The sequence below is a fragment of the Diabrotica undecimpunctata genome, chromosome 7, assembly GCF_040954645.1.
Source record: "Diabrotica undecimpunctata isolate CICGRU chromosome 7, icDiaUnde3, whole genome shotgun sequence".
Lineage (NCBI taxonomy): Eukaryota > Metazoa > Arthropoda > Insecta > Coleoptera > Chrysomelidae > Diabrotica > Diabrotica undecimpunctata.
The window spans coordinates 156,324,871-156,396,959 of record NC_092809.1 but is presented as its reverse complement, the minus strand read 5'-3'; the positions used below and the strand labels follow the sequence as shown (position 1 = coordinate 156,396,959).

Below are 72,089 nucleotides of genomic sequence, written 5' to 3'. Positions count from 1 at the left end.
CCCGTGAGCCGCATGCGGCCCTCGGAGCGATTTTTCGCGGCCCTCAGACTGCTAGGCAGTAAAACAAAATTTGCGAGTTTTATATAAAATCCATGGGCAATAACAATAGCAAATGTAGCTCATCTTTCTATTTTTGGATACGAAGCTAGGGATTTGAAAAATGAGTTAATTGATCTTCAGAATTGAGCTCACTATAAGTTTTGGGAAGCAGTTGAAAATGACAAATTTCCTAACTTAATTGACCGTGCTCAGAAAATTTTGTCTATTTTTGCATCTACATGTCTGTGAATCTACATTCAGTAAGCTGAAGTTCATAAAAAAAGTACAGATCTAGGCTAACTAGTGAGAACATTGAAAACATTTTGAGAATTTTAGTTTGCTATTCTAGGGAGCTGTGAAAGATTTCGCCCGTCGACTTCAAAGAATTAACAAATTCAGGACTTAACATTCCTGGAGTCAAGTAAAAGACATTTTCCTAACTTATGTTAGTCATATAGTTTTAAAGTAATTTCATACCACCACTTGTACTTACGGCCCTGAGGAAAATTTCATTCAAACTATTAGGCTCTCAAAGAAATCCTAGTGAGGATTAATGCGCTAGAGGCATTCCAGTGCTCGAACACCCGCCGTACTCACCTGATTTAGCACCCTGTGATTTTTTTCGGTTTCCGAAGATCAAGTCTGCCTTAAAAGGAATCCGGTTCGAGTCGATGGAAGAAGTGAAGCGAAAAACAGCGGAGCTCCTAAAAAATCTAACAAAAGAAGACTTCCAGCATTGCTTTGACCAATGGAAAAAACGAATGGAACAGTGTGTGGCGGGGGAAAGGGAATATATTGAAGAAGAGCATTTTATTGTAGAATAATTTTTAAAATAAAACTCTTTTTCATAAGCGTTATTTAATAGCCAGACCACGCACTACATCCTTTTAAAAATCTCGCTGGAATGTGGCTAGAACAAAACACAAACTAAACTATTCACAACGAAGTGAGTGCGTCTGCCTGCCAAACTATTGAGCAGATTCATATGATATTACTTTTATAATATGTAATAAACTGTTTAAAATATTCGTAATACAATCAAAATAATCATACTAATATTTTTGAATATTTACCCGATGAATGTGGATTCTACATTTTACAATTAAGTACTTACCGAAATTATATTGAGTTACGAAATTAGTACAACTGCTACTTATATTGAAGGTAAAAACAAAAATATTTACCGTATAAATTTTTAATTTAAACACACATCTTTCAATCAATTTTTAACAAGTGTTTGCACCCTCACTTGTGTAAAAATTCATCGCTGGGACCGGATTTTATTGATTTTTCAGATTATCGTATGTAGTCAAAATAGCCTTCAAGCTGTAATTTATGAATACTTTCTATATCACGTATTCCGATGGATTTTCCTGATAATCTGACAAAAGAAAAAACCCAAAAATATTGTTCATTGGCTGAAATGTTTGTATGCGTTTACTGGAATCGATGGAAAGGAAAATGTTTTTTTTTTGATGTGTTGGATATCACGTTAACAATAAACATTTTTAGGTTAAAGCCTAATTTTTTATGCTTTTTAAGTGAATTTTTAACGGATTTTTGACTATAACTTTGTGCCGAATTTGAAAATAAACCATCCGTTTTTAAAATGTCTTTTTTTGTATTTTTTAAAAACATGTACTTGTTTTTATATTGGATAGGAATAAAAAAGAGCAATCTTTTAGTTTAGTGCAGTCCGTACATATTGTAAACAAAACCGAAACAGAAAAATTGAAAGGAAAAATTATTTCAACATATCTATCAAAGAGAAAGTAATAGATGGAAGATTTTAATTCCGCTTACAAAACTAAAGAGAGTAAAGAGAAAACTAGAAAATTTATTTGTTTGTAAATTATTACACAGAGTGATTTTTTGGAAGTTTTTAAAGAAACTTTAATAGAAAATATAATATATGGGATTTTTGGATTTGGCCCAATTATTTTAAATATTTAAAACCTCTTACCACTTCCAGTTATATCAGCAGTTGACTGAAGCTTCAATATTTTAAATTTAAGAAAAATTCTCTCAAAATAAGATTATGCTCTAATATATCAAGTGTTTTAAAATATATTATAACGTTATAAACGTCACATGTTTGTTGTTATTTTTAATAATTATTTTATTACAATTTATTTTGATTTTATTCATTTATTAACTGTATCTTTTATTTTACTATTTTTATTCTAAAAATAGTTGGCGTCTAATTCTTATCTCAATTCTTCAATCAACTAAATAAGCTATTGATTCTTTATTTTTTATTTTCATTCTTTATTTATTTTAGTTCTAATCCATGTATTTGACTCCAGTCTTTTCTATGTTATGGACATGGAACACATAAATTTCTATGCCTCACTTCAGCCGACAAACATTATTTTGTTAGTTGGCAACTCTGCTCTGTCATGTCACTTCTCTGTCATTGCCACAATTCTGTAGAGGTGAATTATTAGTTTTTGTATTGTCTTTTGCAACTATAAAAATGTATTAAACTTTTTAAAAAATACAAAGCTATAGAGATGAGGGAAATATAAACCTGATTCAAAATAAAAAGTGGGAAAAATATTACGAAACGCTATTAACAGAAAGTAGGCACGAATTTATGGAAAGACCTGACCATATCTCAATGACAGAAAACTCAGAGGTGCATAAGATAAACAAAGAAGAACTGAAAAAAGAATTGAAACAAATGAAAATGGAAAAACACCCGGGACTGGAGACATTCCCATCGAGTTGGTGAAACATGGACCGGATGCTCTTTTGGAAAGCTTAGTGAATATTTTTAATAAATGCTTAATTGAAGGCCAAACGGTTCCAGACGATTGGAATTTGGCCCACATTAGACCCATTTATAAAAAGGTAGACAGAAAAGAATGCGGAAATTATAGGGGCATAAGCGTAACTAGCTCGCTGGGAAGATTATATTGTCGTATATTGAAAAGAAGAATAGAAGAGGAGTATAAAGAAATTGAAGAACAAAGCGGCTTCAGAGCAGGAAGATCGTGCGTGGACAACACATTTACCCTTCAACAAGTAATTAAAAAACGAACAGCTCGAAACCTCCCTACGCATCTGGTATTTATAGATCTGGAGAAGGCTTATGATACAGTTCCTTTAAAACTCTTATTTAGTGTCTTGACGAAAACGGACCTTAGTAAAACATATCTTAAAGCAATACTGAACATCTATAAATGTCCTCAAAGCACTGTAAAAACAGGAAATACTTTCTCAAGGGTATTTACAGTAACGAAAGACTTGAAACAAGGATGTTGTCTTTCCCCACCCTATTCAAAATATATATCCAAGAAGCACTGCACCAGTGGAGACAAAAATGTGCGGGAATGGGGTTGAAGCTTAACAACCATTATCTGACAACGCTGTTCTTTGCAGATGATCAAGTACTAATTGCAAGCTGTGAAGAAGATGCAGATTATATGCTTAGAAAGCTCAAAGATGAATACAAAAAATGGGGGATGAGTATGAATATGTCTAAAACAGAATATATGCGAATAGGCAGTGACGACGAAGACCCGGATTTGGAAATTAGACAAATGAAAAGGTGCTACGAATACAAATATTTGGGAAGTATTATCTGCAGTAAAGGAACAACGGAACGAGATATAGACTATAGAAGTGCGACAAGGCAGGAAGAGTGTTCAAATTCTGAATTCGATACTTTGGTCCAACAAAGCTACTATGAGAACTTAAATGACTATCTACAAAGTAATTGTAGAGCCCATTCTTACATATGAAGCAGAATGTTGGCAAATGAAAGTAAAAGGAAAGAAAAAAGTTGACACGTTTGAAATGGACTACCTGAGAAGAGCTTGCCGTATATCAAGGGTAGAACGTATACCTAATTCTGAAATTAGAAGAAAAAAAGATAGAGTACATACAACTTCTGAAAGAATAGAAACTAGACAGTTAATATGGTATGTACAGGGACACGTACAGAGGATGGACGACAACAGATGGCCAAAAAGAGCTATGGAATACAATCCAAGTAATAGAAGGAAACGAGGAAGACCAGCCAAGTCTTGGATACAAGGTGTTATGGAAACCATGAAAGACAGAGCCATTGATGAAGACACCTGGAGAGATAGAAAAAAATGGCGATCGAAATGCGGGAAGCGGCAGAAGCTGTAGGATCCCCGCTTATATATATATATATATATATATATATATATATATATATATATATATATATATATATATATAAAACTATAGAATTTAATTAAAAAAAATGTATTCCAAAAAGTTTATTGTAGCTAATATCCTCTCCAATGTAACAGTGTTCAAAATGAAAATATAAATGAAAATTGTACTTATGTCAATAACCAATAGCAGTCAAGACACATATTTCGAAATAAAAAAAAACCAATTCTAAATCAAATAACTCAAAGATCAGTAATTTTAAAACTCCGGCTGTGAAATTATCCTAAATTTTATAAATAGGTATTCAACAATTTTAGAATTGGTGTTGATTTTTGTTTAAATTACCTATCTATAAACTTTATAAATCTAATCTTAACTACTCGTGTCATCGAAAGTAGTCACTTATTTATTTTATACAAAAACTTTAAAAAACAAAGAATTATTGGGTTAAAATGACGAATCCATAGAGAAGAGTAAAGTTGAAGAATTAGAAAGCTTCTTTGTTTGAAACCTGATATCGATTGTTGTTCCATTAAAAGTGTAATTATTCTTCCAACTGATATTCAAAATGTTACGTATTATGTGACGGAGAAATACCCCAGTTCTGCTGTGTAATGAGATTTTGCAAAGTTCCCTGGTTATAAACGAAGGACGTAAAAAGGATCAAATATTCTCTTTGGTATTATTCAAAACAGGCCTGAAAATACCATCCATTTAAATATTCGTGAGCTATTTAAAAACGTAATCGCAGTCTTTCTTTCTAAAAATACAAAATATTTTTCTCGGTTGCAATTTCATTCCTTTGTACAATCAACGTCGTAATTCCGCAGTTTATTTTTTGTTGGTAACTGGCTTTGATGTTACAACTTTCATTACGGCAGATGAAAAGAACCGATAGTTTTCAAAAATAACTTTACCGAGAGTAACCGGACACTTTTGAAAAGCTTTCATCAACCACGGGTTGGTTGGTTTATTTTATCAGAAATATAACCAACAGGATGCGCCAGAATGGTCAACGTGTATCTGAGATAAAAGTTGATGGAAACCCGTCATATAAGATAAAACATATTACAACGGTTTGTCTCTATGTTGTGAATTATAGAGAATAATAGTTTATAGATTAAAGTTTTACTTATAGGAGAGTGTGGTCATCATGTACAGGGTGATTGATTAGTGTGATAAAGCTCAGCAGATCTGCTATAATAATAGATAGCTATACAAGTTAATGACAAATATTGTAGGCAACTTTAACGTTCATATTACAAAATTCGATAGAATGTTACAGGGTGTTCGATAACATAGCGGTACTATTGTTTTTTACTTACAAACTTAACGATTGTTTTTTAATTAGAACACTGTGTATTTTATTCTTTTTTTATGTTTAACAAGTTCAGCTCTTTGTATAATTAAAAATGATCTCTTCCTGCTACATTTTTAAATTAATATTGTCAAAATTTTCAAAAATGATTGATATTGCTGATTTTCTTTGTATGAAATACAGGGTGAATCAAGATGGAAAACCATTATTTTCTCAGTAATTTTAAATAGAATACCCTGTAGTTTATGTCACTATCGAAAAGTACCACTTCTTCTTCTTCTTCTTTAGGTACCGTCTCCTCTAAGGAGGTTGGTAATCATCACAGCTATTTTCACTGTTGAGATTGCAGCTCTGAACAAGTCGACGGAACTGCAATTCTACCACTTTCTCAGATTGTTGAGCCAGAAGATGCGTCTTCTTCCAATACTTCGGTTTCCCTGTATTTTTCCCTGCATTATGGTTTGTAGCAAATGGTAGAGATGTAATATCCTTCATAAAAATAGGTAGGCTTAGATGGGCTGGACATGTGTCAAGAGCAAATAAAAATTACCCACCCAGACGAACTCTATTATCGGTCCCAGTGCGAAATAGGAGTAGAGGCAGACCACGACTGAGATGGAGGGACGGTGTGGACGAGGACGCAAGGAAAATCGGCGCGGCAAATTGGCAACGGTTGGCGATGAACAGAAACGACTGGCGAAATAGACTGGGGAAGGTCAAGGCTCAACTAGAGCTGTAGCACCACTGATGATGATGATGATAGTTTGTAGCAACACATATTTATCCTCTCTCATAACCTGACCGGTATACTGTAACTTTCTTATCTTAATCATATTTATGATTTCCATTTCCTTTTTCATATTTCTGGGGACCTCAACATTTGTTATTCGGTTTACCCAACTTATTTTTAATATTCTTCGGTAGGTCCACATCTAGAATGCTTCAAGTCGATCGCTCACCTCTTTAAGGTCCACGCCTCCATCCCATACAGCAGCACCGAAAACACATATGAACGTAATATTCTTATTTTGAGTTGCAAACTAAGGTCTCCACTGCATAATATTTTTCTCATCTTATTAAATGTTGCTCTAGCTTGTCCAATTCTCATTTTATTTCTTCTGTATACTCGTTATTTTTATTATTAATTGTACTAAGATATCTGTATTTTTTTACTTTTTCTATTGGAACCCCACTTATGTTTAAAATGTCTTGGTGTTGTATTTCGGAAATTGTCATAAATTTTGTTTTAATAGCATTAAGCGTTAGTCCTCTTTCCTCACTAGCATTTACTACATTATCTAAAAGTGTCTGTAGATCTTGTATATTCTCTGCAATTAGTATAGTATCATCGGCATATCTGATATTGTTGATGGGTCTGCCGTTAACTTTTATTCCAATTGCTACATTTTCTAGTGATATTTTAATTATTTCTTCCGAATATAGATTGCACAATAAGGGGGAGAGTATGCAACCTTGCCTTACGCCTCTTTTTATCTCTACTTCCTCCGAAAGTTCTTTGCCCACTACTCTGACTTTTGCTGTTTGGTTAAAGTAGAGATGAGTTATTATTTTTAAGTCTTTTTTGTCAATGCGTTTATCTTTAAGTAACTGTATAAGACGGTTGTGGCGGACCTTATCAAACGCCTTGTTGTAATCAATAAAACAAACATAGAGTGGTTGGTTTACATCCATACATCTTTGCATGAGGACGTTAAATCCAAATAATGCCTCTCGTGTACCCATGGCATTCCTAAATCCAAATTGGGTTTCAATGATGTCTTCTTCCACTTTTCTGAAAATTACCACTACCATATTTCAATTTTATTTTTAAATTAGTAATAATATTAATATTTAATGTTTTATTTATTATTTAATATTTATATTAATATATTTTTTAAATATTTCTAAATGTATTAGTTCTTAAGATTTTCATTTTGTAAAGCAAATTAATAATTAGGTGTCTAAAGATTTACGAATTTTAAGAAAGTCATGACTAAATTTTGTCGAATGAAAATTCAGATAAAAAGGTATTAATTATTACGATACAACCCTGTATTTAGACCTCTTCTGTAAATTTTGTACCATCAATCATTTTCAAATGTACTATAAAAGTATATATTATGTTGCTAATAACCTCAAAGGACGATGCAACTATGTAAAATTAAAGTGTGTTAATAGTTATTTAACCAACAAGTGTATTAATAAGGGCGATTACCAATTGAGATATTTTAACGCGTGAGCGAAGCGAGCGCGCTAATGTTCGAGATTGTTAATCGCCATTTTAATTCACGAGTTCGTTACAAAACTTTTCCGTCGACCGTACTTTTTAGAAATAAAGATATCTAAAGGAGCGTTTTCACGGGTCGATTTGGGTTGAACGATTTGGATCGTTCGACCATAATGCGATCTGTGCCGAAAGCAAAAAGGTTTACACGACAGTCGATGAATGTTGAATTATTTGTAGTACAAAATGGCTACACGTGAAATTCTTAATGTAGGTGTGGAATTAATTTGTTATGCAATTCGAGAAGAAATCGCCAAATCAAACAAAAAGAAAAATAAACGAAGGTGGTGGACACGACCGTGGATTTTAAGACGAAATACTCATGGTGCATCACAAAGCCTGCTCCAAGAAATGGTTGTGGGAGATCCAGAGGCTTATAGAAATCATTTAAGAATGGATAATGCACATTTTAAAGAACTTTTAGAAAAAACTGCTGGGAAAATTAAAAAAAAAACGATACAAATATGCGTTAAGCATTACCGGCAACATTTTTTTTATAAATTAATAATATAATTACTTCAATCCATCTATTTAACCCGTTTGATAAATTTAATAATGTTTAAATTATAAGAATAACTCTAAAATTAATAGTAAATAATAGCAAATCAAAATTAAAGGTCTTTTAAAATACTTTTAAAAATTATTTAAAAAAATATTTTTCAGCATTTTTTCCAATAAAAATTTGGTATTTTATATACAGGAGGTTGACTGATGTTATATATTAATTAGGCATGAATGAATCAAGTATTTTTGTGTATTATTATTGTGTATGATGTATTATTAAAAAAAAACTGAAAAGTTATTATTATAAAGAGGGATCTGTATAGCTGTAGCTATGCTTGACTTAAATAAAACAAAATTAGATAGAGAAAAAAATAACAAATTTTATTAAAATTATCTATATTTTTAAATGTTATTATAATTTCGTACATTGATTTGTATATGTAATATTTTCTAAGTAAGGTTTTACATAAATAGTCTATTTATAAATGCACCATTAAGATGGTATTTTCTTAGATAAAACTTTGAAAACAATTAGAACCAAATTACAAAATGATAGATTAACAACTAGAACCAAATTAAATGTATCAGCTATAATGGAACTGTTGACACGATCTACTGACAACACTTATTTTTATCTAAAAAACATATATTATCTATTTTTATCTAAACAATGATTTCTATAAACAAAATTTTTGGGCTGTGCTTTAAATCCATTATTAGCTAATATATTGATGGAAGACTTCAAAACAAACATTCCTAATCAAAATTTAAAGCCCACAATATGTTGGAAATATGTAGATGTTGTGTTGGATACATTTCTGATTAATATAAATAAAAGGTAAAAGGAGGAGTCAATAAAATTTACAATGGAAAAGAAATAAAATAACTCGTTACCTTTTCTGGATGTTTTAATCTCAAAGGAAAATAGTGGATATGGGACTAATGTATACAAAAAACCAAACCAAAAACCAAAACAAAAAAAATGAAAATTGCCTGTTCTAATGACAATTCGTTTTTGGAAGAAAAATAATTATTATCTAACATCTATTTTAGTAAAAAATGATTATTCCAGTCGTTCGACATCGATTCGGCGGCAATCGCCTATCAAAAGTAGACAATCTTTCTACTTCCGTCGAATCGCCTCACTCCGCCGAACGGCCAAGTCGATTTACGGTTTACATATTCAATTTGCTTTCAATTTAATAATCGATCTAAATCGTACAATTCAGATCGACCCGTGAAAACGCGCCTTTAGTTTAAATATTTATCTACTTAACGATAAACAACAATTTTTTCAGCTTTCATTGACTTTATTCAAAGTTTCCTTAGTGGTAGTTTTATTATAGTAAACATTAATATTCGAAATGGTACAATTACTGAAATTAAAGAAAGATATTGATAAATGATTATCTGCTGTATAGCATTTTGACAAATGTATATTTAAGTCTTCTTGGACCTCTGTAAATTCTGTGATAGAAGAAGTTAAATTCTGGTGGAGTTAAATTAAACTCTTCGTCAATATCCATCCTTTGATTTTTCAAATACACAGAATTTTAAACAATAAAGTAAATAATGACATACAATGACAAATAGTACTAACAGCGGCTACTTCATTTTAAATTAATTTTTTAGTGGGAATATAAATAGGTGTATGTTTGGTTGCCTACACCACAGGTCACTGCCAATCACAGAGCGTTTAATTAATTTATGCAAGCAATGTATGTTGTGTAGCCTATAATAAAATCGTTCATTAATAGAAAATCATTTATTAATAGGGGTCACTAATCAATGATTTTGAGGGTGTTAAAATTGATCATAAATGGACGGTCGACGGAAATTTTTTTTTTAAATTATGGTGTCAATTCGTTTATTTTATATAATGTACTAAATCCTTTACTTATTTGTATAAGGCAATTTATTAGTAAAGCCTCAGTCAAGCTAAACTCAATTTGTGCTTCAATTTACATCAGCGCAAAAATGAACCATCCTGACGTCGAATTCAAAATCAACTTAACGTGTCTTCCGCAAAATCTGATTTAGGTACATGCGACCAGAATATTGCAGCTTATCGTTGAATTATTTTATTAGATTTATCTTTATAAAACTATATTTTTTACAGAATAGAAGTACTTTTTGTAAAAAAATAAATTCATTGTAGTTGCCTGGAAAGTTCACTTTAATTTTATATTCTTTATTTTTTTTATGTGATGGATTCGACAGTTACTTGATGGTCATTTTATCAAGTAATAAAACACTGAAAGCTTTTCTTTTTAACACTTCCACAAGTTTTATTATAATTTGTTATCACTACAGCTATTTCAACAGAATGCCTTTCTCAAGTGAGCTATTTTTGTTATGCGTTTAACACTTTATAGTCTTTAACTAAATAAGTTGAAAAGGGGAGAACCATTTGGCTCAAGTTGGTCATTTAGAATTAAATCTGTATTTTTTAATTTGTTAATTTCCATAAATTCTAATGATGATAGCTTAAAGCCTCTATTTTAAATGTAAAGTATTTGAAATTGGTTATTAAAATAATAATTATGACCTATAAGGTGAAGTTCGTAAGTAGAATCTGTTTTTCTATAATTTAAAGCCCTTTTGTGTTCTCTTATTCGTTTGTGAAAGGTTCTACCCGTTTGACCCATGTAAGTTTTTAGGTAGTCTCCACATATAAGTTTGTATACACCACTGTGTAATTGCTTTTTATTTTGGCTCTTGTTTTCTTAATATATTTGCTAAAGTAGTTGTTTTATCTGAAAGCTGGCGTTATTTCTTTCGTTTTTATGTGTTTGGCTATTTCTGATGATATCTTGTCTGTATATGTAATTAAGCAAAAAGTACTGGATTTTTTCTCTGTTGCTGGAAAGACTAATTTCAGGACTTTCTTACGCAGTTTTTGGTTTAAAATAAACAAATTGTCTGTTTATTATAGCTATTGTCTACTGCTATTTTTCTAATGATATTCAATTCAATTCTACCTCAAATTTATTTTTTGACATTGGAATTTCTATTAATCTATGTAACATGATATGATAGGCTGCCAATTTATAATATACAAGATGGGATGATGAATTGTGTATAGTCGTGTCAATATAGATAGGTCTATGGAATATGGAAAACTCATGTTTGTTTTCAAGTCTGATAATGTTTAAATATAATTTGATTCTATTCTGTTTCTATTGTAAATTCAATATGACTATGAAGTGAATTAATATAAGATAAAAATTGGTCCAGTTGTCTCTTAGTTTGTGTATAGCATACCAGCCCACGTATCTCCACCAATATAAAAACTGTTTGAATACGGGTTGTTTTGAAATCTTTGTTTCTAGATGATCAATAAAACTACGCGGCACCAGTCTGGAGCGAGGCGGTAGAGATAACGGCCTATAAGAGTCTCATGACACGAGTAGACAGAACAAGTCTGTTGCGAGTGGCATGCGCCTACAAGACTGTGTCTGCGGCAGCCTTATGGACCATCACTGGATGTGTTCCGTTGCATGTTTTGGCGGTGGAAAGAAAAGAGCTTTATGAGAGAAGAGGTCCAAACCTTACTGTGGCCGAGAGAAGACAGGAAAGGGAAAAGTCAGTTGAAAGATGGCAAGAAAAATGGAACAACACGGAAGATGTGGCACAGTGGACGAAAATGCTGATCCCGAATATAAGAGATTGGGTGGACTGTGGCCACAGGCGACTGGATTATATCCTGACGCAGGTGCTCACAGGACACGGGTGTTTTAGGGCCTTCCTCTATAGGATCGGAAAGGCTGATACAGATAAATGCCTATACTGTGGATACTCGGACACTATGACACATACGATGATAGATTGCAGCAGATGGATAGTGGAAAGGAACAGAATGGAGAGAGAGACAGGTGTGAATTTTGTTACAGTGGGAGAAATGATTGAGAGAATGATTGAAAATAAATTATACCGCTAACACTATATCCGTGCAGTGATCAAGAAAAAGGAAGAGGAAGAAATACTGCTGGACCAACGCTAAAGGTAAGAGCTGAATGTGTAAGATGTAAATGAATGAATAAAGGTAGTGATTCGGAAGTGTTGCCGGCCTTACAGCGGCCATTTCGCTTCCGGATCGCTGGATGACAGAGGAGGGTTTGGTTTAGCAAGTAGGCGTTCGGCGTAGACTCGGCGACGAGAGGGCATTTTAAAGTACCTCGGGAACTATCGCCGGGAATACGAAGAATGAATCCTGCACTAAAGTTAGTCAGGCGGCGTCCTGGGCTATGTCTTTTAAAGATTCCAGACCCCCCCTCTATAAAGACGAAAAACAAAGAAAAAAAAAAGATGATAAATAAAATAAAACCAATAAAAATATCTGATAGTAATGCGCTTAGAGGATTGCCCATGGTAAGTCCTGCACTGTTATTTGTATAAATTTGATTATTAAACTTAAAGTAGTATTGATTTATGGAAAATTTCAAGATCTAAAATTTCAGATGTAATGATTAGATTTGTTATATTATGGTCTAAAAGATTTTTTACTAGAACAAAACTTTCTTTAGGAGGAATACTAGGAAAATGATTTTTTACGTCAAATTAAATTAATATAGAATTGTAGGGTAATTAAACATGTTTTATTTTATTACGGTATAATAAAATATTTTTTATTGCGTCTTTTACGGTAAATTTAGGTGACAATTTATTGTGTTTTAAAATAATCTCTAAAAGTTTTTTTGAAAATTTATATGACGTAGCTGTATAAAAAGAAACTACAGATCTTATTGGGTAATTAATGGGTGTTTAATATTTATTTTGAATTTTCTAGCGCTAATATTTTAATTTTTTTTAAATTCTTTTGTTTTCTGATTATATTTTATTTTATCTATAAGGGCGTATCTAAAATTTTTGTTATTTTCTGTATTTTTCATTTTAGTGTTGCTATATACAAACCGGAACAAAGTACTAAGCGAAAAAGCCATATCTCAACTTAAAACAGGCTAAAAACGCTAAGGAAAAAAGGCACATCTCAATAAAATGTTCAGATCGTAAGTCAAAAAGTCACATGTCAAGTTACTTAGCAAAAAAGGCCTTTCTATGAGTTAAGGCGCTTTGTTTTAGAAACAAATAACCTGAAATGACAACTTTTTTTAGCGAATGGGACCTATTTCTGAGATATGCCTAATTCGCTTAGGATTGTAACCTGCTACGTATTATGAAGAATATAAATTTAAAAGTTTTACACTTGCATATTTTTAACTAAACAGAAAAGTGATAATAAAGTTAAGTTAGGCTTAGGCCTACCTAATCATATCGTTTTGGTAGCAAAGCTTGTTAAGGCAAAGCCTTAACAAGCTATTTATATATTAAGAAGCTATTATTAACAACTTATAACCCAAATTAGGTTCAATCCAGTTAAGAATTAGGATTATTGTGGCTACATATCAGAAGCATTAAATTTAAAGCATTATTATTTATATCAAATTGCTTTCGATTATTATTATGCATTAAGTGTTTCAATGCAATTTGTTTTTTTCAGATCAACAATGAGTGAATATCGTACTAAAAAGATGGTCATGTTGGCAATAAATAAAAAGACTAAGAAGAGCTTTACTTCGCAGAGTTCCAGAAGCTTGGTAAGGTACCATAACGACCCAGATTATATACCTCCAGGGTGTTTCTGATGTTCTTTTAATTCTAGATTTTTATGGCTTGGGCAACCTTCTTAACGGTATGTGGTCTTTCCATTAGGTTCAATATATTTCAATCCTTTCGATCCGCTAGGGTGTTATCTGTCTCTTCGATTATGATGGCCATTCAATTTTGCATATAAAAATTCAACTTAATGGTTCAAGAGTGAGATTGTATAATTTTGGATATTTCCCCCTTCGTCCTTACGGGTCCTTTTCTTGGCTTACACTTTTTTTTTCTTTTTCTCACTTTTTTCAGAGTTTTGAAAATCTTTTGAGTTTCGTTTTGATTCCCTTTGCGTTTGATAGCCCTTCTATGCTTTCTAACTGCTTTGCTTCAACTTGCTCCTTTTTTCTTCTATGTAATCATTTTTCTTCTGTTCTTAAGTAACGATATTCCTCCTTTACCCTTTTTATTCATCTAGAAATTTTTTTAATTTTCCCCATTTTTTATTAAACATTTTAAAACTTTTGTTTGGGTAAATCCTTTTGTCCCTAGTCAATACGGTTTTGTACATGAATCAATTTTTTATTACATTTTGTATAATTTTGTGTCTGTTATTATTTAACTTTTTTAATTTTTTATGCAATTTATTTTTTCTTATATTTTAGATTTTAAAAATTTTCACATTTTCACAAACATTTCATTCTGTTTTTATCCACATATTTAATAAGTAACTTATTCAGAAAGTTATAATCAAAAATACTAAATTAAAGAATAAATTTTACCCATTTTAACAAGAGACTATTTATGCATAAATAGCCATTTTTCATTTGGGATTTAAACAGGATCGCCATATATTCAAACCACGTAAAATTCTCATTACTCAATCCCTGTCACTTTAATGCATTTAGAAACACTTTCACTAAAATATATATTCTAAGGTATTGAGCTCCCTCGATATTGCTGGTGCGGTAAATCCCTGGACGCTGTGTGTTCAAGAGAATTTAGGAGAAGAGAAAATATAAATAGACCATTGGAGTGAAATCAATGTTTGGGATATTAACTGTTTATATTCAATTTATATTTCGTATTATGAAAATATAAATTTGTTAATAATAATAAATTACACATTTTTAATATATCACAGTCATACCGTGAGAAATTATTATAAACTGATAAGATCGAATATCGACCCAAGAACAAATACATTTTTTTTGTATTTAAACTTGAGCTTTTCTTGCTTTATTCACATACCACACAGGTATTTAGCCGTGTTGACATAGGAAACTGCATAATCATTTATGCTCAATCTTTTTGTTCGTAAAATCTTTATGTGCTAATTTTAGCTTATTTAATTTAATAAGCCATTTATTTGTCTACTTTTCCTCTTCGGCAATTGGATTCTGTACCTTATCTGTAGATTTAATTACGTTGTCACCAACAGCCATACTAATGACCGTATCATTAGCAAACGTAGCTACAACATTTTGCTCTAAAACTGGTAGGTCTTAAGTGTACAGAAGATATAGGGGTAGTCCCAGTATAATACCTTGTGGTACCATTGTACTAATTTTCCTTATATTAGAGTAAAAATCTTCCTTCTTAACTCTGAACTATCTCTGTGACAAATATAAAACTAAGATCTTCGAGTATTGGACAAGAAGTGATCCGGTGGACTTAATCAATTAGGAGTTCTGATTTCGGAATCCAAATTAGTTATCAGGGATGAGTCATCTTCCTTCGATAATAGGTTTCCGCCTTTTGAGCAAAAGTTTTTTGAACAGATAGGACATAATCGGTAGCAAGGATATTGGCCAATTACGACATCATTTTAAGGGGCGGTTTGCTTAGTTTTGGGATCATGATGACCTCTGCTACCTTTCATAGTTATGGAACATAATTTAAACAAAACGATGCGTTAATTACATTGTTAGTTTAACCAGGGCCTTTCTAGATAGCTCCTTAACGACCTGTCCAGTAATCAGATCGTAGCCGAGGGCCATCTTGGGATTAACGATAACGTCGATTTTATTTCTAACCTTTTATGGTGTGATTAAACGAATAACTACATCATCTTGTTAAGAGACATTCATCTATGTCCAATGTATATGGTTGGAAAACACTTTCGATATAGTTTGCAAATACTAATGCTTTTTGTTCGTTGTTTTTCGCCCAACCTCCTTGTTTATTTCTTATAGAAGGTGTTTTTATAATTGGTCTTTTGAAATTCTTAGTTTTTTATAAGAAATCTTCAGTACTAGAATCATTTGTCAAATTTATTAAGAATTCGGTAATGATTCATTCATGAATTGTATATTCTCTCTCTTTAGTTTTAAGTGAAGTTGGTTTACTTTTGTTATGTCTTTTGGTGCTCTGATTAGTTGCCTTTTTTGTTCTTTTTTTATAGAATAATTCCAAGATTTCCTTAGGGTAGTTTATTCCTTTCGATCTTTTTAGTAGTTCAGGCGTATTTTCCCAGGCCACTTGTTAAATATAGGTATAGAATTTTTCAATCTCAGCCTCCAAGTCTTCTTGAGTTTTCAATCACACTGTCAAATGAATTATTTTTTCTGGTGTAATTTTAAAGCTGTCCCAGTCCGTTTTATTTTTGACTAATACAGAGTTGTAAGGCTTCTAAATAATATTTTCACTAATAGTTAATATAACGATAGTATAATCTAAGTTGACTTCTAAGTTCTCTTCTATTTCTATAAAGTTGCTCGATACGCTCTTAATAACGTAAAAGTATATTAGGTCAGGAATTTTCATAGGGTCTGTCTGCCAATATGTAGGCTTTTCAGTTAAGATTGCTTTACACTTATTATCATTTATCGTTTTGAGCAATTCTTTGTCCTTGGTTGTTATGAATCTTGAACTTCATTGTATTTGTTTTGCGTTAAAACCTCTTCCCATGATAAACCGATACACATGAATTCAAAAAGTGTGTTCTTTCGCGAATTCCTTCAGCTTTGATATTTTGTTTTGGAGGACGATATAGCCCAATAACTGCCAAGTCGTAGTTTTTGGTCCTTATTAGAGCACTAGTTGTTACAGTGAGATTGACTCCTGATAGCTGATGGGTCCTTAATACGACAACGAGAATGAATTTATAAAGAACATCAGACGAAGAAGTACAGATGTAACAGGAAATAGTTTTTCCATCGACAGCAAGTATATATTTAAACACAAACAGATTATTACCTAATTTAATTTCTGACTTCTTCTTCTTCTTAACATGCCATACACCAAAGTGCGTAGGCGACTATCTCATTACTAGAATTCTGTTCTTGGCGGCGTGACACAGCTCGCCTGTATTGTGTATTCCTGTCCATTCTTTAATATTCCTTAACCAGGATAATTGTTTGCGGCCGGCTCCTCTCCTACCTTCGATCTTCCCTTGTAGGATTAACTGTGGTATTTCATATTTTGCTCCTCTCAATATGTGCCCAAGGTAACCAATCTTGCGTTTTTTAATTAATTCAAAGAGTTCTCTTTTCACGCCGGCTCTCTTAAGAACGTCATCGTTTCGAACTCTATCCACCCAAGGTATGCGCATCATTCTTCTCAATGACCACATTTCAAATGCTTCAAGTTTGTTGATAGATGTTTTTTTCAAAGTCCACGTTTCCATGCCATAAAGCAAGATGGACCATATGTAGCACTTGACCATTCTGTAGCGTATTTCGAAATTTAGGTTTTGATTACATAGGAGCGGTCTGAATTTCACAAAAGCTTGTCTTGCCATTTGTATTCGGGTTTTTATCTCTTGTTGTGGATCCGATTGGTCATTGATTGTGGTGCCAAGGTATTTAAAAGTTTTCACGCGTTTTATGCGATCGTCACCTATGCAAATTATCGGGTTTTCTGGAGGGTTTCTGCTAATGACCATATATTTCGTTTTCAAAATGTTGATTTTGAGGCCATATTTTTTACCTATGCTATTCACCCTATCAAGTAATAACTGCTGATCTTCCAAATTATCAGTTATAATCACTGTGTCGTCCGCATAGCGTAGGCTGCTAATTGGTATGCCGTTCACCTTAATGCCTAATTCCGTGTCTTCTAATGCTTCCGCAAATATATTTTCAACATATAAATTAAAAAGCATCGGAGAGAGTATGCAGCCTTGGCGGACACCTTTCCGGATTTCAAATTCATCCGTATATTGGTCTTGCTCAATCCTCACCTTTGCCATTTGGTTCCAGTATAGATTCTGAATAATTCTGATCTCCTTCTGGTCAATGTTGGCCCTATGTAGTAGTTCCATCATGATATCATGTTTAACATTGTCAAATGCCTTCTCGTAGTCGATGAAGGTGAGGTAGACATCTTTTCGTTGATCTAAACAGTTTTGTATTAAGGTGTTCAAACATAAAACATAAATATAAAAAACATAATTTCTGACTAGATACAGGTTATTCAGGTTATATACATTTAAATTATAAAAGGCAGTTAATGTCTTTTGTACCAATTGAGGTATAACGAACGATGCACAATATTGTGCATGTACTTTGGCAATATTTGCGTACACGAAAGTAGGAAGCATGGATCTTGCTAAGTGATACAAACCCAGAGAGAGAATTTTAATAAAATTTCTACAAGGAAAATTCTAGTACAAGGTAGCCTAAATTTTCAGTCAAAATAACGGTGATGCAAATAAATTATTTCGGGTGCTAGAGAAACCTCTTGTTTATAGCCGTAAGGATTTACATCGTAAGAAAATTTAAAAAATGTAACAATTTTTAAAGTTTTTCTTAAACTTTTATTTTAACTTAAAGTTTATCTTTCCATTTCTCAATTTTCATAAAGAAGGTAACTATAGTCATAAAGGCTTATTGGCTTGCTCCTACAAAGGTTTTTATTACACTTTAAAAGATCTTTTTCAAGCTTTTTAGTCCTGCAGGTAATTTTATATTTAAGAAACATCAAACATGACGTCGCTTTGTAGTAGGGTTTGCTCAAGGAGAGAGGATCTGTCGAAAAACCTGAAAAGTTTTTCTTGCGTATTTTCGGGCGTCAAAGGTCTGTCACTTTCCCCAAGAGGCAGATATTCTTTGAAGTGTCCCAGTAGGATACAATTTTATCTTAAGGACACCTATAGAAAAGTTGTTTTTTATAAGCAAATATTTTAAATTGTCTTTAATATTTCTTTTATTGCATTATACTGTTTAATAGTTTTGTGATATTTTATTTCAATTTAAAATATTGTGAAAAAGAAACATTCATTTTTACTAGTTATATTTAAACGTTTTTATTAGTTGTTTTTTAAACTTATTATTACTTGAAAGCTTTTGCAAATAGTCCGTAATAGAAAATTTCTATATATACTAGTACTTCTTAGCCCATTTTTTAATTATATGCTAAGTTTACATTTTAAAAAAGTTCAGAATTTTTTAACATTTAATATAAACAAATAAAATACGTCTAAGGAATAGCAAAATTATTGTCCTGTCTCAACAAAAATTTCCTTCTATCACCGTTTCAAGCCTTGATTGAACTTACAAGCCAAATACTGCGGCGTCAATAAAATATTGGCTCTAACGTGGCGATGTATTTAAGATCGTATTACATAAAACTGGGACTAATTAGCCCAAAACTAAATTTACAGTTTAATTTTAAATACACTAAAAAAGTTAAGGAAACTTAATTAAGGATTATCCGGACTTTCCGGATATTTTATTACGCAAAGTAGTTCTCGTAACTTTAAATTGATGACTGGCTATGGCCACAGGCATTCCTTCGGATATGGCACTTAATGCTAAATTTAATTTTGAAGGTGAGTACTGAAATTTTGGTATTCTTACCTTTTCTACTCTGCTTTAATTATTCTTATTTTGCATTTTCACTAAAAGAAATAAAATAGCTATATTTATGTGAACATGCTACATTAGTAGAAAAGTAACCCGGCCAAAAGTGGATTTCGTTTACCTACTTGTGGCCAGCAGATTGGCCATAAGTAGGTAAATAGTGATTTTCGGTTTCCACTTATGGCCACCTTCATTTTTTCAAATATCATACTATTAATTATAATGAAACATACGAAATATAAAATAAAAAGTGTCTATTTACCTTATCACTCACTTCTAGCGAAGAAAATATATCATATAGTATTATGTGTATAATTATTTTTAAGATTTTAAATAGTATTAAGTAACTCTAACTTACATCTCCGACTCAAAATCCTTAATTGTTATGTGTTTTCTGTTTTTATGTATGGAGCAGAGGCATGGACACTCACTGATTCGTCTTGCAGACGGTTGCAGTCTTTCGAGATGTGGTGCTATCGTCGCATGCTCAGAATATCATATGTACATCATATAACTAACGACGCAGTAATGCAACATTTACTTCGGACATATAGTGAGAAATGAAAATAAATACAGAATCCTACTATTGATATTAGAAGGGAAAATGGAAGGAAATAGAGGACCAGGACGCCGCCGAATATCCTGGCTTAAGAAAGACCAAATGCTTGCTTACTGGTTAGTTGTCTTTTAAACAGTGTGCGTCTATTATTGTATGTTGTAAGATATTTCGGTTGAGCAGTATTAGAAAAACTTGACAATCAACAATTATTATGGTGCATTTTAAACATTCTGTAGGTGGGTTTGTATGTGCATGAACACTTTCCAATATGACTGAACACAATGAGTGTTTTATTTGTGAAAAACCTATTTCGGATGATGCTGTAATGGTTGGTCTAGAAGCCATACAAACTTTAAGCAATTGCAGCACAAAACGAGGAGATGGCAAACACCAGTTACTCAGCGAAAGTGATTTGATAGTTGTCCACAGAATTTGTAGGAACGATTATACAAGACCAAGCAACGTGAAAGCGGCGAAGAAGATATTTTTTGATGATGAAGCATCTACGTCAAAATGGTCACCAACAAAAAAAAATTAAAATCTGAATCACCATTTGATTTGAAAAGCACATGCGAAAAAAATAGATGAAGCTATTAAAGAAAAACAGAAAAAATTACCGGTAGGCAGAAGAATGTCAATCACTACTGTCGACAATGTAAGTACCCAAAATAGTATTATAAAACACGCTAATGAGACAAATGACAAATGGAGAAGAGATGTCAAGGGGCGTATAAGTAATGCAATAGATTTGGTCGCAGAAAAAGCTGTATACCACGATAAATGCTACCGAGAATTCTTTTGAGTAAAACCAGAGAAAAGTATCAAGTCTGGCGCCTCATGTCAGAAGACGTAACATCAGCTATGGAAACGATTTATAATTATTTAGAAAATAGCGACAATTGTCAATTCTCATTACACGAGTTAATAAATCAAATCGAAGGTTATGTACTGCATGAAACAACTATAAAATATAAATTGAAAGAAAAATATGGATATGACATAATTATACCAATGAATCGTAAACAAACTCTAAGTATCTACTTCCGAAATATTGGACATGCTATTTTAAGTGACCATTGGTATGATTCACGAAAAGTCGATGAAGTTGAAGAAAAACTCAGAATTGTTAAAAAAGCAGCTAAAATCATAAAATCTGGCATCGTTGATTGTATTTATGAGAACAAATCTTATCCTCAGAGCACCGAATTTTTGAGTAACATTGAAGAAAACGTTGCTGATTCCCTAATGTTTTTATTTTGGAAAAAGTCATCATCGATAAACGAAAAATGTTTTACGATAGGACATTTTATAATATTTGCAGTTAAGCCTCGTTCTTTTAATTCTCCTTTACAACTAAGTACTGGCTCCACCAGAAGTAATTGAGCCTAGAGCATTCTGCCAATTTGTTTTTGATATCTGCGATTTCAACATTAATTCAATTGATGGTTACAATACGTTCCATAACATGGCTGGTATTCAATAAATAGCCCCGGCTACCTCGATAGCATACTCTTCAGATGTAATTGAGCGACGCAAACAGTTAAAGAAGTCTGCAATTGTCGATAAAAAAGGTATTGTTGAACTTCGTGTGTTTGAAAAAAAGGCAAAATCAACAGGAAAATATTTTCATTGTCAGAAATCCAAAAATCGTACCAGCATATAAAAGATACAATCTTACTGGCCCATGCCTTCAGTGGTTGTGATACAACGTCTAGTATATTTCAGAAGGGAAAATTACAAATTTTCAAACTCCTGCAAAATGAATTTGGATTGGCTAATATCGTGAAAACTTTCAATAACGAAAATTCAGCCCAATCAGAAGTAAGAGATGCTGGCGAAACTATTTTTTTGAGGGTATAAGGTGCAAGGAAATTTCGAAATTATTCACTTGATTCATACAGATTTGACCAATTTAAAAATCCGCTGCAAAAACAAAATCAAGGCTTGAATTATTATCACCAACATCAAAGGCAGATGCACAACATTCATCACGAGTTTTCTACTAAATTCAGTTATGGCTTGGCAATAACAAAAATCAGGAACAGTGGGGATGGAAGAAAATCAACGGTTCGTTGCAACCTATTACAACACTACTTCAACTAGCACAGCACTACAACTTATTTCCTGCAACTGTACATCTGATTGTTCTTCAAGATGTGGGTGCAGAAAAGCAGAGTTAAAATGCTCGGAAATTTGTAGACACTGTCAAGAAATTCAGTGCCTCAATGCATACATGGAGCCAATTTGCGAAAATCTTGACGACTCAGATACAGATTCAATACACGAGCATGCGAGCAAAGAATTAGAAGATATCTTTTACGAGGCAGATGCTACCGACTCCGATTTTTTTAGGTATAAAAGATATGCATGCAATATAATATTTTAATCTATTTAAAAATCGTCACTTATGCAATTAATGTGTATTTTTTTACATAATATTCACACCTAGTGAAGCAGTTCTATTAATGTACAATTGGATGAAAATATTTATCACAATCGAATAAAGTATCAAAAGTAATCGAAACAGACCTCGAAAACCTCATAGTATAAAATTTCAATTTATAACTTTTTATATTTTTTGAAAAATTAAATTCATTTAAATATTTTTCAATTTTGTTTGTTTATTTCAACAATATTATTAACAGAAACAAAATTATGGTACTGTATCTTTACTTATTATTTTAGATCTTAGGATGCTAAATTTACCAAACCTGCCGATATTCATAGTGATTTTCATGAAAAAAAAAATAAAAAAAATTATACTATTTACTTGTGGGTCTCTGAGAGACCCGTTGTACTGCAAATGGTCAAGCGTAGCCACTCCAGCATACCCTTTATGGCTAGGGACTCCTTGGTTTCTTGAAATATATACATTTTCAAAGGTCTATACCAAGTTACAACCACTTCGCAATTTTTTTGTTTATTTTGGACAATTTTATTCGACTAATAATAATGGTAGGCTGGAAGGGAGAAAGACTTGTCACCTGCACAATTTGTCGAGTGTATGTGCGCCGCATAAATTCAAAAATAACGTAGTTTGCACTATATATGGTACTTAAATTTATAAGAAGTCTCACCTAAGTGGCCATTTTTGTGTAACGAAGAAAAAGATTTAATGAAAATCAAAAAGTATTAAAACACGTTCCACACTTTCAGAAAAACATGTTAAACTTAGCTACAATAAATTCTACGTCTTCATATATCTTCTGTTAAACCACACAATTGATTTAAACACAGATTTGAACATTGCATAAATTCTATTTTAATTATACGATAAGTCATTTTGTTTTATTTCCAGAATTCGTTCTATTACTAATGCTTTTCAAATTAAAACTTTCAAATTCTACATTTTCGGTTAGCTGAGCGAATAATTTCTGAGCTTTTCAACTACTTGACGAGATTCAAAGCAAAATTATACTTTTAAAACCATTTAAATTAAGTGGTTTTATTTTAACGCGTAATATTCTTTTATATAATAGCACAAAAATAATAATCATCTTATATTTCGGATTTGACGAAATAATGAAAAGAATAAAGATAGCAACATAGTCAGAAATCATATTGATTACGTCTAAATAAAAAATAAATACCGAAAAGCAATACAAGCTATAACAGCAACCGATGGTGTGCTGACGTATTTTCTAACTGGCAAGATTCTAAAAATTATTCTATTTAGGTAGCTATTTGTATAAATTATAATTAATAATATCGGTTACTGTAATTTTAAGCGCCACCTAGGAACGCCACCTGAACTACCAACTGACATTTCAAACTATGAATCAATTATATTTTGTTTTTGTAACGATACGTTAAATTAATAATACTAGTAATATTAATACATATTAATTAGGTACATTATATTGCAAAATAAATCTTACCTTAAAATTATAGCAACCAAGATTTTTGGCAATTTTGCGAAAAAAATTATCGTATTATTAATTATACGATAATTTTTTCGCAAAATTGCCAAAAATCTTGGTTGCTATAATTTTAAGGTAAGATTTATTTTGCAAAATAATTTAAAGCTTTATGTTAGTTTATATTTATTCGGTTTACATGCAATAAGGGTTCATATACAAAGTAAAAAAGTAGAAACAGTAGCCAAATCATTTTTTAAGGAAACATGAACATTACTGCAAATAGAGCAGGTAGACTCCCCAGGCAGCGAGACACTATCACTACGAGACAATTGCAGCTTTAGAAAATACTCATACGCATTTAAATGTCTTAGGATACAACTGTGAAAACTCCCAACAAGTTGGAGAACGTTGATACAATATTATTATTTTTCATATAATATTTTGGTACACTCAGCAACAAGTTACACACCATTCTAATTGGTATTCGGAAAAATCTGTAGATTGCTTGTTCTAGACGTAATTGTAAAAAATTAAAAAATTGTAAAATTTGCACCAATTCATCGATTTAATTTAGATGCATCACTTTGCTTTCACAATAAAAATTCGTACAGAAAAATGATTTTCGCACCGATAAAGATTTTTATCCTTTTCCTAATAAGGGGGCTAATTTTAATTTATTGGTTTATTGGCCACTATTCTTTAAATATTCGAAGAAATAATGATGGATTGATAACTGTGATAACGTATGGGCCTAAAGTTTTGGGAAAAATTTCACCTGGTCTGATTGAGAAGCAAAATGCATTTAACAAAGAAGGCCATGATATTGAAATGTCATCAGTTATTGACATTTAATAAACAAAGCAGAATATTTTGGTTTGTGCTCTGCAAAATGTCTTATAAAATTGATATTCGTCGAGGTGTTTATAATATGGTTGGGCGAATGTCGAAACGAGATATTGTTAATATTTATCGAGATCAAAACATAAGCAAATCGACAATTTATCGTACAATCAGAGAATGTGAAGAAGGGATACCATGTGTTAACTTGCGTAAAAGTGGCCGACCGCGGATTTTGAACCATATAAGAGGGGCAAGACTGATTGAAGCAGTTAAGAACAAAATTGGGGTCTCACAGCGAAACCTGACCAGAAGATTTCATGTTGGAAAGACTACAGTATACAGGACCCTATCGAGTAACAATAATGTCTACCGGAAAAAAAGAAAAGCTCCAAAATACACAGAAGATCAATTAGAGAGAATTCCGAGATGTTGCCGCGCGTTAAGGCGAGTGCATTTCGTCAACAAGTTGATCGTGATGGACGATGAAAAATATTTTACTTTGTCCAACTCTGAGATAAAGGGTAACGATGGGTTTTACACGAACGATTACGAAAATGTACCTGATGAAATAAAATTCAAATGTAAGAAAAAATTTGAGGACAAAATTTTGGTATGGTGAATCCATACCACCAGTGGTGGTCACCAGTTTGTGAACACACATCATGCAAATGATCAAATAGCCTTTTGGCCAGATCTTGCTTCGTGTCATTACGCGAGGATCACAAGGGACTGGTACGAAACTAACAACATTACCTTTGTACCGAAAGCAGACAATCCCCCCAACCTACCTCAGGGTCATCCAATTGAAGAGTTCTGGGCAATATTAAGTCGGAAAGTCTATAATATCGGATGGGAAGCACAAAATCAGGATCAGTTAAGACGCCGCATATATACAAAAATTAGAGAAATTGACGACTCCAAATCGAAAATAATGGTCCCTTGTCTGTAATTCGAATTTTGATTTATAATAAGGATAGTTAAGTTAAATTGTTGAATAATGTAATAAAAATATAAGATTATTGTGGTCAGAGTTATATGCTTTTCAAATTTTTCCCAAAACTTTAGGACCATACGTTAATAAGCTCATTGCTATGATTCGGATTTATTTTTTGTGCTTATTAGCATGTTGTCCTATGACATCTTTTATAAAGGGTGTGTTTACTTATTATAATTAAATTATGAAGGATCTTTGTTTTTAAATCTAAGCTGATGGTTTTATCTCAACTTGATCAACATAGATTGCTGCATTGGCAATGTCAAAAATCGTTTTTCAAAATAAAATTATCTGTAGAAATTTCGTGTTTACTTTGCTGTTAAAGCAAAAATAAATTACGTTATATGATCTAAACGCATAATGGAATTGCATCCTAGGTTTGGGCATAAACAGTTAGGGGTCGACCTACGGCACGTTGGACAGATAATAAATAGGACAGAGGGGTACAATAAATTTGATTCACACGGTTCAAAAGCAGGAGAACAGAAGGCAACTTAGGTAGGCCTGTCTTTAGAAGTGGACGCTACAGGTTGTGCGATGATACCATGAGTACTAGTACAGTTTTTTTATCACAACCAATTTTGTTATAAACCTTATAGTTGATGCAGCAACAAAATATTTTTGTTATATTTATTATCTAATAAATAAGTACGTAAGAGAAGTCCTTGTATTTTCGGAACGTCATCAGGCCACAAAGAAGTATGAATACAACTACGGCGAGAATCCCGGCCGCGACTAGATCGATCGCACTTAAGGGCGCGGATGAAGGAACAGCTAGGGGTGGATTGGCTCTATAAGAGATATTCGAAATCGTTTCAGGGTTAAAGAAAACAGAACCTAAAATAATATAGAATATTTTTGTTAATCGCCGTTTTGTTATTATAAGACTTAGCTTTATATAAAAGTTATTTTTAATACATATAACACTAAACAAATATTTAAACCCTAGGATTAGTTATTATACGCGATATACTAACAAAAATTAATTTAACGAACTTAGAGATAAAGTTTCAGGTTATTATAATGTTAATATTTGTAAAATTTTACAAGAAATATGACTTCTTTAGGAAATTAGGAAATTGCTTGATATATGCCATCAATTTTTTACCGAGTAATTTGCGCAGGTCTGCCTCAAAATTATTATAGTCCAGTTGGGCTAGACGAAAAAAAGGCCGAACCTTGCATGGCGAGCTACCTTAAATTTTATTATTCTAACCTTTAGTACTGTACTCAACATTTTCAAGGTAGCAGCAATTGAGTGTTCTGAAGCATCAGTTTCAACAACAAATGGCATATTTTCGTTGATAGCGTGAACAGATGACTTTGCAACTATAGATTTCAGATTTTCAAAACTGGATAAAGCATCTTCATTCAATGGAAAATTGTTGACATGAGCTAATGTGTGGACCCTTTCGGAAAATTTGGGAATCCATTTTTGATAATGGGCAAACATACCTAATACCCTTCTGAGAGATGCAGTGTCATTCGGTGGAGACATTTTTAATAAGGGTTGTAGTCTGCTAGCATCGGGTTTTATGACATGGTTTGGTCCTATAGTATAACCAAGTAAGTTTATTACTGTTTGATTGAATTTGCTCTTGGTTTTGTTTAGTGTCAAGCCATATTTGTCTGTGGCCTTCAGAAAGTTCTCAAGATTTTTGTCATATTCTACTTTCGTCTTACCACAAACAGTTATATCATCAAGATCGGCATATGTCCCTTCAAGGTTTTCTGTGCGTATGAGCCAGTCGATTGTTCTTTGGAAACTGGCTACACCATTGGTAACACCAAACGGAATGCGACAAAATTGGTACAGTTTCCCAGCAGCTTTAAAAGCTGTGTACATCTTTTCATGTGGAAGTATTGGAACCTGATGGTATGCACTTTGGAAATCTATTGCACTAAAGACAGTGAATTGTGATACATTGGAAACCATTTCCTCGATATTTGGCAGTGGATAGGCATCAAGTTGAGTGAATCGATTAATTGTTTGAGAATAATCAATGACAAGCCGCTTCTTGTGAGTTTCGTTTTTGGTAATAAGCACTTGCGCTCTCCAAGGGGACTGACTTTCTTCAATAATGCCATCATTTAAAAGCTTCTTTCCTCCTTTTTGATAAAAATCTGATCTTCAGCACTATGCCTGCGCGATTTTACTGCGATAGGTTTACAATTTGAAGTCGGGTTATAAAATAAAGGAACTGCAGGTACTGAGGCTTCAACTACACTACATACCTTGAATACTTCTTTAGGTCCTCCAAATTCAAACTCTAGACTTGAGTGGTTAGATAGAACATCATGACCAATTATAATATCAGCAGAGAGATTTTTAACTATAAGTAAATTAATGTTGTCGTAGGAGTGGTCACCAATTTTAATCTTTTGAGTAGTCACACCTTTAACTTCAGAGGTGTGTGATAATGAGGCCATAGAAACAGTCTGAATGCAAGGCTTCCTAGGGAGTTTGCACAGGTAAGCAAAGTTTTCATCAATAAAACTGACAGAGCTACCAGTATCTATAAGGGCATCAGCACGAAGACCTTTTATAGATGCAGGCACTATAGCTTTTTACAATGAAACAGGATTAGCAGCAATAATGCAGGCTGTGAAGTTTTCATAGCCTTCAAATACGTTGGCAGATGCACTAGTGCTCTTGGAGCGGCAAACCTTTGCAAAGTGTCCCTTTTTATTACAGGATTTGCAAATGGATTCTCGAGCGGGACAGTTCTTCCTTGAATGTATTGGCCCACCACAGAAAAAACATTTGTGTCCTGACCTAGAAGAGTTAGTAGAGTTGATAGCAGCTGTCACAGTGACACATTCAGAATTTGTTGGAGAGCTCTGTGACTCAAATTTATAGTTACCAGGTAGCGCACTAAGTGTCGAATGTTGATTTGAATAAACCTGAGAGTTGAGTTCTGCCATTTCCATTGAAATAGCTATATTGTAAGTTTCTTCTAAAGTTAGTGTTAAACTCTCTAACAGTCTCGATCGTATCTTTGTGGATGTCATTCCAGCGATAAAAGCTCCACGGATTGTATCATTTTTATTAGTATCAGCATCTACAGCAGTAAAATTGCAGTCTTTTGCTAACTGTTTTAAAGATTGCATGTAAGAATCGATAGACTCATCTGCCTGTTGTCGTCTAGTGGTTAGTATGTGACGAGCATGAATAGTATGGTTTGGTTTGATGTATATTTTGTCAAGGGTTTGAATGGATTCGTTGTAAGTGTTACAATCCCTTATATAGGTATATACTCGTGGCGAAATATGATTTATTAACAGTTGTAGCTTAGTGTCATTAATATCTAGGGGTGGTACAGCAGCACTATCAGCAGCAACAGCGGAAGTGACAATATGGGCAGCTAAAAAGTTCATAAAAGTTCTTTTCCAATGGTCCCATTCCTTTGCTGTTGATTTCACAGATGGATCCCCGTCGAACCTCTCGGGTCTTAGATACTTCTCCATTTATGTTGATTAAATTGAAATGATTAAATTGAATGTTTGTATTTTGAGAACGATTTCCGAAGTGGAAATTGAAACGTCAATAAATGTATTTTAACCTTTAATTGTACTCAATAGTAGTATAAATTAAAAATGGCAACTTAGCCGCCATCTTAAATTTAAAGAAAACCCATTTCTGCTCAATATCTCCGTTATTTTCAAGTTTTTGAAGGAAGACACAAGAGGCGCCAGACAATCTTTCACAAGATCGGCTGGTAGAAAGAAATCACAATTGTCAAAGTTATTAAAGATGATTCTGCAAACAAATATACCAATTGACAAAAGATCTCGGACCTAGTGTTTGACCCAAGAATTTTCCAACTTAATATAGAAGTTAACAAAATGCTAAATTATGCACAAATTATTGCTGATCGCAATACAAGAAACACAACATACAAGGGAAAAAATCCCATGCTATGATCTTCTTGGTGCTACTTACGACAGAGCCTACGGTGTAGTACGCAAAGACATAGAAAATGCAGCCTTAATTTCCACTTTCATTAAAAATAATATCCACGAGGCAACTGTGAAAATCAGCGAAATAACAATAGCTAATATTTATAAGCCTCCTGCTCTGATCTGGCCTACACATGTTCTTAATCCCTACAAACATCCAGACAGATACGTAGGAGATTTTACGTCACCATGATATGTGGAAGTCCTCCGACAATGAAAAAAATTGTTCGTCTCTTTTGGATTGGACATAAAAACATGGTATCCATCTCCTTTATGACGTCAAAAATAGAGGAATTTTTAGATCTGCTGCTTGGAAGAGGTAGTATAAGCCTGATCTTTGTTTTCTTACCACTGACGATAAAGGCCAACTTCTATTAGCATTAAAAAAGGTCATATCCGATTTTTCCCATGGCCAACATCGGCCCATTCTCATCAAAATAGGTATTAGCATTCATTTAAGATCGTTTCCGCGTTCCATTTAGAATTTCAGAAAAGCTAACCGGTATGCTTTCTCTAGTTATCTCTCTAGTACTATTTTAGCCAGGAAAGACCCGCTGATGACATCAAGCGCATTCAGCAAAACTGGATTCAGGGTACTCAAAATAGAATGCATTGGAATTATTTACGGTAGGCCTATGTCCAGCAGTGGAATCAAAACGGCTGATGATGATGATAATGACCACCTTGAAACAAACCATTTGCTCGTCGACCACGACCATCTGTTCCTTTGGAATATTTTAAAACTTGTCTACCAAATGTTCTACTTGAGGTCTAATCTTGACAGTTTATATAAGTTTGATGGATTTATTTTGGTATTAACGCAGAAATGTATGTTTTATATAGTTTTTCATCTATCTCGACTCATTATTTCATGAACAGAAGTAAAATTAAATTAAGAATTCCAATATTAACCTGTCTTTAGCAGTTTAATCAGAGACATATAAAATAGTGAATCCATAACAGCTCTTTTATTGTCAAAACCAGAACCTTATTGGGATTTGTTTGAATAGCATTTAAATTTAAAATCAAGTTATCGTCGAAGAAATTTCTAAAATAATCTATGGGGTCTTTTATAGAAGTAGCTTTTGGTAAGATGTAGTTCCACATTGGAATTACACTCGCAGTATTATTTTTTTTTGTTATATCATTATATTTATTTTTATTTAGAGTATATTGTTCATTTATCATTTCTTCACCACCATCACTAAGGTCTTCGTCAATTTCAGAAGCAGAGTCCTCTTCTGTTACCTATTCATTGCTTTCATTTTAAGAATCAGAAACACTTATATCACTATCAATTACATCATGCTGTTTTCGTCCTTAAAAAAACAACTGGATTCATTTTGAAGTATTTTAGTTACCTACCTCTAACCGCCGAACGTAACGAAATCGTAACGCTTACAAAACGTGTTCAATCTTTAAATTACGACTGTTTATAGTGATAAGCATGAACTATTCATATACTACGCAGTACTTTTCTAATAATATCCATTTTACAGAATCCTTCCTGGAAAACATACACTGGTTTTGTCGACATCAAAATTATAGTTTTCGGTTACCATCAGCTAACTTGTATCCTAATATGATTCGAGAACCATGCGGTTGAGAAACTGACCGAAGAGTGTCGCAATGACTGATTCAGTATAAGGCGTAATATTACAAATTCGTATCTTTCGACATCGATAAGATTAGGTTAATAGTTTGCCTACAAATTGCTTTTAATTAAAGAAATAAGAAAACTTCACACTCGTCCTTAGCGAGTTAAAATAGAGGGGTAGTGGTAAATGCAGCTTAATATTGACAACATTATTAATATCTGAAAATTTACACATAATCTAAAACACATCTATTTTTGTACGACAAATTGTTAAAAGTGCTTAAGATTTAAACAAGGCGATGTGCTGGCGTGCTAAGTCTTCAAGGTGACCTTATCAAATATGATTCAAGAATTTAGACAGCAGAGCGACAGTATTTATTAAATGAGTGTAGAATTTACCATTCGCTGACGACATAAACATTATTATGCTTATGTCGTCAAAAACCAGAGTAAAAACTGTAGAAGTACTAGCACACGACTTTGGTGTATATACAGAACTATATAATATACACCAAACTAAAACCAAGTTTATGCCGACTAATGTCCAGCCACTAAAAATATTGGTGCAGATTTCAATAACAATGCCAAAAACTTCGAATCTTTAAGATAGTTTATTTACCTGGTCACATGGTTCGACTCCAACAGCAGCATGTTTTATTTTTGCAAATATGTGCTACTTGGGCCTACCTGAACATATAGCTAATAGACGTCTATCTCAAATAAAAACATTTAAACTAGAAATGATGCTGATTTCAACGTTTTCACATGATAGAGCAGAGGCACGAATCCTAATCAAATCCGATAAATCGTTTTATTTATCTTTAGATGAAAAATTATACTTACAAATGACACATATACAGGCGCAAATACAACTTTGAGTTACAAAAAATGTATTGGTATACATTAGGCGAAAATAACTTTATTACTACAAGAAAATAAATCCGTCTACAATAACATGACATGGAATCTGGGCACCAGCATTAAATATGATGAAAATAATCACAAATTTTTAATTAGTTAGAATCTTTGGGCCTGTGCTGGAAGGAGCAGGGGGACAATAAGAAAAGAACTAACAAAGAACTCGAAGAACTAAATCCAGACGCTAACTTAATAAAAGGAATAGAGATTAGAAGACTCTAGTGGGCCACCTCAGAAGATATTCTGACAAAATAATGGTGTAGCTGTTATGGGAAGAAGCTCCAATTGGAAGAAAACCACGTGGAAAATCTCGACTCCGATGGAGAGATAATACAGCAGGAGACCTTAAAGCTATGAAGAAAGCGTGGAGAATTGGATGGAGATTGTTCAAGATAGAGAAAAATGGAGGCATGTTGTCAAGTTGGGTAAAATCCACGAGGGTTGTAACGCCACGGAGTTAGTAGCATAAAAAGCGGTAAAGTAAAGCTTATACATATACGGGATGTATCTCTAAATAAAGCTGCGAAAATTTGAGGTAAAGCAGGACTATCAAAAGGATATACAAGAATACTACGCCAAACAAGATAGTACTACTGTGAGTAACATACAACAAAAGTTCTTGAAAATGACAAACACTATAAAGGAAGCTACTTCGAAGAATATACCAAGAGCAAAAAGATTTAGAAAAAACCACTGGTTCAATGACGAATGCAGAACAGAGTTAAAAAAAAGATCAGATTTGAGATTAAAAAGTTTACGTTCGCAAAAACAAGACGACCTAGAAAGGTATGCCGTACAACGAAAAAAAGTAAAGAGAATCCTAAGGGAGCGGAAACGAAAGTATATGGAGAATAAAATTAAGCACATTGAAGAAAATTACAAGAAAAATGAAATAAAAAATTTTTATAAAGAAGTAAAATACATTAAAACTGGGTACCAGGGAAGAACGATGAATGTAAAAGATAAGCAAGGAAACCTGATAGTGGATGAAGACCAAATATGTGAAAGGTGGAAAGAATATTTCGAAGAGATATTAAATGACGAAGTGACTACTGAAGAAAATTGTTATGTTCCTAGACCTCAAACAGTAATAGAAGAAATACCAAAGCCCACAAGAGAAGAAATTGAAGAAATAATAAAAGATATGAAAAACCAAAAAAGTCCCGGGGAGAGCGGCATTGTGGCAGAGAACATAAAATATGGAGGAGAGGTCTTAATAAACAAACTTGGTGAGCTAATACTAGAAGTATGGGATGCCGAAGAAATGCCTCAAGAATGGAATAAGTCGATTATAATTCCTATACACAAAAAGGGAGATAGAACTGAATGCACAAACTATAGAGGAATATCCTTATTAGAAGTAATGTATAAAGTACTCGCCATACTAATTAAAAAACGATTAGAAATATATATAGAGAAGAATCTAGGAGAATACCAGGGAGGATTTCGGAAAGGAAGATCAACAACCGATCAAATTTTTATGCTAAAACAAATCCTGACCAATTGCTATGAATACAACTTTTGAGCACAAGTACTTTTCATTGATTACAAAGCTGCCTACGATACAATAAACAGAAACAAGTTAATAGAAACACTAAAAGAATTCCAAGTGCCAGAAAAAATAATAAGATTGGTAAAAATGACAATTAGACAAACCATTTGTGCTGTGAGATGTAACGGTACAGTCTCAGAAGAATTCGAAGTGAAAAAAGGTGTTCGCCAAGGAGACCCGTTGTCTACATTGCTATTCAATATAGTTCTAGAAAAAATTGTAAGGATTAGTGGGATAAATAGGTCCAGTACTATTTTATACAAGGAGCACCAATGCTTAGCATACGCTGATGATGTGGTTCTCATTGCAAGAAATTGAAAAGAACTATCAAATATAACAAAAAGACTGATTCGGGAAAGCTCTAAAATGGGACTGAAAGTTAATATTAATAAATCGAAGTACATGAAGATCTCGAGCAAAAAAGGAATAAGCACCAGGGGATCCTTTAAATTGGAGGTGGAGAATGGATCAGTTGTAGAATTCGAGAAGGTGGATGAATATATGTACTTAGGTACTTTTATTGATCAGACATGTAAAGAAGAAACTGAAATCAACCTGAGACTGACCAAGAGCAGCAGGTGTGCTGGAGCCATGAGCAAAATAATTAAGGCCAAAGATATATCTCGTAATACAAAAATAAGAGTATACAAAACTATAATTAGACCCACAATGCTATACGCTGCCGAGACATGGACTATGAACAAAACCGTACAGAACACATTGGAAGCATGGGAAAGAAAGATACTTCACAGAATATTTGGTGGAAAAGTAGTAGAGGGAGAATGGAGAAGACGAACTAATGCAGAAGTGTATCAGTTGTATGCTAACCCTACAATAACAAATGTGGCGAAAAAACGTGGACTAGAATGGCTCGGCCACCTAGAAAGAATGCAAGGTAATAGACTAGTCAAGAATATTGCTTGGAGAGTACCTGAGGGCAAAAAAAAGAGAGGAAGACCAAGAAAGAAATGGAGAGATGCAGTGATGGAAGATGTCAAAGAGATGGGAATCAGAGATTGGAAGCTGTTAGCTAAGAATAGAAAACGATGGAAATTATCCATCCAGCAATGGGCCTAAAAGGCCTGTTAACGCTGTACATACATACATCTCTAAACAAAACTTGGAGATATACGATATACAAGTCCCCGAACTTCTGCAAATCTGCCATTTTGTTGGCCCTGATATTCCCAAGATATCTTGTATCAAGAAGACATTGTTTGTAGGACTAGGATTAGGGTCATTGAGACCTACTTGAGACAGTGATAGAACCCACATCCGTGCCGCGTGTCTGTGCTTATACTAAACATTATTACCTGTGAACTACCAATCACCTTGAATTAGCAATTTTCATGAAAAGTCGATTAGACAACACTTCTCCTCTTATACCATGCATACATGGGTACGATTGTGTTACACTTCGAGATTAAAGCACAAAATCTGTCCTGCATAATGTACTAGCAAATAAGAATGATAATCTCGGATTGAAACCAATCAGCTGGTTTAAACTTAGAAAAAAACCGTAAAAAATACATCCTAACATCTTCAGGGACTTTTAAATTTTTATTTATTTTTACTGGATATGTTAAGTTATACGGTAAAAATCAAATAGACATATAAATTTAGAATATGTTTAGTTATACAAAATTAAGCAAAATATTTCTAAGGAGACGACTTAATATATAAATTATTCCATTATAATCCTAGTCTATAAAGATATATAGACGAGAGTATATTCATTGAGTATATACCTTGTGTATGTTGCTGGTGTTCAAACGTTTAACGACATAAACTAACGGATTTCTTTTAAGAAAAAAGTTCAAATGTTTTATATAGGTAATAGTTATTATGATAAAAATGTAAATTTACTATGAAAGGTATCATATTATATATTCACAATATCCTGAACAAAGAGATGAGAATTATATAATATAAGCACAAGTTATAATCAGATGTTAAAGTCAATAGAAACTTAGTTAGGGATAAAAAATTAATTAAAATCCTTTGTAAAAGGTATATATTTTTAAAAACCCAAACGGACGGTGTTAGACAAAACGTTTTCGGAATACATCATTCCATCATCGGTGTCCTTAAGTTTACAATCTATGTAGTTTAGCTTTCCATAATGGTTACAAATCTCCTTTTTTAAAATTTTCAGTTGGAAGGTGTTCTTTAAGTTGACTGGAACATTTCCTGGAGTTTTAATCTTACAAAAAGTAGGGAAGACCTGATTATTTATGCATTGGGAGATGAACCAAATATCCAGGATATTTGGTTCATCTCCCAATGCATAAATAATCAGGTCTTCCCTACTTTTTGCAAGATTAAAACTCCAGGAAATGTTCCAGTCAACTTAAAGAACACCTTCCAACAGAAAATTTTAAAAAAGGAGATTTGTAACCATTATGGAAAGCTAAACTACATAGATTGTAAACTTAAGGACACCGATGATGGAATGATGTATTCCGAAAACGTTTTGTCTAACACCGTCCGTTTGGGTTTTTAAAAATATATACCTTTTACAAAGGATTTTAATTAATTTTTTAATATATGGTATACAGCCAAATACAGGAACGTAGATTCCTTGTGGATTTTAGTTAGGGATATTATATACTAAAAAATACTCTTAATAGCTGTTTATGTTCAAATTTAAACTTTAATGAACTAATGAAGTTACTACGTTCAGTTCGCAGGCAAATTGGATGTAGATATAGAACAGGGAACCAACCGCCAAATTTTGAAATAATATTTTCTGTCGTTAAATAGATTTACACAATACCCCTGCACCCAGCTCCAGAATACAATAATCTTAAATAATACCCCTAGCGCCATTTATTGACAAAAGGTCTACGTTCTTGTACAGTTTCGCGAAATAGTAATTTTAGAACAAAGATCCACAGTTTTTAGACCACGCTTTAGAAATTTCGAAATAACCTGAAAGTTTATAAGAATGTCGCGTGGAAAACAAATAATAAATCTTTTCAAAGCCTCTGAAGTATTGCCAGGACCATTCAATGCACATAATAAACAGCAGGTAAGTTTTCAAATTATTACATTTTTATATGGATTTTATAACCTCAAATATGTTATGTGGTTCCTTTTTCAATAATGAAGTTAAGTGAAATGTGGGGGTTTGGTACTTTTTAGTGTTGTTTGGTTCCATGTTCTAAAATGTCTAGTAGGAATAATATGGATTCTCTTCTTATTGGTTCTTTGTTCATAAATATGATATTTATGGAATCCGAAGTGATGTGCATATAGGTACCTAGATGTTTTCTTATTATGCTAAGATGTTTTCTGAAGTAGGATTTGTACGATAATATTCCTAATCATCTTATTTGATGCACACAATTTAGGTGTTTAGACATAATTCGCAAGCAACTTGCTTTCATCAAGTCCTCTTAGGCACATCGTCTCAGGACCAGCAACTTTATATGGAGTCATACGTCGCCATGTTACCAAATCCACCGGTAACTTTAACATCATAATATTTAACACTATATAATGTAAACTAAATTTAAACAAACAATTTTTAACGGGTTTTTACATTATATACCTTTTATGAAGAATTTTTTAATAAAAATTTTTTTTACTTAAACTAATAAATATACCAAAAAAACTATAAAATCTCCAAAAACATTATACCAAAATGAAATAAAAGTACACTCCGTTGCATAGAAACATTTATTAAAATTAGTAATTGGGTGATTCATATCTATACGTAATTGCGTAGTTGTAGCGGAACTTCGCTTGTGTATGCTCACCGCCCAATATTTGTCCGATGAGGACGGCCAGAAAATCTATAACCGTGTACAAACTCGAAAAAAAAAACGGCAATAAAATTTTTTCAAAGTGGATACTCTAGACAGAATAGTACAAAATGGATATTTTGTGAGAACTGTTTCTATCCTGAATATTCACAAAATAGATTTTGCGTTTATTTTGAATACAATATTTAATTAAATTAACCAATTGACAATTCTCCGAAGTCCACTTAATCGCCATCACTAAAAACTAATTAGCACACACACTTTTTATAATAAAATTCAAAACAGAACACTGTCTAGCGGCGGTCTGTGTACAAGTCTGTCCCAAACCCTTCTTTCAGTGCGTCACTAATTTTGACGTCATATAGGATTTTAAGAATGTCGAGAATTATTGCATGACATTTTAGTTAAATCTGACAGTTGCAGGATTGTAATCGGCTAAATGTGAAAAGGTTATTTTTTTAAAATGTGAAGTAAAAACTTTAAGAATTAAATTTTTTTTTTTACTTTACATATTAGATGTCCCGTCTGTATAAAATTTTTTATTGCGCATTATATTGGAACGGCATTTTGTCATAATTGCTATTCTATACATTCCAAAGAAAGTGCTTAATTAGCTAAGATTTATTTATGGGTTTATTATTATTTATTACAAACACTATGGAATTGGAATGTTTGTTTATTTAAAATAACGCTTCCTCCTATAGAATCTTTTAAGAGTTGACTGCGAGATAAAAAAATTTACGGGCAATTGTAAGGCATCAAAGCAGACATTCCTGTGATAAAATAGCATCGATTGAAATCAGTCATATTCGGATAAGTAATTTTCGGAAAGTTTCTGTGGCAGCCATTAGTTTAATTTTGTGAAGATTGATCATAAAATCGTGAAAATAGTTTAAATAGTGAGTTATTCTACTAGATTGGGTATGCAAATGACAGATTGTTATGAAGCTTGGGCAATAATAAAATAGTAAAGCAGTTGATTTTTGAGTTAATCTACCAGTTTCGGTATGCAGATGAAATAGTGTTAATGGAGTTTAGTTAAAAAACAAGATACCGAATGTAAGTTTACCTTCTTTTTTTATGAATAACAAAAATGAATATTATATTTCAAACAATCCACAATCCGATTCAGAACCTGATTCATTAAAATCAATGATTACAGGGGATATGTGGCTGGCATCAATTATATCTTACATTTCAATAAAATGTGGTTCTAAAAAGAACCGTTTTAATACATATGAATATCCATAACGGTAATAGTTTAAGATATTTCCTCAATATGAGTCCTGAATTCACAATCTGATTCAGTATCTGATTCGTTGAAATCAATAATTATTGGAGATATGTGGCTGGCATCAATTTTTTTGGCTGTCTCCCAGTATTCATTAATGATATCTTCTGCATGTCTTACATATTGCTTCCATTTTTCTGGTGTAACTATAAAAATTTAACCACAATTATTATCCAATTATTATCTACGAATTTCAGTACGCTTGAATTACCTGCTCTAATGCTTTTTTCCAAATACTTAATACAGTACTTTCATTTACAGTACCTGCAGAACATATTTTTGCATCATAATATATTTTAGAATCTGACCAAACATTCTCAATTGGTTTAAACTGGCAATGATATGGAGGCAATCTCAATACTTTATGACCATGTTGAAGTGCCAATACATCTAATCTGTAGAATAAAACAAATATAATCTCATTTATTAAATATCTCTTGAATCTATACATACTTGAAAACTTTATCTGGTAAATGTTTTTTCACCATCTCCAATAATTCAAGTTTCATCATGGTTGTTGAAACACATACATGTCTCCCCTTTAACCATTCTACTAAAGAGTGTTTAGTCCAACTTGAATTTGGTATTTTTTCCACTAAACTGGAGTGGTAAGGTGCATTGTCCATAATTATTCAAGACGGTTCTTCTAAATTTGGCAAAAGTTGATATTCAAACCATTTTTCAAAATTTTTTGCATTCATCGAATCATGATAATCTCCAGTTGTTTTTCTACTTTTGAAAATTAGACTGCAATTATCAATGAATCCATTTTTACAACCCGCATGGAGTACAATATATCGTACACCTTCTCCGGTCCTCTTTATAACAGCATTAATGCTACCATCTTGCCAGCTCTTGCGGAATTCTCCCTTGCTGTATATCCAGGTCTCATCCAAAAAAACTGGTTGTAACGGGTGTAAATTATGTTGATTTTTTTTGTAGTCTTTTAAAAACTGTAATCTTTTATATGCCACATGTGATTGTTCCATTAGATATTTTCGATTTGATATATTGCAGTTTAACCATCTGAATTTCATATCTTTTAAAACCCTACTCAGTGAACTAGTAGAAATGGTAATTTCATCTATGTCCTTCAGTTTTTCCTAAAGAGTATGAAGGGTAACATGTTGGCCTAAAATGAACACGAAACAATGTAAAGACGCTAGTGATATTTCAGTAGGTTATGGTAAACTATATTTTGATACAAACCTTCACTAAACATTCTGTATACACGAGTTCTAATAACATGTTTATATTTATTGGTTAATGAAGGTCCTAGATTTTCACATACTAAAGTACTCATTGCAACAGAATAGCTAGCATCTGTTTGGATGCCTTCATTTGCCAATCGTCTTACTGTTGGTAACGAAACTCCTAACGCTTCGGCAACACGCTAAAATGTATAGTACTTAAACTACTATTAATATTTTTTAAAATAATTTAAAACTTACTTCACGAACGGCAGAAACTGGTAATAAAGTTGTCCCAGCCTCTTTTTCTAATTGAAAATAATTTAATAATTTTAATATTAGGTTTTGTTCTTTCTTGGTATATCTCGGCATTTAAAATATTTTTATGACAATAAATATCAAATTAAGTTTTCACTGTAAAATGTCTGAAAATACTAACCTGGAATGACAATTATCATTTTATCAGTTGATATTGTCATAGTACTGTCACTATTGAGACCATCTGCGTCAAATTATATTTATGCGCATCATTGATTGGATATCTATTTAGCGCATTCTAAAGTCCAACCAATTATATATCCGTAAGTAGAATTCGCTTTAATATGCAAATACCCGTGAACGATACATAATTTTTTAAGTTCTATGTATAATAATCACAGACTTACGTTTTTTTCTGTCACTTCTAGCTTAATGCGTTAGAGAGACTTCGATCAACTATGACGCACTGAAAGAAGGGTTTGGGATGAACTGTAGCCACTTAATATGCAACAGGTCTCAACTCGCAACAATCTGCCCACATCGAACAAATGTTTCACTGTGTATCATATTATTCTTTGATCTTTACCGCTAAAAACGGATTTGTGCTATAAAACATACTACATCTTGTGTTAAATCGCAACACTAACTTTATGCAACGTATATACAACTCATACACATGAGTGATACCCAAATTCTCGGTTTAGAGTCTCAAAACACTGTTATTCGGAATTTCAAGATAGTTTTCTAGTGCACATCCAATTTAATGAAGATCAGTCGCAAATCTCACGAGTTCGTTATTTTCATGTATTTTACTGGAAAGCTGACGGGAACAAAGTTCACTGTCAACAAATTTGCGACCAGCTTTTAATCAACTAAAATACTATTTTATCTTGGTCTCGCTCTTACATTTATCTTCGTAAAATTATTTGCATCATTTAAATTATTTCTCAAAAAAAAAGTTTTCGTTCGCGCATAATCAAACACTGATTTTTATTCGCAAGTCTCATACATTTGGTATTTTTTCCTGTTTTTGTATTGAAAAAGCAACCAAAACGAGGGTCATCGTTAACAAGCAAATATTTTTACATATTGAACCATTCTTTTATCTGTGTTTTTCTGACGTATTTCACTCGGAAATATTGTTGCATCCTTTTAAAAATAATAGGTTTGCATAACTTGTTTAAATTGGTGCAAATTTGTTTAGTTGTTTAATAAATTTAGTGCAGAATTGCTTTTTTTATCTTTTCGTCTGTTTTAACATTACAATATAGTTGAGTGACAAAAACACAATGTAAAAACGCTTGCTAACGCTAAATAGACGTTTTTTGTTGAAAACTGCGTTATGAATATATATACTCCCTCTAATGGGAAAATTCACTTATCTTAGATACCTTATCCGTATCAAAGGGATTGAGGTCTGGTGAGATTGTTTCCGTGTTATAAACCCCTAGGTAACCTGGTATGCTAGAGTATCTTTTAAAAATATTCGTAGACATCTGGACGTCAAGATTAGTATAGCTTTTATAGAGACCCAGCTTTTATATGTTTTTTAGGAGGTTCGTAGCAATAACTTGGGTAGTAGAGACAATATGTTTTATGAGACTTTAACTAACTATATTGATGCGGATGAATGCCCTGTCGGGATTTTTTGTGATCTCAGCAGGGCATTTGACTGTGTCGATCATACTTTACTCATTAATAAGTTAGAACATATTGGAATAAAAGATCAATCTCTAAAATGGATAGAATCCTACCTATTAGAACGTCGTCAGTATGTCTTCTTAACAGATGTATCCCAACAATCAGTAAATATTTGCAAATCAGATTACATTTACATTCATATGGGTGTTCCGCAAGGTTCTGTAATTGGCCCAATATTATTTCTTATTTACTTAAATGATATTGTCTCAATAAATTCTGCTGTATAGTTTACACTTTATTCAGATGATACTTCAATATTTATATCAGATAAATCACATATATCTCTTGAAAATAAATGTAACGAACTTTTGTGTAATCTTAGTAATTGGTTTTCCTCAAATTACTTACATCTTAATGCGGATAAAACTCATGCTATTCATTTCCACATTAGACAGAAACATCTGTTAGATATCGAACTATCAATATATTCTAAACAAATTGAAAAAGTTTATTGCCTAAAGTTTTTGGGTTTGTACGTTAATGAATGTCTCAATTGGAAAAGGCAATGTGATGATATTATTTCCAAAATAAACTCAGCATGTTACCTACTTCGAAACCTCAAAGATATACTAAGTGAAAAACAGCTAATTATGCTGTATTATGCTCAGGTGGAGTCCCGTTTGCGGTATGGCATAGTATTTTGGGGTAGGTCTTGTAAATTCAGTGAAGTCTTTCTGTCTCAAAAGAGAATAGTCTGTTGTATTGCTGGTATTTCTCGAATCACTAGCTGTAAGAGTTACTTTACTAGATATAAACTTCTAACTGTGCCGTGCTTATATATTTTTAAAGTTTGTGTTTTTATTCATTCAAATCTTGAGAAATTTAAAATTAATAGTCAAATTCACAATATAAATGCAAGGCAGAATCAAAAATTACATGTGCCTTTTTCTAAAGGAAATATGCATTTTTACTCACCTGCAATAATAGGTCAAAGAATATATAATAAGTTACTTGAGCCAATAAAAAAATGTAAGAATATGAATAGTTATTTATTGTACAAGATGATAAAATTGTACTTTATCTTCGAGAGCGTTTTTTAGTGTCGAGACGTCAGTCGAGACGCCAATTATGCTCGAGAAGATAATGCGATTTCATCGTCGTGTACAATACAACATTTTTTTCTATAGCAAGACTTCAAGTTCAGGTAAAAAATAGAATTTCAAAGAAAATTGTAATTTTTAGCACAAAAATCGCAATTGTGTTACTCCGTTGCTAGGGATATGAATTACTCTGTATCCAATATAAAATCAATCCAGTACCTCGAATCAAGTGTTTAAGCAAACGAGTACAAGTTGTGATGCTCCAAACATAGATATTTCTAATAATGTTAGTTGTAAAATTTCAGTTGTTTTTAATCCTTAATGTGTTTGAATTTGTAAATTTTATTGAATAAAAAAAAGTTAAAACATTTTATCTACTCTTGCTGTTAAAGTGTCATTTTATCTACCCTTGCGGTTAAAGTGATACTTTATCTACTCAAAACAGTTGTTATAGCAACACTTTAACATTAGCTATGGAAAAAAATATTTAAATTAACTTTAAAAGATTTTTTTATTGGAGAATACGTTTTATTCTGTTGATGAATATTTTAGTAGTCGACATTATTTTAAGTATATGCTAGTAATTTTACATTTTCTATTAGTGTTTGTCTTGTAATGTTAGGTTTAGCGTAATTTTAGATTTACATTTATATTTACTAATTTTGTTTTCTAAACTGTGACTGATTTTGTTTTCTAAACTATACAAATTGTATTTGTCAAAAAGGAAATAACGTATTATTAATAAGCGGTATTGTCATGGTACCCTCAAACCGATCTTTTTTTTTGTATTTAATATGTAGAATATTGTTGTTAGGTATCGTCTAATTTATTATCTAGTATGAAATCTGGTCTATTTTGTGTCACTGTTTGTTCTATGAGCACAATGTGATTTCAGTATAGCTTGTAGTATATTGTAGCGTATTGATATTATGGGAGATGGTTTGTTTGAAGAAGTTCCAGGTTCCAGGTTGATAGCTATCTCTTGATAAAGCATCTTTCCTACTGATTCATTTTTTTTCTTATATTTAGTTGCAGCAAATACTTGGCAGCTCCCGGTAAGATGATGGATGGGTTCTTGGACTTGACATCCATATCGGAATTTTTATTTTTTAACTTGAGAGTTTTTAAGGGTATATTTTATATAATTTTTGGTTGGTATAACCTAAGCCTAAATAGCGAATAATGAACCTTCTGTTTCAGGAAATTTTCTGAACAGGAACCTTTCCTGACATCGGGAACCTTTCCTAACGTCAGTCAATAGTTCAACGGTATATTGTCGACATGGTCTTGACTGAGTTCATTGGGATGTCGCCCATGTCGAAAATAAATTCTTAAATTAGCAATATGTTCATATAATTCCGGACTTATATTCATAATCTGCTTTTCTAATTACTTATATCCATTAGTCCTTTTTCTTTTAAATACCGCGTTATCGTCATTCTTTCTACTACACTACGAGAATAGTATTTTATGGCTTTGTGAGGTGTATTCGTACTTTTCGCTGTAGATTTTCTATATCTTCTTTAGCCTAATTAACAATACCAAATGAATAGCTAAGTGCGGAATAGGCGTATGTGTCTAGTGTCTTAAACAATTACTATTTGGATGTGAACGGAGCAGTTGTTTTATCTTTCGTATGAACTCTGAAATTAATTTGATTTTTATTTGTTTATGGTACATTTTTCGTGCTTGATTTACTCCTTTACAAGTATTTATACATGTCATTTTCACCCATATTTTTGATATTTTGGCAATATTGTATAACAAATCTTCCAAAGTGAACCTTTTCTCTGACTATATTCAAAATACTGTACTTGTCTAGACCTAGAGTGTATACAACTACAGAAAAAGCTTCTACAGTTTTTAGCATCTGATTTTGGTAGTTGCGAGTGGATGGCTTTAAAAAAAATGGAACTTTAAAAAAAAGTGGATGGCTAATTTCAACAACATTAAATTACATATACAACTGATGATTGAGCCTTGTCACTATAGTATTATGGTTTTTAATGCTAAAACCTGAGTCAGTGGAGTTTAGTAGCTGGAATAAGGGGTTCATCGCTAGACAAAACCATACCTCACTTAACAAGTATTCTTGGAATAGGCCGCGGGTGATTGCGATATTTGCCGTTCCGATATAGTTTTCACCAGGTATTTGGAGTAGATATAGTCTTTTATTCTACCATTAAATCCTTAAAAAAGTCACTCACCATCAAATAATATATTTATAATATATCTGTAAGCCATTAATGCTTCTGGTAGTCAATAAAGGCAGTGATAAGGTTCCTTTTTTGGTGTACGCCTAGTTAGAAATGACTATGAGTCGATTATAAGTTGTTCTTTCCAGCCTATAAAACCCTTAGCGCATCATTTATGTTGAGGCTCCATGATATTTTTTACAGCACAATGTTGGTAGTAACGCTGGGCTACATAGGATGTGATCTATTTATACAAAGTTGGAAGACAAGTAAGTGGGCGGTAATTGGCTGGATTTTGTGCATTATTTTGATCCTTCGATATTAAATAAGTTGTGTTCAGAGACCGAATTAATGGTATTTTCTTGCAAATTAGAAATAACATTATTAACTAGTGTTAACGAGTACTTCTGAACACTAAAAAACTTCCAGTTCAAAAGCCAGCAGTTTTGAACTCCGTCTAGTCCAGGAGATTTTTAGTGGTAAACTTACAGAGGGTAGTAAAATGCAATTGACTTCTGTTTGAGTATTGCCAGGCACTAGTATTTTTTGTTTTCTAGATTTTGGTACATGTAACCTTCTGGCTCGGAGTTTTCCGGTTGCGCAAGCGTCCCTAACATGACTTAACTACCACTTAAGTAGTCGGGACTGATAGCTTTACGTGATGTCCGAACCATAGTGGTGTCTCAGTTAAATTAAAAGTTAATAAATTTCTTGGTTTCATTGCTGGAAATCAAACCCGGGTTTTTAAGCTTGTTAAGTCAGTAATATAGCCGCTGAGCTGCGGCCACCACACGACAATCATTTATCATCGAATCACCATTATTGTTTTTTCTTGCTCATTGCCTGTGAAAAGTTTATACTTCTATCTGACAACTTAGTTCTTTTTGAGTTTGTTGGTTTGTGTTTCTTTATTAAAATAACTAGTAAATTATACCATATATTTGATAGATGAAATTTGCGCAAGCCTATAATTTATTATTTATTTTTTAATATGTCAATCATGCAGGGTAGAGTCGATGACAAAAAGGGAATAGGTAGAAAGAGGAAGTCATGGCTGCGAAATATTCGAGACTGGACAAACATGACTGTAAACAAATTATTCCACGTTGCAAAAGACAGAAAAACTTTTAGAAATGTGGTCGCTAACCTCCGTTAATGGGGACGACATAGGAAGAAGAATATGTCAATACACAAATTATGAATGTCTTTTCATAAGTCCATGTGTTATTTCGTAATAACTTATGTATTTTTCTATATATATCAATACACAAATTATAAAAGTATTTTCATAATAAATTTTTAATGTTATTATGAAATGTACTCTTTGGGAATGTCACAGAAAAATTAGGAAATCATGGAGTATAAAACCCACACAGATATACTGGCTATATAAGACTATAGTTAGGCCTATGATAGTTATACATATGATAAGAACAAAATAAGGCTAGAACTAGACCAAAGTGAGAAAAAAACACCGAAGGGAGCAGATTAAGCTTTAAGCTTAATCATAATAAAAGTGGTGTTGACTATCCCAAACATCTCTATGGAGGTCATATTTGACCTCCATCATTAGAGAGTCAGAGGTGCAGTATACGGAAGGGAAAATCAAAACTAAACCTTAGTGAAAGCAGAGGTAACCACTTCACTACCAGCCGAGGTAAGCAAACATATGCTATAGAGAAGTACCTACAGGAACTAATAATGGTGAACTGCAAGATCTATACAAATTATACCGGATAGCCAGATGGCTTATTGGCACTGGAATAGAAAGGATTGACTAAAAGTTAGTTTGGAATTGTCTGCAGAATCTGATTTAGATCGGAAAAAAAAGCAAAGTCAGTTTAATCGGGGACCTAGACATATATTTTGCCTTTGTCTCTTTGCTTAAACGCCCTAACACAGAGATGTCTAGATAATAACCAAGAGGTACACGCCTGCTTTATAGACTTTAAAAAGACCTTTGATAAAGTATGCCACAATAAACTCAAAGAAATCCTGGAGGGTAAGAAGATCGACACCAGAGACATACAAATAATATTAAATCTGTACTGGAATCAGCGAGCTAATATAAAAATAGAAGACCAAACATCGGACGAAATAGAAATACGTAGAGGAGTATGACAAGGTTGTATATTGTCACCGCTCTTGTTTAATATCTACAGCGAACAAATATGCAAGAAGCTCTCTCACATGCAAACGAAAGGATAATAGTCAATGGAGAAGTTATCAATAACATTCGATATGCTGACGATACTGTGATAATGACAAGAACAGCGGAAGATCTACAACATCTAGTTGAAAGTATGAATGAGATATGTAATAACCACGGCATAAGGATGAACGTCAAAAACAAAAACAAATATAGGACCTTTAGTAAGAATCCAATACATGACACTAGTATCGCAATAAACGGTACCCAACTCGAAAAAGTAAGCGAATACAAATACTTAGGAACCCTCATCAATGAAACAGGTAATCAAAATCACGAGATAAAAAGACGTATTGAAATTGCCAGGTCTACCTTTATAAAAATGAAAAAATTATTTTATAATCGTGATATTAGTATTCAGCTACGAACTAGAATGTTAAAATGATATGTATTCAGTACTTTGCTTTATGGTGTTGAGGCATGGACTCTTAACAGAGGGATGTTAAAAATATTGAAAGCTTTGAGATGTGGTGCTGTCACCGTATACTAAAAATAAGTTGAGTGGATAAAATAACAAATGAAGAGGTAATACGCAGAACAATTACCGATCCAGAAGTTATACTGAATATAAAAGAGAGAAAACTTGAATACTTAGGCCACCTGATGAGAAGACAAAAGTACACATTCCTACAAAATAATAATATAATGCAAGAAAAAATCCAAGGAAGCAGAAATCCAGGCCATAGAAGAATGTCCTGGATGAGAAATTTAAGAGAGTGGTTTGGCTGTATCACTAACCAATTATTTAAAATAGCAGTAAATAAAATTAGAATCGCCCTAATGATATCCAATTTCCGATATTAGAGACACTCAAAGAAGAAGAAGACATATATTTAAAGTTAAAAGTGGAATTACATTGGAAACGTAAAACTCGTAAAGTTAAACGCGAATAAGAAAGACTAGGAGTAGAAAACGTAGATTTAACTTTTGTAAAAGAAATCAAAATCGTTTATGTGGTAATAAATTACTTTCTCGGAATAAATTATTAATATTATTCTAAGTACATTTATACATATGGTTTTTTAACCAATAATAACTTATGATATGGTATGTTCGTTTTCATCATTATACAAGTTCAAAATCCAAATCCAAATTTAGGCCATAAACTCACACCAAAATATTACAGCACACTCAACAATTACGAACGCAAACAGTACTTGGTTATTAACTTGACGTATAGCGCAGTTACCAACGAAAATTGTTTTTTTTCGTGATAATAATCACGAATCGCAAATTACCGAAAACAAACACACGAAAAAATCTTCATTGCTGTAAAATAGTAAAAGGAAAGTTGAACGGACATGCACCAGAAAGAAAATTCCTGAATAAAATAGGCATTTACATTGGTGTTACAAATTGTGGAATCATTCTATGAGACATTATATAGCAACCAATCGACTCTAGATATAGTTGAATATCAGCAGAGAAAGGTTCAAAATCAGGGTTCCGAAGATATCCCAGAAATCTCCTTGGACGAAATTTACAAGGCTCTAAAAAAGATGAAGAATAACAAAGCTCCGGGGGAGGACGGTGTCGTCACGGAAGCGATAAAGATAGGAGGCTCAGTACTGATAACCAAAATTCAAAAGCTCTTTAATCTATGCCTATGGAATCAAAATATTCCAACAAAGTGGAATAATTCAATAACTGTACTTTTACACAAGAAGGGAGATATAGCAGACCTGGAAAGATACAGACCAATCACTCTCCTTAACCATCTTTATAAATTATACACCCGAATAATAACGAACAGATTAGAGACAAAGCTGGATTTTTACCAACCTCGGGAACAAGCCGGTTTCCGCCCTAATTACGGCACAAACGATCACCTGCAGTGCCTAAAAACCCTGATAGAAGAAACTAACGAATATAACCCTCCCTTGGCATTGATATTTGTAGACTTTAAAAAGGCGTTTGATACAGTGGAATTACCGTCCATCTTAAGAGCACTACAAGATTGCAGGGTCGACCACAGATATTGTAATATAGTTAAAATATATATGAAAATGCCACAACAACCATAAGTCTACATTCAGCAACTAATAAAATAAAGATAAAAAGGGGAGTCAGGCAAGGTGATACCATGTCACCAAAGCTGTTCATTACCGTTCTTGAGTATGCATTTAAAAGACTAACATGGCAACAGAAAGGAATATCCATCGATGGAGAAAGATTAAACCATCTAGGTTTTGCGGACGATATCGTGCTTCTGTCAGATAATCTGGGAGAGATCAAACACATGCTCCAAGAACTGAATTACATACTACAAGAAACCGAGAAATCCAAACCAAAGAAATTTCGAGAAAACCAAAATGATGACCAATATGGTTCCCAGCGAAGAGATACAGATCAATAACAACAAGGTAGAATTAATCGATAAATACACATACTTGGGTCATGACATCAGAATAACCAGAGACAACCAAACCTGCGAGCTAAATAGACGAATCACGTTGGGATGGGCGGCATATGGAAGGATGAGAGACATTTTTAAAACAAATACCCCAATTCACCTGAAAAGGAAGGCATTTAACCAATGCATCTTACCAGTCTTGACCTACGGAGCAGAGACCCTAACTTTAACGAAAGCTACTGCCGAAAAACTGAGGGTAACACAAAGGCGAATGGAGAGATCAATGCTGGGCCTGACCTTGAAAGATCGCGTGAGAAATGAGGAGATACGCCGACGAACTGGCGTAGACGATATTATACTGCGAATCAATAAACAAAAGTGGAGGTGGGCTCGACATGTTGCTAGAATGGAAGACGGAATATGGACGAAGAGATTATTGGAGTGGAGACCAAGAGCCGACAAGCGAAGTCGAGGCAGACCACCCACCCGATGGACCGACGACCTAAGGAGAATAGAAACAAACTGGATTGCAGCAGCTAGAGATAGAGAGAACTGGAGACGTTTGGAGGAGGCCTATATCCAACAATGGATGTGAAAATGGGGCTGGATGATGATGATGATTACATTGGTATTGGCATGCAAATAGGCTTTGGAAATACTAACTACAGACTCGGCAATAAGAAACCAGAAACCTGTAAATCATGTACTATGCGATTGCGAGGGGCTGACATTTTGAGTTTTTTATACGGTAATAGTATTTTATTCTTTAAGTTTGTTAAACACAGTTAAAGCCTTTTAGCCCACTTCTTCTCTTTAGTGAAAGCATATGGGGATTCCCATTGTTGATTATATAAAATTTATTAAAATGAATCTTCTATACTCGCTTTGTATTACTTTTTCTCAGTAAAATTTACAGTAAAATGCCGAGACAAGCGTCACGGAAATAGCGCCATGACACAACGGAACGGAAGTAGACCAAGCAGAAGCGTCTTGGTTACGTGCTCTAAACAGTTGATAGAGCCCATTTACGCGACGAGGGATGTTCTTTAGATAACATATATATATACTTTTCCAATTTTATTAAAATCTATAATAACGATATTAAATAACAGCTGTTTTATGTCATTCTAAATTTTATTTTTTTTTATGTTTATTTGAATCATGTGATTATTTTAATCACCTATAGATTCAACAAGTATTTATTAAAATTACAGGTGTAATTAAAACAATAAATCAATAATACTTACTACAACAATAACTTACTTGGTTAATTTTTAGAATATAGTTATAATTATTTTATCAGTAAAAAAAATTAAATTAAAATTAAAAAACATTGTATAAAACCAGAGTATTTTATAGAATACCATGCGAAAATTGTGATAAGTCATACATCGGAGACACATCTAGAAATCTAATAGGCAGACTAACATCACATAAAAGCGACCTCAGAAATAATAAAAATACATGTGCATTAATATATCATGCAATTAATAAGAATCATTGATATAATTTCAATAAAACCAAGATATTAAGACGTGAAAAACCAATTAAATAAAAGAGAATTCTTAGAAATGGTATGCATAAATAAATATCAATGCGTTAATAAAAAAACTGATATTGATAAACTAAGCAATATCTATAATTACATTCTGTCTTACAGAAACTAATACTACAATTCCCTAATATTGAATTTCCTGACTAAATTCAAAAAAATTTAAACATTCAAATTTGGCGCCACTTTACTTTGTTGTTTAATTAATCAGATGACACGTTAAATACTTCATCATTCTATTATGTATAGTACGTAGCCATTATAACAATCGAAAACTAGGTAAAAACAACGAAAAATATAATAAACATAAACGAGTGTCTTTCTGACATAAATCAAACATCAAATAATAATATTATCAATCATGATTCCTAAAATTAAATAAACTTAAAGTATTGTAATTACGAAAAAAAAAAAAATAAACAAAATTTCTTTACGAAAATTGTAACTTTAAAAGTCTATTATATCAGTTCATGATAAAAAAAACTGTTCATAAGTCCCTGAGTTGCTTTTTAATTGGTTTAAAACACATTTTTGAGTTGATTGTTAATTGGTTAACATTATGAAAAACAATACAAACTAAAAATTTACTTAATAAAAATCCAGCATACAAACAACTATCACAAAATGTCCATTTTGTTCTGTTCGGTGCAGACTATCCACTATAAAAAAAATTTACATTGCCTTTTTGTCCGAGTTTGTGTACAGTTATAATTTTTTGCGTCATCCTCATCGGATGAATATTTGGCGGTTAGCATACACATGCGGAATTTCGCTTCAACGACACAATCTGATATGTAGACACATCACCAAATTACATGGAAGTTCACGTTGATTTCGATTTGTGAGTTTATTTGGTATATTTTGTTAAAAAATGTTTTAACATTCGAATGCTCGATTTCATTTATAAAAGTGAAAAAACTCTTTTGCGACAAATATACAGACCAACTATAATTTAAGTTGTTATTCAACATATATCAGGTAATAATTATTTGAATATTAAGAGTATATTTAGTAAACATAAATGTATCAATTAGAGTTTTACGTTGTGTTTTGACGTTTTGATTTCCAACCGGCAAATCTTTTTTAAAAGATATAAAATAAACTTATTTTAACCTGTAGATTTGTATGAACTAGCGCTTGTAGCAACCAATTTGACCGTTGTCTTCAATCTTGAAGTTGTACGGATTGATATCACATTCTTATTTTAGTGTGCTTATCTTTTAATTGTAGATAATCTGATCTGATCTTCTATTTGCCCATTATTGTTGTTGACTTCTTCTTTAATATTGGTCACCAGAGTCTGCTGTATTCTGTTGATAAGTTTGTAAGTGGTACACATTTTTCTTCATGGGAACTGCTTCTTTGATGTTTCCCTTCTTACTGTTATGAATATTGATACATCATTCCATTTTAATCTGAGCTCATTATCCCAAGTATTTTTGCATATGTGGGATTTATCAAAGTCTATGTTTTTGATGTATACTTATGCTCATTTATCCACAACACTGGCAAAAGCAAAGTAAAATGTAATTTTTATGATGATTATGATTTTATTTTTATTTGGAATCTCTTCGGACATAAGGAGTTTGTAATTCTCGACTTGGTCTTGGTTCGCCTTCCACTATTATGCAATGACCAACTTAATCCACAAAACAACACAACTTATACTTTTAGCTCACTGTTTTCAAACTGGTCTGCTCGTTCTGACTGATAAAAGCACAATGCTCCAAATTTTATTGTTCAATTTAAACATCGACTATCTATTGCCCTTTCCTCGTTTCCCATAGCCAATTATACACATTCATTCCTCCTATATATTTTCCAAAAATCCCTACTTTAATTTTTAAAATTTTTATGAAATCAAGCGTATTGTATCCACTTGGTTTTTTTCCTAAATTTATTTTCCTAACGTCTGGTTGGTACCATTACCTTCGAGGAAACTAAACTAAACAAAACGTTTTGTTTATTAATCCTAAATTTCTAAGACATTTTACTTAAAAGCCTGTGTTTAATTATTTTTATGATTTTAAACAGTATTTATTAATGTAAAATAGTAGATACTTATCTATTAATTAATTAATAGTAGATAATAGTAGTATCTTAAGAATTAACATTAAACTCATCAGGCTTCCGTTGGCAGGTTAAACCGCGTCGATTATCTCTGCGACGAGCTTTCGACATCATATCTGATGTCTTTTTCAGGGCTTCCAAGGTATTAGTCTCCTCAGCCCCTAGATACTACTACACTGGTCATGATCACTAATCAATGCCCTACTACTACTGAAAACAGCGGGCGGTTTATTTATACAGTCGATGGTGACGTGCTTTGGGTGGTTGTTGACGTGGGATTTGGTGCTAACATTTAACTGCGGGATTTTGATTGACGGGTGAAGCGAATCATATTTTTTTTATGAGAGGTCTTTATGTTAAAGGCAACCGGATGCCGTCATCTATTTGATTAAGAAAATTTGGCCTTTTTAAATTTCTATGGCTTCTCAGTTAATTCTTAAGGTATTGTTTAAGAAGCTGGATAAAATGACAAGAATTTTTGACGAAGGATGAAAAATTTTCGGCGAGAGGTTGTAGAGTACACTGATCATGATCACTAATCAATGCACTGCTGCTACTGAGCAGAGCGGACAGTTCATTTATACAGTCGATAGTGACATGGTTTGGTTTGGAGGTTAACGAGGAGGTTGGTGCGGAGATTGGCGAGAACCTTTCACGGCGGAATTTTGATTGTACTGGGAGCGAACTATATTTTCTTTATGAAAGGTCTCAAATTTAAAGGTAAGCGGATGCTGTCATCTCTTTTATTAAGACAATTTGGCTTTTTTTAAATTTCTATTATGGCTTCTCGGATAATTCTTAAGGTATTGTTTAAGAAGTTCGATAAAATGAAAAGAATTTTTGAGGAAGGATGAAAAAAATTTGTGGTCAAAGGTTTTGTAGGACAGTTGCATGTACTACGAGTAAGATGTAGATACCAAAAGCTGGTTGCAGTGATAATCGACGCGGTTGAACCCGATTGTCTGTTGAGTTGGAGGTTGGACAAGATAAGGACCAAATATTTTACAAATCTGAATTTAATACATATTGAGAAGGAAAATTAGTTACACTACAAAACATTACATTAAAACCTAATAATTAAATAGATGCAGTATATTTCTGGATATCCTAGTCAATAGTATCGTCTATTTTTGAGAAGTATTACAGAATTAGTGAGCTCTACGTAGTTTAAAAATAAACATTTTTTGTCATCTAAATTTGAAAGCTCCCCGTAGCGATATCACTCTTGTCATCTTTGAAATTTGCTTTAAAATACCAATTGCACTACCTGATGAGTTGTCAACAAAGACGAAACATATCATCGTATCGTAAACAAAGACATACTTTTAGAGAGGCAGGTATTCATGCTTTCTACTTCATAATAAGCCGCCCATCTGCCTATTATTTCTAGGAAGTTGATAAGTAGAAGCGATAAAGAAGAAGAAATGCCAAAGTACAAGAAAATATAGAAAAAAGTTGAGATAAAATGATAGTAACTTAAAAATAAAGGATATAGAGAAGTTTAAACCCTAAAGGTCGCGGCATATTATCGTGCACGTATAGTTTCCGGCACGTAGCGTTTCCACTCCAGCAATTGGGCTGCGCATTCACATTTTCATACATAGAACATTTCAGTTTGGTTCGGTGAAGATGTGATCTCGCTTTTCTCGACAAAAATTATGTGCAATTGCTCTTCTTTTTAACGATGAAGAATGAAAAACTGCGTTAAAAAGAAGGTTTGAAGTACATCCAATACTAAGAGAAAGGAAGAAGGAATGTGAATACTGGACTTTTTACAAAGAATTAATTGATGACGATGAAAAATATTATGGATATTTTAGAATGAATAGGATTCAGTTTAAATATATTTTAAATTTAATTTCACCTTCAGTTAAAAAACGAAGGCCATTTAACGAAGCCATACATATCAAACCAAAAAGTATTTTTAAAAAGAAGAGGTATCACTTCCGTACAAAAGTCCTAATTGTTTATCACTTTCGTAATTAATTGTCACAAAGCAATAAAAACACATGCATAAATGACAAAATAGTCTCGAAAATTATTTTTTTAAATACTCTGTACCAAAATCAAACAAATACCTAAATAAACAACGGCGGGAAAACGACGGACATCTAATTCACATTATCCTTACCAACCGGTTACGACTCGTTACGTAGCCGTCGGCATCAGTAAATTTATATTATCCGTTCAGTATATATCAAATATACTGAACGGAAACGTTAAGTGTCTGAAACGCTATGTTCCGGACAGTGTGCGTTGTTCATATTTAAAACCATTTAAATTATATTTTTCGGAAACTAAACGCTATGTGCTGGAAACGCAACGTGCACGATAATATGCCACGACCTTAACACTCATATTTATAAGCATACAAGGCATATAGACAAGTATGTAAAGGTGATATGAGAGCCCAGCGGCCTACACACATCACTTTGTTATGAAGTGACTGGTATTATGTCGCTTATGGTGTTAATTGGTTTAGCTTCACAACAAAGAGAACTGTTTTAAGAAAACAGTGCTAAACTTGGTTTTGTGGCTTTAAGCTGAAATTGCCCGGAAATAGAGTCAACTGATAAATGGGTACTTCAAGGAGAGGGGTAGAAATCCATGGCTTGTGTTCAGGCTCCTTCATGTAACTAATATTTTATTCAATTAACAACTAATGTATCAAAATTTACGCGAAATTTAAAACTTGTTTCAAACGTGTTCTATTTATTATAAATTTCATAGATACTCTATAAATATATAAAGCGATAGGAAAAAGGGCATGGTTCGATGAAAAACTAATGTGGTATAAGAAAAGAAGTTAGAAATATGAAGACTTATTTGAAAAATGTGCAGATATTCTCATCCATTACCTTGACCTTTTTTTGACCACAAAGACCAACACAAATATACATTTAATAACATTCGTGGACAGAGACTCAATTTAGAAAAAGAACTATTGAGAACAGTCAAAAGAAGAAAAACCAGTTATTTAGGGCATTTGTTGCGCAACGAGAAATACTACATCCCTCAGTTGATAATAAAAGGCAAAATAGAAGGAAAGCGAGGAATTGGAAGAAAAAAATTGTCCTGGTTACGTAATATCAGAAACTGGACAGGACTTGGATTTGAGGAACTCTTAAGAACAGCTGAAGATAGACAAACGTTTGCCACCATAACCGCTAACCTCCATTGATGGAGACGGCACTTGAAGAAGAAGAAGTGGACAAAGATCTATGAAAACTTATATTATAACCAACAGAAATATACATCCATTAAAAATAATCGACGTAAGATGCCCCAACTCAGCAGTCATTATGTAAAATAAAAATCATCCTGAAATACTTCCCACCCAAGAGAGCTGAAGCTATTTTCTTGTGGCATGTTAAAGTAATTACTATTTAAATGGGAATAAGCCACAATTAAAGGTTAAAGTACGTTTATTGACGTTTCAATTTCCACTTCGGAAATTGAAAAAATTGAAATTTTTAGAACGATTACAACACGAACAAAAATCAAACTTGAAGGACTAAATACGGAATAAACGGAATACTTATACAGGAAAAGAATATCAGAGAAGATCGCTTCTTCTTCTTAAAGTGCCCTCTCCTCAATGGAGGTTGGCTACTACAATTTTAAAATCTTCTCTATCTTCAGCTGTTCTTATTAGCTGTTCAAAATTTAGCCCTGTCCATTGTCGGATGTTTCTGAGCCACGATAGTCTTTTCCTTCCTAGGCCTCTCTTTCCCTCGATTTTTCCTTTCACTATAAGTTGGGCATATTGGTACTTATTATTTCTCAGTATGTGGCCTAGGTATGATGTTTTTCTAACTTTTACTGTGTTAAAAAGTTCTCTTTCCTTGCCTATTCTATGCAGCACTTCTTCGTTTGAGGTATGCGATGTCCATGAAATTTTAAGCATTCTCCGGTAGATCCACATTTCAAAGGCCTCCAATTTATTTACGGTTGATGTTTTTAGAGTCCACGTTTCAACTGCATATAGAAGAGTCGACCAGACGTAGCATTTTGATAAACGTAGTCGAATTTCGAGTTTTATTCGAGAATCACAAAGCAGTTTTTTTATTTTTTCGAAAGATTTTCTGGCCTGTTCTATTCTCGATCTTATTTCTAGATCAGGATTTAGGCTGCTATCGATCCAACATCCCAGGTACTTAAATCTATTGACCTGTTCTAAAATGTGCCCATTTATTGTGCAAGGTTGAGGTACGTTTTGATTTTTTCGGATTGACATCACTTTGGTTTTTTTAATGTTTATTTTCATACCAAATTGCTCACAGGTCGAGTTGGTCTTGTCGATGAGTCGTTGTAGACCTACGTCGGAATCCGCAATTAACACTGTATCATCGGCGTATCTGATACTGTTGATATTTACGCCATTCACCTTGACTCCATCCTTGGAATCCTCCAATGCTTCTTTAAATAGAAACTCGGAGTAAAGATTAAACAGCAGAGGCGACAGAACACATCCTTGTCTAACTCCCCTCCTAATTTCTACTTCTGCGGATGTGGAACCTTCGATCCTAACTCTGGCGTTTTGGTTCCAGTACAAGTTTTTTAAGATATTGATGTCTTTTCCATCTAAACCGACTTCTTGCAAACGTTCTAATAGTAGGTCGTGTCTTACTCTATCAAATGCTTTTTCGAAGTCTATAAAGCATATAAATATATCTTTCTGTTGGTCGTAGCATTTTTGGGCGAGAACTAGTAAACTGAACAGGGCTTCTCTCGTTCCCATGCCGGCTCTGAATCCAAACTGATCGTCTCCGATGATTGTTTCGCACTTTCTATAGATACGATTATGTACGATTTTTAGTAGGACTTTTACTGCATGACTCATAAGGCTTATCAGACGGAACTCATTGCAGTGTTGTGGGTTTGGCTTTTTTGGTAGTGGGATGAATATTGACTCCAGCCAATCTTGGGGTATTTTACCTGTATCATAAATGCGATTGAATAAAAGGACAAATATTTCGATATTTTCTTCGCTGATTAATTTTAACGTTTCTGGGTATATTCCGTCTGGACCTGGGCTTTTATTTGTTTTAAGATGATTAATTGCATTTATGATTTCAGATTTCAGAATTGTTGGCCCTTCGTTGTTATTTTCCAATCTTGGTTCTTCTCGTATGTCGTGAAAAAGAATTTTAATATAGTTTTCCCATTCTTTCAGTTTGTCTTCCGTTGATTCTAGCAGTTTGCCATCCGTGTTCAACATGGTGTGAAAAGTCGTTCTCTTGGTAGTCGATGTAAACTCTTTTACCCTTTTATGTAAATTAAAAAAATCGTGCCTTTGTTGTAGTTCTTCTATTTCCACGCATTTTGTTTCCAGCCATTTCTCTTTTGCTTCGGTTATTTTTTTTCGAATTATTCTATTTAGTCTTTTGTATTCTCCGTCCTTGTCATTTTTTCCTTTGGATTCTCTTCGATTGTTCATTAATTGTAAAATCTCTTCTGTCATCCATTCCTGTTTGTTATTTCTAGGTGTTACTTTTAGATGTTTTTCCGTTACATTGTTCATTTGTTCTTTAATAGTTTTCCACAGAACGTTTATGTCATCGTACTCGCTAATTCTATTGTGGTCGATATTTCCTAAATTTTTGTTTAATTCTTTATTTACTGTCTGATATATGGTGTCGTTTTTCAATAATTGGATGTCTAATAGTTGGTGTTGAGGTTTTTGCTTCTTTATTAGTTTCCATCTTGCGCGAACTTTTGCAACAACAGGATTATGATCGGAATTGATGTCAGTTCCAGGATATGTTTTTGCACTGATGATTGCATTGTGATATCTTTTGTTGACCAATATGTAATCTATTTGGTTACGGATTATTCTGTTTTCATTGTGTTGTGGTGAAGTCCAAGTGTACAATCTTAGAATAGAAGATCGCTATATAGATGATATATTAGAAAACGATAACACCGATGAAAGCTGGAAAAAACTCAATAATAACATAATTAACGCAGCAACAGAGTCAGGTGGAGAGAGGAAAATAATAAACACTAATATACCAAAAAAGAAAACCCCATGGTTTAGAGAGGAAGCGAAGACAAAATGTGAAGAAAAAAAGAAAGCCTTTTTACAATACAGAGCACAACAAACACAACAGGCATACAACCACTATAAACAAATCAGAAATGAAACGAATATTTTCTATATAAAAAAAAGAAGAAAAGAAGATTACCTTGACCATGTTTAATAATATGTCTTACTTATTATAACATTAAAATTAATATTTTATTTATATTGTTTTTGAAATTTATTTTCTTTTTTTTCCCAAGAATCAAACTCAAATATGAATAGACGAATGAAACCGTAGGTTTCGCGGTCAATAATCCAACCACACACAATATTAAAACCAAATGAACTGTGAATATGTTTGCAGCCGGGCCTGACACGAAATGCCTTTATGTTCGGCAAGCGATTCTTGCACGGCCCGCTTACACCCGGGGCTCAACAACTACGCCATTTTTAGGAACTTCTTTCCGGGCTTTCCAATTGTGTTACTAGGTAATTGGACCATTTAACATTTGATACGCCGGTTTTAAAGTAGATTGGATTTAGATTGAGATCTTTGTCAACGTAATAATTTGTAGGAAGGTTAATCGAGATTGAATTTTCCTCTTTAACGTTTTTATTATTTAACTTTTGGAAAATACTTAGTTTTGAAGATAAAACCAGGATAAAGTTTGTATATAATTAAAAATAGATAAATATAGACTTCTTTATGTTTAATTTTTTAAATTATCTGAATTTGTTTATAGAACTTATATTTAAAATTTAATTTTCATTTCATTTTTCGTGAATTATCACTACTTAGATAGACGTCATGAATTGTTACTTTCTACTGCTGTTGGCTGCCATTTAGTTTAAAAATACATTTATTAAAAAAGATTTATAGGATGACGTGCAGTTGACGTCGATGAAATAATACATGTACTAGTTTTTTGCCATTTTTATGTATACTTAAATAAAGTTTTTAATGATAGAACGTCCAGTGGATTATCCTGCTAGAAATCTCTTGCGACAGGACAGTTGGAAAGAGGTTATGTCTTGCCAGAAGAACTCAAATATTTTTATATGATCTATCCTTTCAGCATTATTTAAAAGATTCCGGCAGTATTCTGAATCTTTGAGGTTTTTTAGGAACATAAAAATTTACTAAATCATGTAAAATCTGTTAAAAAATAAAAGGTACCGCACCGATTTTAAAACTCATATTGATGAAATACCTATTATAGATTAATGTACCCCTGCTCTAAAATACATCAACTTAGAGATGTGCGATTTTCATCGATGATTGAAAAACATGGATGTTGAAGGCTCGATGGTTGATGTTTTGCCATCGATATTTAGGTATTCATTAACATCGATGTTAAATCCGTTTTTTTTTCATAACATTCGTAGATTTGATGACAGTATCACTCCACACATAGTTCTGTTTCGCTATCGCTATCCTCATCTAAATTAATTATGATCGGTTCAATTATATTATGATCTACATGAACATTTGAGTTTTCTTTACTTATTACGTATCACGCTGTTCTGAGGAATGTTTGGCATAAGATTATTTTTGAACCATTCTTCAAAAAGTTCTGCCTTTGTATTTTCATAATAGTCGACGCAGGAGTCTTTAATGTTCTTTGCAGAAAGCCACAGGGTATTTGGAACCCAACCATTTTCTGATCCAACATGTAAAATCGTTATTCTTTTCCCTTTATTTGACGGAGCTTTTGTCTATCATTTACCGACGGAATCGGCAAATCCTTTAGGTCTCGTTGAATGTGTGTCAAATCATGTCTCGTGGAGGTAAATTATCGGACGATTTTCAGAACGGAATTTTCTTATCGAAGTTATATACTTATAACGCCATTTTTGTAATCTACGAGATTCCATAATTACTTCTGTTTTGTCAATTATACGATATCAAAAGCCCATACTTTTCAAAAGTTTCCATAAGCTGGTGAGCTACAGCTTATTTGGGTTTCGTCAACATTGAGCTGTTGCTTCAGAGCTGTATCAAGTCCTTATCCACTTCGTTCAAACATTTGGTGGAAATGGAATCTTTACGCTTTTTTGTTTCAATTGGATTTGATGTAATTCTTTGTAGTGTGGTCAGAGGTAATTTCGTCAAATCGCATATTTCACTCATAGCGGAAGTTGTGTCAAGTCCTCTTTTAATTAAGTACTGTATATAGTTTTTACAATTTGCTTTGCATCTACAGATAAATGTTTCTTCTTTACCCAAACACTAGAAGAAGCCCCATTATTATTATCCCATGGACGCCACATAATGATTATCTGGCGCTTATTATATAAATAGCTGAAAACCACTTAAAATGTGATTAGCAAACCAGTCGCCCACTCCCATCGAATTTGAAAAACCCTTTTATCAGTACGGTTTTATTAATATAAGCTTTATCTGTATTATTGAAATTATAATGAGTTTGTATTGTAAGCAATTAAATCAACATTGAGAAATGAAGATTGACAAATTTTACCAGGAAACATATTTAAATTTTACCTAAAACCGGGCCTTTTATACTAGGATCGGTTAACCCAGGATGTTTATAGTCGGTTCTAATTGAAGTCAACCATTTATTCCTAAACAAACTTTACAAATGACAACTAAGGATTTAATTTCTGTTGAACACGGATATTCATTTCTTAATAAAGAGTTCCTAATATTTGATAAAATTTTTTTATTATAATAAGGTGTTATGTCTAAAGTACTTAAACTAGCTGGTAGTTTTTCAGCAAATAAAGAAAATGATGAAATATTAAAATCTGTATTCGATCCTAATTTCTACCCGTTTAAATTTCGGTCGAATTAAATACCTTAGTTGCGGTTAATTAGATAATTCTGATACCTAAATACCATTTTCCTTTTCACCTAATTTACGTCCAAATATAAATCACCCCTGTTGCCCGTTAATTCGATATTCTGCTTTCTCAGTTAATTAACCCTTTCAAATTCTTCCCTTTTCATGCCATAACCCAGTGCTGGTATGTAAAGTATTGCTAATAGAAGGATTAGACATATTTATTGTCTGGATAGATGGTTTATAAAATTAAATAAGTTCCAGCAGATTTGAGTTTGATAATATATCAAACTTTGCGTTTACCCAAACAAATTGTTTCAAAAAATCCAACAAATGAAATTCCAGAACAGACGGGAATGGAATTATTTACTAAAATTATGTATTTATAAAAAGGACCTGACAAAAATGATATTAACATAGTAGGAAATCTCTGTTCGTACCAACAAACTGTGGTAACATTAGATAGAAATAACACGCATGCGCAACCTATAAGTAGAGGTGTGAGATAAAGCTGTGTACTTTCACCATAACTATTTAATATATATTCCCAAGAGTTATTTACGCAAGCACTTGAAAACTGCACAGAAAGGATTAAGATAAATGGTGAAAATATAAATAACATTAGTTATGCTGACGATAGTCATTTTTTTTGTTTAAATGACATAGGCAAGTGCCATACAGCCAGTCACAACATGAAAATATTCTACCCAGAAAGAAGATTGTGTAGTACAATATAAAAAGATAATATAAATTTCAAACTTAAGTAGCATTACAAATTTTAAACATTAAAATTGTTATTAAGGATAGGATAGAGATAAAACATGGACACTCGTTTCTCGTCTAGGGACCCATCAAGACATTGCTTTTAAGACAAACTAGATTGGGTCACGGATAAAAGGTAAAACCAAATGGGGTAAAACAGAGGTTAGGATTCTAATTACAGTTAAATATTAAGCTTACTTTTGCAAATAAATTCCATCAAACATTCATTTACAACTCTTATATTGTAACGATATATTTTGCCTACCATAGGGTAAGATTTTGGGGGTAGAAGATTGGGGAATAGAAATTCTTGGGGGTGGAGAAGGGTAAGCAAAATAATCGAAACATATGCGAACGGGCACTCAGGGGTTAGTTGGAGAGCTGGGGTCGTGGATAAGTAAATATCAAGGGGGTTTGGATTGGGGCAACTACAGAAAAATGAACTAAAGGGTCATAAATCTCTTTGGACAAACAGAATGAAAATAAACCGGAAACACCTCAAGAAATTTAATATAGGGCGCCACTTGAGGTGACTAATTATACCTATTACAACCAGCTAGTTGTAACTGGAGATATAATTATTAAACATAAAAAACAATATCTTTTCCAAATGGAAACTCAAAAAAAAGGGTTTGTTAAAAAAATAAACAAATGTTAAGAAACAAAATTTAACATTTATTTTTGTGTCACCACAAACAGTTACAAAATATAGAGAACACAAGAATGCTCAAAAAAGACAATAGCTCAATACAAAAATACAAAAAAGACTTACAATTGTTAATGGGCGACAATTTGTAGCAGAAATAAATTATTACAAATCAAAAAAATATCTTTTTAAGTAAAACTATGCATAGCGATTAACCTTCTTTAAAAAACAAAAACAAAATCTCAAATATGATTAGGTCCAAATGTCAAAAATAGTGCTGTCATATGTTAATACTAAATGTTAAAACTGAGAACAATTAAAATGACAGCAAGCTAGGCCCCGTCCTAACATCTACAATTTTAGTTATTACAATTTCTTAAACTTTTATGAAAGCAATTATTAGAAAATGTTTATTTTTCCTTTAAAAGTTCAAATAAAAAAATTACCTGGGTTTCACTAAAATTTCTGGGGTTAGGAACTTCACTTACACTGGAGATTTACTGCCACCCAAAAAACTGCATCTATAGTCTGGAACGACGACCAAGGACAAACAAAATTGAGGCTAAAAGTTGGCAGTGGACACAAACTTCGAAAATCTGCTTCTTTAAAAAACTGGAACCATGTGGGTATTTTTTAAATTTGTTGGAAACGCCGCAAATCTCTTAGATACAAATCTTTTTTTCAACAAATTTGCCGGCTTCTTCAAACCACACACACCGACGTCTGCTCTCAATGACCAATCTTTTCAACCTCATTTTAACTTCACATACAACTGCTACTATACTATACATTTTCCCATGCAAAAAGGCGAAAAACACAAAACATTACGAATTTGAAGGAAAATTCGGACTCCAATAAAACTAAACACGCCTTTAACAGCGGCCGGCCTTACCGAGAGTGACGAAATTATCTTAAAAAATTAATGGCATAAACTAGAATAAGCAAAACGCCAACATAAACAAAACACAACGAAAATTAAGACGTAGATTAATTTAAAAACGCAATATCGGGCGGTTTGAACAAAGAAATATCGAAGAATTTGCGCCTGTGACATAAATAAACAATAAAATGATTCATGATCGACGGCGGCGACCTAAAAAGACGAAATATTATAAATTGAAGGATACGAACTAAGAAACATTGAAAAAATTCTTCGTTATGATAATGCATATATAAGGGGATTTCAATTAACACATATACGAGGGGATTCCAATAAATTTCAAATGCTACAATATTTAGAGATAGCAGATAGCACATATTGTACGGAGGAAAAATTTAGATGTTGACTAAATTTTTTATTAGAATTTCAGTTTTTTTGTGTATTTTTTACATTCGAAGAAAATTCTTTTTGACAGTCTGGACATAAATTTGAATTTACGATTTTTAGTTTGGACAGATGACTAGGATAGCAGGCGTGTCCAAATTTTATTCTAATTATGGATGTTATATACCTTCGTGGAACAGAATAATTTTTAAACCAATAATCACTTGGGATTAAAGGCTGTATAGAAGCATATTGCGAGGAAGACTGCATACTATATATATGCCAAGATTGTTTCCATTTACTATTGATATTATTTTTAATTACTAAATACAGTCATTATCGCTGAAAGTTAGAAAGACCTGCAAACGCTACTAAATACAATTTGTGATACTGGAAAACAGTTTGGTTTAAGAATAAACATAAAAGAAACAAAAACCATGGTTATATGTTATAGGTGTAAGCTCGTAACAAGGATTCAGATAAAAATAAAGATATTAAACAAGTGGACAAAATAAAGTAGGTAATTAGAACACTGGATTACTGAGTTTTATTGTTCTACATTATCTCCCAACTTTCTAAGGTAGTAATTTTGTTATCTATTGCCACCCATCGTTTCTAATGCTTTGTTCAATGGTTACAAGTTTGTAAATGTTAAACGCGTAGTTTCGGTCACGTTGGGTCTTAGACGCCACATTTTAGCCAGGTATGTGTTGCATTTAGGATAGCCTTTACTCTGTATAATGGTACAGCTGGGTCTTTATGAGAAGAGAATACTGCTGTGGCATCTGCATAAGTTGCTGTTGTGATTTCTGGTGATGTAGGTAGGTCCGCAGTGAATATCAGATACAGCACTGTTTCGAAAATACTGTCTAGAGGGACTCCAGCCATTATTAGGTGCAATCTTGTATATACATCGTGATGTTTTACAAGGTAATGACGGTCTGGCAGGTAGGAATTTTATTTTTAAGTAATTGCGGGAAGGGATTTTTTTATTTTGTATAAAAGGTTATTATTCCAGATTTTATTAAATGCTTTAGAGATTCCGGAGCAATATTTTCTGTTTTCCAATGCTTGGCGTATTTGTTGGTAAACCTGGTAAATTTGTTCAATGGTAGCGTGCTGTGGGCTAAAGCCAACTGCTACATTTGTTCGTCGATTAAAATTGGTTCCATTCTGGATAACAGCAGTTTTTTCAATATTTTAGACATAATAGGGAGTAGGGTAATAGGTCTGTAGAAATATATTTCCTCAATGGATTTTACTGGTTTTTGGAATAAACATTATTTCCGAAAATTTCCAAACTAGAGGAAAATGTATTTTTCTTTATACGGATGTATTAAGAAAGTTATTAGGTCATGCCCTGGAGACTTTTTGAGGTTTAATTTTGTGAAAATAATATTATTAACTTGGTTCAATGTAAATTCTTTTGAGGAGTTGGTAGAACAATTCTAGATAAATTTGGATTTGATTTTCTTCATTAATTTGTTCGTATGCAGGAAAAGGCTGGAAAACCATTTTAAGATGTTCAGAAAAAATTTTGGCTTTCTCTATATTGCTTTTTGCTTATGCGCCATCATCAGTGTGGATTGGAGGATTGAAAAATTGAGGATGTTCTATTTGCCTGGTTGCTTTCCACAGTAGCTTCCGTAGACGAAAGATGTCTGAGATAAGAATGTATACCATTGTTTTTATGGTAATTTAATAACGTTTTTAAGTGTGCTGTAGCTCTATTGAAATTGGTCATGTCGTGTGGTCCGTGTTGTGTCTTGTCTTGTCAGCTGCCATGTACGTGTTAATATAAGTTTCTCAATAATTTTTGTTTGATTTTATTGGGTAGTTCATGAGTAGGGCAGTTTATATCCTCTTTTCTCGTTGATTCCTATGCAGCTTCTTGTTCAGATTGGTTAAGATATTCTGGCGCATTGTCAATTTCCAGGTTTGTTTTAAGTAAGATATTTTATTTTAACTAATTAGTTAGTAATTCTCTAAAACTTTCCCAGTTTGTTGGATTTGTTAGTTAATGTACCAGGTGTACTTTAAAGGATTTCTGAACTTATTTGTACTAACAGTCAGAAGACAGATAATAACAAGAAAAAATGGTTGTTTAGTGAGCCCACGGTGATACAAAAATCTACTAGATCTGGTATATTATATCTGTCGGTACGCCAGTAGGTAGGTTCACCCATGGATATGTTTTTAAGATTGCTATCTTGCATGGACATATTAAGTGGTCTTTCTGTTTTAGACATAGGTCTAGATCCTGAGTGTGTATGTTGGGCGTTGTAGTCACCACCTGCCAAGAATCTGCTTTTAAGAGATCTAAAAATAAAAAACTGAGTAAATATATTATTACGTGGTGGGCAGTCGATGGCTGTTATTGTAAATGGCTCTTCCCAATCTTCAATGGGATATCACTACTTGATATATATATATATATATATATATATATATATATATATATATATATATATATATATATAAGTACTACTATTTTGTAAATTGTAAATTGTATAAAACTTACGTAATAAATCTGTAACTTAATTTTCCAAGCGTTTAATCCAATTTTTACGCTAGGTAGCATCATATTTTAAAATGCATTATTCTAGACAAAGTTATAGTTAAGTTAGTTAACTCTTTATTTATGGTGAGTGCATCACGTGTCCTATATTGCGTATAGTTGGAATTACTGTTGCCGATAAAACTAGTTAACATTTTAGAAACAGTAGACTGCCGCTGGGTTTCTAATGCACGCAAATTTAATAGGTATACGAGTATAATTTGTGCAATACCTATGAGTTGTTTTAAAGTAAACTTTATCGCCATAAAACGTATTTCAATTAAAAGTACACTTAGGTATATCAGAAAATGTGTATTAAAATTAAAATTGGTAAAATAAGTTCTTCTAATTCGTATATATATATATATATATATATATATATATATATATATATATATATATATATATATATTTTTACTATATACTATATACTGTTTACTATCCATCTGTTGCAATCTAACATCGTATGTGTCACAGTCTCCGAGTGTCCACAGTATAGGCATTCATTTGTGTTAGCCTTTTCGAACCTAGAGCGGTAGGTCCTAAAGCACCCGTGTCCTGTGAGCACCTGCGTCAGGGAATAATCCAGTCGCCTGTGACCACAGTTCACCCAATCTCTTATATTCGGGATTAACATTTTCGTCCACTGTGCCACATCCTTCCTGCTGTTCCACTCTTCTTGCCATCTTTTAATTGACCTTTCCCTTTCCTTTCTTCTCCCGGAATTAGTAAGGTATGGGCCTTTTCTCTCATAGAGCTCTTTTCTTTCCACTGCCAAAACAGGCAACGGAACACATCCAGTGATGGTTTACAAGGATGCCGTAGACACAGTCCTGTAGGCACATGTAACTCGCAACAGACTTGTTCTGTCCATTCGTGTCATGAGCCTCCTACAAGCCGTTATCTCTACCACCCCGCTCCAAGCTGTTGCCACGTAGAGGACGATAGACCTTACAACACCGTGTAAGACTCTCCTCCTGTCGGATTTGGATCCCCCAATGTTGGGCATCACCCACCCCAATGTAGCCGCACTATTCACAGCGTTCGTGGTCACCTCTCGCATGTGCTTTTACCGTTCTCCTTTCTGGTGCAAGTTTCTGACTCGGCCTGCGTTCCGAACCTGGTATTTGAGATCTGGCTCATCCCGGGCCCCTACCAATACAGCGAGGTTATCCACGAATGCAAATGGGGTTGTACCCTCTCCATATACACAGTTCATAACCCCGTCATATGCCAGGTCCCATAGCGTCGGGCCCAAGACACATCCCTGGGGAACCCCGGCTATCACGTCCACGATCGTGCCCTGTTCCACCATAATCCTTCTTTCGGACAGATGCACCGCCGCCACATACTTCAAGTAACCAGGACATTCTCTCTCCTTCATTGCCTTTATTCCCTCGATTCACTGCGGCGTATTGAACTAACAGCGAAAAACAGCAGGGCCGCCCAGCGATGTTCATCCCCTTTGTTCCACAATGCTTCTAGTACTCTGACGATTGCATCAATAGTGCTTTTTCCTTTACAAAAATCAAATTGCCTTTGAGATAAACCACCTGACCTCTCAATCATGTCGTCTATGTGTACTCACAGCATTCTTTCATACAGCTTACCGATGCATGGAAGAAGACAGATGGGGCGATACTTTTCCCTAGAATTGGGGAGCAGTACTAACCTAGATGTCCTTTAAGGCTCAGAAAAAGTTTATGCTTTCAGCAGTGCATTCGTGTGTTCCAGAAGCCATGCAGGCTCCGCCCGTCCTATACCCTTCATCCAGTTCGTCCATGGTAAACGGTACGCCCCACTCAGCGCCCTCATCTCTCCATACACCATGCCATCTGCCTTCCGGAAAGAGCTCTCGTGTTAACTAAGTTTTTTCGTTACCTAAACAACTACATTAGACCAATAAAAGAATGATAAACATAAAACAAAAATAGTATGCTGTTTATGATATTGTAACATCCAATCCATTATAAAATCGTACATATTCAGGCCTGGCCCAAGCCAATTAACTTATTATATTTTTCTTATAGCATTTCTACTCAAAAAGTATTTCATTTCTGTTGCTAGAATGAAAGACGGAAGATGGACGAAGAGATTATTGGAGTGGAGACCAAGAGCCGACAAGCGAAGTCGAGGCAGACCACCCACCCGATGGACCGACGACCTAAGGAGAATAGAAACAAACTGGATTGCAGCAGCTAGAGATAGAGAGAACTGGAGACGTTTGGAGGAGGCCTATATCCAACAATGGATGTGAAAATGGGGCTGGATGATGATGATGATGATTTCTACTCAAACTTAAAGCAATGCTGTGCAGCGTGGCTTGAAAAAAAAAAATATAATATGCGAGACACATATATGAAGTTATATTTGTACAAGGCACACTTGCCTTATATGGCGATAAACGGGTTAAAAATAAAAAAATGAAGAAAAAAGCATGAAAAATTTGAAAGTGGGGAATATTGCTAAAATAGGACAAGACCTTTTTACCAGTTTCTTAAAACTTTCTAACTAATTTTTGGAACTTTAAACACCTTTAGTATTAAAAACTGCTAACTTTAGGGCATATTGCCGTTGTTAAAACTATATTATCTATTTCATTTTGACGAAAAATATATAGGTTTCTATTTAAAAAACAAATGGATTGCGTCATCACGACGTCATTGTGACGTCATCAGAATTGCGGTTATTCTATATAAAGTAGAAAACTTTAAACAACCGTATTTTGCTTAAGATTAGTTCTAGAACCTTCTACAACAGACCATTTTTAAGTTAATTAATTTTTCTTTATACTGTCACTAACCCTGTTTAATCTCTATTCCGAAGACGTAATGAATAGAACACTCTCTGAGCAATCCGTAGGTATTAAAATAAATGGTGTTTGATTAAACAATCTGAGATATGCCGACGACACCGTTCTGATCGCAGAAATACTTGAAGAGCTACAGACATTGGTGAATAAGATAGCAGACTGCAGCGAAGAATATGGACTATCTTTGAACGTAAAGAAAACTAAATTTATGGTAATATCGAAATCAACACAAAATGTCCAAAATTTATATTTACACAATGAAATTATCGATCGAGTTAGCAAATACAAATATTTAGGCACTTTTATAAATGAAGACAACGATAGCTCAGCAGAAATCAAAATAAGAATAGAAAAAGCCAGATCCGTATTCACTAAAATGAAGAGAGTGTTCTGCGGAAGAGATTTGAGCCTTGAAATGAAACTTCGCCTAATGAGATGTTACGTACTTTCTATGCTGTTCTATGGAACGGAGTCATGGACGTTGAAAAAGATTGATACCAAAAAATTAGAGGCATTTGAACTGTGGATGTATCGCAGAATCCTGAGAATATCATGGACCGAGAGAGCCACAAATGTCGAGGTCTTGAGAAGAATGAATAAAGAAAAGTAAGTCATATTTAAGATCAAAAAACGAAAACTGCAATACTTGGGGCACATTACAAGAGGCGAAAGATATGAACTGATTCGAATAATTATGCAAGGGAAAATAGCAGGAAAAAGGTCTATAGGAAGAAGACGAAACTCCTGGCTAAAGAATCTACGGGAATGGTATAGCTGTAGCAACAACGAATTGTTTCGGTCAGCAGTTTCGAAAATACGTATAGCCCTGATGATCGCCAACCTTCGGAACGAAGATGGCACTTGAAGAAGAAGAAGAATTTTTCTTTCAATTAAATGTACCACTGTATATACTTACAACTGAGTAGAAAAGAGCAATGCCTATACCTAAACTCTCGTGAAAAAAAGTTATGGGGTAAAAAAGAAAAAGTGCGTTTTTTTTTAGTATTTTAATAAGTATATTTTTTTTATAAAAAAAATTACATTTGTAATTTTTAGTAGATTTATATGCACGAAGATGACTAATAAAAAGACTCTGCAGATATATGTACGAAAAGTACTTATTATTCACACATTATATGTAATATGTATTCTAGTGTATAGAGACAAATTCACCATTTTCTCAAAAACACACTCCTTTATGGTAGCACTCCGAGGTTTTTTCATATTTGGCGATCCGTTTATCATATCAAAATAATAAATTCCCTTTAATGTTGAAGTTTCTTTTAACCCTATTTTCTTGAACACAATAAGTAGCCTATTATCTTAAATTATATTTAAGTTGCAAATTAACATGTAACATTTTATTAAATTAAAACATCTTCTAAAATCATTGAAAATTTGTGGTATTTGTTCCTAATACTTAAAACACACAACCCCTTTGCGTATTACATATAATTTCCTAAGCATAATTCTAATAATAGCCAGGAAAATATGATGTAACATTACTGTAATAATAAGAGAAATGTAATAATCATAGGGGTTTCTTTGATATAATTGGAACCCATTATGGTAATCATCTACTGCTGGATTGCGAGCGCCATGTTGCAGAAATAGTATAGT

At 33.1% G+C, this 72,089-nt stretch overlaps 1 protein-coding gene across 1 annotated transcript; it reads right to left on the bottom strand.

Annotated features, from left to right (window-relative positions):
- Positions 1-28,517: 28,517 nt before the first annotated feature.
- Positions 28,518-29,417, bottom strand: LOC140446700 (uncharacterized). Its single transcript, XM_072539298.1, has one exon. The coding sequence runs from the start codon at positions 29,415-29,417 to the stop codon at positions 28,518-28,520; it is 900 nt and encodes a 299-aa protein (XP_072395399.1).
- Between the last annotated feature and the right edge of the window lie 42,672 nt (positions 29,418-72,089).

Coding starts and splice junctions, on each gene's coding strand:
- LOC140446700 (XM_072539298.1), bottom strand. CDS start 29,417: ATGGAGAAGTATCTAAGACCCGAGAGGTTCGACGGGGATCCATCTGTG.